Genomic DNA, 72089 nt, shown 5'->3' on the forward strand with positions numbered 1-72089 from the left:
AAACTGTCTCTAACTTGTTGCATCCAAACTAAAAGTAAGAACTTGTTTTCTTCCACAATTTGGTGCCGTGACTCGGATAACGATGCCCGGCTAAAACAGCAGCAACTACTACAAACCTTTCCCCTTCAAAGTCCAAAGCACCAAACAAAAGGTAAAAAAAAACCTATAAAAATCGATACTGGGGTATCAAAAAAAAAATCCTAACCATGGGACTGTCTGTCCCTTTGGGCTCGCGCCATGCAAACTTATTTATTATGCAACAAGGCCAAATGCAAAGTGGTGCTGAAAAACTTTTTTCCGCACCCCCAATATGAGGTTGAGGTCAAACCTAATCAAAGCTAAAAATTTTTGCTGCCTCAATAAGGGTGTATTACGTCCAAACATAAAACATTAAGGTTATAGATTAAAAAAATGCATCTAAATATAAAAGTAAATAAAATAAAAGTAAATAATAAATGTGTAAAAAGTAAGTGCTGTTATCAAGGTCTGGGACTTAAGCTAACCTCAGGCACACCAGGGCCCTCACTCTCTAAGTAAAAAAGTTCTAAACATAAGGGGGGAGGGGTCAGCCAAACCTCATGACCCAGCAAACAGTGCAAAAAAGTAAAAGCCCTTCCTACTTATAAGCTGCTACCCCGCAAACCCTTTCCCTAAAGTATGTAAAAATCTTTTTAGCTTTTAAGCAGCTAACACAGCAAACAAAATAAACTGGGGAAACTATTTTATAAGCCGCTAAGTGAACAAAATACTCCCTTGTGTAATTAAAAGTTTTACATAATAATCCCTCTAAACAATTCCCACTAAAAGGTACCTTCAATTTAAATAAAATCATACACATTAAAAAAAAAAGCTACAAAAACCTCCATAAGTCTCAAGTGCAAAAGCCAAAAAACTCCCTCCCCAAATTAAAAACTCAAGTACAAAATGTAAAAACTAAATGTAATGCAACCAAATGCCTCCCTACCCAAACTATATTGTTAACCCTCTCAGCTCTTTCATATCCCCAATTAGTTAAAGCTAAATGAAAAAAAAAAAATAAAGGGGGGGGGAGGGTTAATTTAAAAGTCAGTTTGGCCTAAAAATAAAAAAAGCTGCCCTGCATTCAAAAATCAAAAAACAGAGACCAAGCCAAGTAGAAAAAAATTGCTTTCACACCCAGCTGGCTGTAAAAAAAATATAAACACACATAAAACAAAAAGCAAATAAGTTGCAAAACTAAAATTACATTTGCAAAGATTGGCTGCCCGGTAAAACCCAACAGTCTGCCTTTGCAACCCTAAAGCCAGAATGGTTTGAAAACGCTAAAAAGGCCACAAACAGCCCGCGTAAACTAAAATACCAAGCAAAGATCCCTAAAAGGAACGCCCCAAAAAACCCAGGGCATAAAAATCCCTCCGAAAAGGAAAAGCAAGTTACAAAATTTTGCAGCGTACCTCTAAACAATCTATACACAAAACAACCTACCATCCACCTTTCTCTCTCTATCTCTCTCTCCTACCCCCAGGGCTGGCTAGCCCAGGCAGCGTGTGTACATGTATAAAAGTGGGTCAAGGTTTAAGTATTAACATTTTTTCTTCCTTTAAGTAACGTAAAAGCAGTTCCTACACTCACCACTGTGTTAGTTTATTAATAAAGATTTAAAATTCAGTCACATGGTGGGTGCTCTTCATCTCCGCCCCTGCGATCCTGTGGTCTTAGCCTAATTAACTAAGGCACAGGCAAATTGGTAACAAAAAATCTGAGACAGTTGAAGAAAAAATTGCAAAGGGAAAAAGCCCTGAACAGTGCACCCCATCTATCTGTTTTATCCTTGTTATTTCACGTTTGCTTTGTTTGGCACTGTTGGTATTATAGGTTAAAAATTGCATAATTAAAAATAAGCCCCACTCTCCATTGTAGTATGCCTAAAAACCAAAAAAAAAAAAAAAAAAAAAGTTTAGCATTCTGCTCTCCACCCCGGGCTGCAAACAAAGGGTGCAGGTGAGTCTACCCCAAGTCATAGCAAAACTAAGCAATAAAAAAAAATTAAAAAAATATGTGTACCCAACAGCTCAAGAAAATGAAGCAACTAAAAGCATAAATCACTATCCAAGCAGAAACTCAAACCTCCACCCCAAACAAGTTGCAAGCCTTAAAACTAAACTTCCAGGCAAAAAAAGCGGAACGCACACTCCTGAAGCCCTGGCTAAGCAAGTACCAGCCTTTCAGGAACATGTGAAAATGTAACCATGTGGGCTCAGCATATGCCGCAATGGCCGTGTGTCTGCCGTAAAAAAACATGAAACAGTGACAACGCCAATTGGCCATGCATTCTGCCCAGGTGGCCAGCCTCACACGCCACCACCCGGGTAGCCCTTGGAAATAAAAATGTTTCCAAAAAATAACCCAAAGGGGTGGGGGCTAGTTAAAAAGCCCACCCTCCTTGCTAAAGTGGTAATAAAACAAGGCTTGTACCCATAAAAAGGAACGGTTCCGCAAAAAAAGCAAAATCGGGCCCAAGCAAGCAACACAACATTTTTTTTTAAAGTTAAAAACTTTAAAAGCATAGCTAATTACAAGCATCAAAAATTTAAATCCCTAGAACAATTAATTAACTTAGATTTTACTATTTTAAGTGTCATTTTAAAAAATAAGTAATTTAAAAAAACTAAAGTTAACTCTATAATTGTTAAAAAAATTAAGCAGATAAATTTTACAAAATGCTGGAAAAAAAAGAAATTCTTGGTTTTTTTGCAGCCAGTCGGAAAAAAAAGGGTCCCTTTTCCAAAAAAAGGTCTGCAAATAAATCCAGGCAAGAAAATGATTTAATTAAAATCATTTGGCCATAAACATTTTAGTCAAATGAGCTAAAAATACATAAGGGGTTTTATTAAAACCTAACTGCCCCAAGAAAAAAACGGGGGCTTAAAATGGGTCCAAGCAGCCGTAAAATCTGCAGAACACTGCCAGGCATTAATAAAATGTGTTAGGTCTCTGTATTCACAGGTAAGAAAAGTCCTGCTCCAAGAAACCTCAACCAATCTGCTATTGGTTAAAAAACAGGTAACTGGGTCTACGTACAGGTCCATCAACACAAAACTGCTCTGGCCCCACGCTAAAAAGGCCCTTAGCAAGTCCTGCTAACTACCAACACTGCTGTAAAGTGCCAAGAGCTCACTGCCTGAACCCATGCTTCTTTCTGCAAAAAAGTCCCTCGGCCTCAAAATAACTCCACTTCAACTACTAATCAGCTGCTCCCTCCTTCTCGTATTGCTTTTCCTCCTTCTGGACAGCAAAACTAACAAACAAACAAACAAATTGAAGTGCTAGTAACCGCTCACATGTCCAGTAATGAAATTACCACACAGCCAGCATTTGCCAAAAAAACCCAGACCACTGCAGGGTAACGTGCTGGTCACTTCTCCCCTGCATGGTACTAAACCACAACTGCTTCAAGCAAAAAAACCCGCTCTCTCTGCTAAAACTGCCAACGTCCAAAAATTCCTAACTACAAAAAATATTAAAAACTAACCCTGGTAAAAAAACAAAAAATTATACACTGGCCAAAAAAGCCTTGTAAAACCCATGCTTAACAAAGTGGTATTAATTAAATGTGGGGCTTTATTCAACAGGCTGCGCCCTATGTTTTTAAATAAGTATCTTCAGCATATATTGTCCTTTCTGATTGGCTGTTAAATAACAACTACCAGAAATGCCTTGTTTCCACTGCCCCCGCCATTTACTCCACTATACTATCCCCCTGTAACACATCCAAGTACAGACAATACCATATAGTCTAATAACACCCAATAGCCAAGGCCTTCCCACTTTAGTAATTTATTTAAATATTGTTTAAAAATATTTTTAACGTTCAAAATATCCCATATAAGCAAACAATTAAGTAATACAAACCGGTCAGTAAAAGTAAAGGTATATCACATGACTACAAATAAGCCTAAAAAATTTAAAATGTAAATTAGTGGGTTTTATAATGGGGTTAATATAATGGCCATTCCAGGGGTCTGTAGTATATATATATATATAAAAAATGGGTCCTTATTGATTTTGGTGACCCAATTAGAAAATAATTAAATTCATATTTAAAAAAGGTGTGTTCTGCCACCAAAAAATTACCTGTACTAAAATAGTCCCAGTAATTAATAACCTAATCTGTACCATATTGCAATATACCCCTTCCTATGCTATTCATGTCAATGCTTCTTAAAGGTACATAAAAATTTTAAACAAATGTGGTACCGTATTTATTGAAAAAAAAGTTTTAAAATACTAATTTACAGTAATTTATGTTACATTAAAAAATGTAAAATTTGTTTGGCCCTATCTCATTTCAGGTCAATTTTATATATCCAAACTGCTCCAAGGGGGCTGCTGTTCTGTTGGCACAACAAAGGCCGTGGGTCTCCTCTAGAAAAAGGAAATCTGGTAAAACACCTATAAAATGGTGCCAGGAGTGCAGCAGCAATTTAAAACATTTCAAGGCCAACAGCATAATAAAAAATTAAAACAGCTAAAAAAGGCCACTGGTCTTATTACTAAAGGACAGTTAACCCAGGTACAGGCTAAAGTTGGTAAATTACATGTTATCTCCACCCTTAGTTCAAGGACCCAAAAGCGGTTAACAAAAATGGTATTAAATATCACTAAGGCAAAAAAAAAAAAAAATGCAGTAAAATCTGGCATGTTCAAACATGCAGAATTTCCCAGATAACCAGCTAACGGCCATTCAAAGTAACCTTAAGCATCAGGCTTGGTCCACTGCCCTTACTAGTGCTTCAAAAGTGCCATCTGATCTGTGGCCGTAAAAACAAACTTAAATGTTTTCAGGGTAAAGTTTCAGGCACTCGCAGTGCTCCTTCCAAGCCTACGGGCCGGTTAAAGGGGTGTGGGCTCCCACATACCAAATCCTGCCACGTCCATAAAAAAATGGAGGTAAAGTTAAATAATTCACTGTAATATTTAAAAAATTAAACCACCTTGTATGCCTAGCCAATTTGTTGTCAGTGCTCCTAAAATAACACCTAATGTTTAAATAAAAATAAAAAATTAATAAACACTTTGGCCTTTAAAGCCCCCACAGCTTCAGTGCGTACAAAAGCTAAATCCAAAAAAAGTCGTCACTGTTTATAACAATGGTTGTTAAAAAGGTAGCAAACAGAAAACGACCCGAACAAAACACCTAATTTCCCAGTTAGTAACAGCCGTGTAAATGTTGAGGCCACCACTTTGTAAAATATACATTTTAATCTCATCACTGCTGCCAACAATTCCGTTATTGGCCTGCAAATAAAGTCCTACAATTAAATCTTAGGTTTCAAATACCTTTGAATTAAACTACCTTCATACCAAACCAATTCCAAAACCTACACTCACTCCTACCAAAGGTTCAAAAAATCTCTAAATTACAAGGTCAAATTTATGTACTTCAAGTTATATTGTATTTATGTACTTCATTGATGTACATATATATTTATGTACTTCAAAGTATATTATATTATACTTCAAATTATATATTCAATTAAAAACCATGCATTCCACAATTTATAAAGTGTCTATCATAATGTAATGTGTTATGTAACTAAGGCTATAAATCAACCCCAGCAGATTGTTACAATAAAAACAGTAATGTTTATATTGTTTTTGTGTAGTTTAAAAATATGTTGTTGTAAAAAATGTAATAACAAAAATACCTTTCATGTTCAAACAGCGTGCTTTGTGGTTATATCCAGTCACAGTTGATAAGGCTAACCATTTAATCTAAAATCAAAAATACAAAATCTAATAAAAATAAAAAATTTAAAATGGTAGTTGTGCTAAAAAATGCACAAAAGGCGGGGGGGGGTGTAAAAACAAAATTAAAAAACATTAAATGTCGGCCTCTCAGTTGATTTAAAAACAAAGCAACAGTCAGGCTAATGCAGAACCATAATAACACAAAATTTGTAAAGGCAGACCTGCTTAAGCGTATAAAAAACTGCAAACAAAGCTGTTTAACCTTGCCTTAAAATAAAAATAAAATGTAATTGTTAGCAAAAAATTTTAAAAACAAATAAAATATCAAAAAAGTATAAACAAAGACACCATCTTATATAATCAAAGGGTATAAATACTGCTTTATATTGTTTATACTTTAAAAAACTACTAAGGCAAAGGTATTCTTCATCCATTGCATTTCTTCCCTTGCAATTGCTTAAAAATAAACTCTTTTTGGCTTGTTGCATTCAAACTAATATATTATGTGTATATATATATTTTCTTCCACAGTACTAAACCACAATTGCTCCAAAACAAACAAACAAACAAACAAAGCCGCTCACTCTGCTAAAACCGCCAAAGTCCAAAAATTCCTAACTACAAAGGACATTAAAAACTGGCCCTGGTAAACAAGGCGAAGCGTTATACACTGGCAAAAAAAAAAACCCTTGTAAAATCCATGCTTAATAGTGTGGTATTAATTGGGTTTGGGGGTTTATTCCAAGGCTGCGCCCTGTGTTTTTCAATAAGTACCTTCAGCATGTATTGCCCTCCCTACTTCGCTCTCAAATAACAAATACCAAAGGTGCCTTGTTGCCACTGCCCCTGCCATTCCCTCCATGATACTTCTACCCCCGTAACACATCCAAATACAAACAACACCATATATTCTAATAAAACCCAATGGCCAAGGCCTTCACATTTTAATAATGTAATTAAATATTGTTTAAAAAATTAGGTTAAAGGTTCAAAATATCCTATCTAAGAAAACAATTAAATAAAAAACAAACTAGTCCATAAAAAGAAAAGTATACAATATCACTACAAATAAGCCTCAAAAATCTAAAATTAAAATTCGTGGATTTTATAGCGGGGTTAATATAAAAGCCATCTTAGGGGTCTATAATATGTCATAAAAAAGGTCCTTATTGGTTTTGGTTGCCCAATTAGTAAATAATCAAATTCATATTTAAAAAAGGGTGTGTTCTGCCACCAAAAATTTACCTGTACTAAAATAGTCCCAGTAATTAATAACCTAATCAGTAACATATTGCAAAATACCCCTCCTATGCTATTCATGTCAATGCTTCTTAAAAGTATTTTAAATTATATAAACAACAAATGTGGTATGGTACTTTACTAAAAGAAATGTGTTAAAGTAAGAGTAATTAATGCTATATTAAAAACTATAAAATTTACTCTTCCCCTATTTAGCTTTCAGGTCACGTATATCTATCCCAACTGCTCCAAAAAAGCTGCCATTCGGTTAGCAGAGCAAAGCGCCCGTGTCTCCTCTAAAAAAATATTTGGTCAAACACCTGTCAAGTGGGGCCAATAGTGCAGCAGCAATTGAAAATATTTATAAAAGCCAACAACATAATAAAAAATCAGGGCAGCTAAAAAAGGCCACTAGTCTTATGACTGAAGCACAGTTAACCCAAGTGCAAGCTGAAATGGATAAATTACATGTTATCTCCGCCCTTAGGTTAATAACCCAAAAGCTGTTAATAAAAATGGTATTAAATATCACTAAGGCAAAAAAAATTGCAATAAAATCTGGCATGTTCCAAATTTCCTAAATAACCAGCTAGCGGCCATTCACAGTGACTTTAAGCACCAGGCCTGGCCCACTGCCCTTACTCGTGCTTCAAAAGTGCCATCTGATCTGTGGCCGTAAAAACAAACTTAAACGTTTTCAGGGTAAAGTTGCAGGCACTCGCAGTGCTCCTGCCAAGCCTACGGGCCGGTGAAAGGGGTGTGGGCTCCCACATACCAAATCCTGCCGGGTCCGTAAAAACAATGCATAGAACAAGAAACAATTCACGGTAATATTAAAAAAATTAATTCCCCTGGTATGCCGAGCCAATTGGTTGTCAGTGCTCCTAAAATAACACCCAATGTTTACATAAAAATAAAAAGCCAATAAACATTTTTGGCCTTTAAAGCCCCCACAGCCTCAGTGCGTACAAAAGCTAAAGCCAAAAAAAATTTGTCACTGTTTCTAACAGCGTTTGTTAAAAAAGTAGAAAACAAACACCGACCCCAACAAAACACCGGCTCTTCCAAGCTAGTTACAGCTGTGTAAACGTTAAGGTCACCATTTGCAAAACATACATTTTAATTTCACCATTGCTGCAAAAAATCCTTATCTATTGGCCTGCAAATAAAATCCTATAATTAAATCTTAGGCTTCAAATACCCTTTCATTAAACCACCTTAATACCCGAACAATTCCAAAACCTACACTCACTCCTACCAAAGGTTCAAAAACTCTCTAAATTACAAGGCCAAATCTATGTGCTTCAAAATATATATCAAATTAAAAAACATGCCTTTCATACCATCTATAAAGCATTTATCTTATGGACTAATTATAATATATTGTGCTATGCAACTAAGGCTACAAAATAACTCCAGCATATTATTACACATTAATGTTTGTATTGTTTTTGTTTAATTAAAAAATATGTTATTGTTGTTATAAAAAACAGAATAACAAAAATACTTTTCATGTTCATACTAATTATGCATTATCGTTACATCCAACCAAAAGTTATGGAGCTGATCCTTTTAATCTAATATCAAAAATACAAGGTCTAACAAAATAAAAGTTTAAAAATGATGGTTGGGCTAAAAGCACTGAAGAGGGGAGTGTGAAAGTAAAAAAGGGCATTTAAGTGCAGCCATCTTAGTTCTGTTTAAAAAAAAAAAAAAAAAGCAAAAGTCAGGGTAACTCTAACCCCTAAGAATTCAAAACTTCTAAAGTCAAAACTGGTGTAAGCGTACAAAAATTGCAAAGCAAAAACCTTGCCTTAAAAGAACAATAAAATGTAATTGTAGCAAAAACATGTTAAAAACAAATACAATATAAAAAATGTATAGACAAAGCAGATTTTTATGTAATAAAAAGGTATAAATACTTGCTTTACATTGTTTATACTTTAAAAATTTGCATAAAAACAGACACCCTGTCCAAACGGCTGTCTTCCTTCTTGCAATTGCCTAAAAATAAAACTGTCTGTAACTTGTTGCATGCAAACTAAAAGTAAGAACTTGTCTTCTTCCACAGTATCCATTTGTTCTTGTGTCCACATTGGTACTGAGCTTAAAGAATTCCTCTCCCTCCATGGTATTTATCCCTCCGATGTATTTACAGAGAGCAATCACATGTTCCCTCAGCCTTCTTTTGGTTAGGCTAAAGCAGCCAAGCTCCTTGAGTCTCCTTTCATAAGACAGGTTTTCCATTTCTCGGATCATCCTAGTAGCTCTTCTCTGTACCTGTTCCTGTATCCTTCTTAAACATGGGAGATCAGAACTGCACACAGTCTTCCAGATGAGGTCTCACCAGTGCCTTGTAGAACGGTACTAACACCTCCTTATCTCTATTGGAAATACCTCGCCTGATGCATGCCAAAACCGCATTAGCTTTCTTCACGGCCATATCACATTGGTGGCCCATAGTCATCCTGCGGTCAACCAATCCTCCAAGGGCCTTCTCCTCCTCTGTTACTTCCAATTGATGCATCTCCAGCTTATAACTAAAATTCTTGTTATTAATCCCTAAATGCATGACCTTACACTTCTCACTATTAATTTTCATCCTATGACTATTACTCCAGTTTACAAGGTCATTCAGGTCTTCCTGTATGATATCCCGGTCCTTCTCTGAATTGGCAATACCTCCCAGCTTTGTGTCATACACAAACATTATTAGCATATACTCACTTTTTGTGCCGAGGTCAGTAATAAAAAGATTAAATAAGATTGGCCCCAAAACCGATCCCTGAGGAACTCCACTGGTAACCTCCCTCCAGCCTGACAGTTCACCTTTCAGTAGGACCCTCTGTAATAATTTGTATTCTTGAACTAATAATTCCCCATGTGGCACCGTAACAAACGCCTTACTGAAATCTAGCTAAATTAGATCCACTGTGTTTCCTTTGTCTAAAAAATCTGTTACTGTCTCAAGGAAGGAGATCAGGTTGGTCTGGCACCATCTAACTTTTGTTAAACCATGTTGTATTTTGTCCCATTTACCATTGACCTCAATGTCCTTAACTACTTTCTCCTTCAAAATTTTTTCTATACTACAGATGTCAAACTAACAGGCCTGTAGTTACCCGGATCACTTGTTTTCCTTTCTTAAAAATAGGAACTATGTTAGCAATTCTCCAGTCATGTGGTACAACCCTTGCGTTTACAAATTCATTAAACATTCTTGCTCATGGGCTTGCAAGTTCATGTGCCAATTCCTTTAATATTCTTGGATGAAGATTATCTGGGCCCCCCATTTAGTCCCATTCAGCTGTACAAGTTTGGCTTCTATCTCGGATATGGTAATCTCTACCTCCATAGCCTCATTCCCATTTGTCATGCTACCATTACCCTAAGATCCTCATTAGCCTCATTAAAGACAAAGGCAAAGTACTTGTTTAGCTATTGGGCCATGCCTAGATATTCTATGATTCTATGATTATCCTTAACTTCCATTCAGTCCTCAGTGTTTAACTGTCCCACTTCTTCTTTCTTTGTTTTCTTCTTATTTATATGGCTATAGCACCTTTTACTATTTGTTTTAATTCCCTTTGCAAGCTCCAACTCTACATGGCTTTTAGCCTTTCTCACTTTATCCCGACATGTTCTAACCTCAATAAGGTAGCTTTCCTTGCTGATCCCTCCCATCTTCCACACCCTGTATACTTTCTGCTTTGTCCTAATCACCTCTCTGAGATGCTTGCTTATCCAGCTTGGTCTACAAGTCCTGCCTATGAATTTTTTCCCCTTTCTTGGGATGCAGGCTTCTGACAGCTTCTGCAACTTTGACTTGCAGGAATCCCAGGCCTCCTCTGCCTTTAGATCCATAAGTTCTTCAGTCCAATCCACTTCCCTAACTAATGTCCTTCATTTTTTTAAAGTTAGCCCTTTTGAAATCAAAAACCCTACTCACAGATCTATTTTTTGTTATCCTTCCCTTCAGGTTAAGGTGAATTAGCTCATGATCACTGGAACCAAGGGTGTCCCCTACAACCATTTCTTCTAGGAGGTTCTCACAACTTACCAAAACCAAATCTAAAATGACATCCCCAGTTGTTGGTTCAGCAACTACTTGATGAAGGAATTCATCAGCTATCGCATCTATTAAAATCTGAGCCCTATTATTATTATTACTAGCACTTGTCCTCCAGTCTATATCTGGGAAGTTAAAGTCTCCCATGAGCTCACAGTTCCCATGAGTATTTACTTCATTAAAAACATTAAAGAGGGCAACAGTGGAAGAAAACATGAGTTTTTCATTGTGTCCCCCACCGCTTGGGTCACCACCACTGCTGCCTCTGTGTCTGCCTTTGCCTTCTCACCTCAGTCCTTCTCCTCCAGCAGAACTCCCCCTCAACCTCCCCTGTCTCCAGCTCTGGTGGCTGGCTCCTCTGCCACTGCAGCCACCTACACTCCTTCCGGCCAGATGAGGGATTTCAAAACGTTCTGAAGAGTGCGCAGAAATGGGTAGAGGAGCTTCACACTGAAGCTATTTCCCCACCCATTCAAGAATACAAGAGTCACCAAAGAAGACGACATTTTGTATATGAGGCACGGGATAATCTCATAAGAGACCCCAAACAACAATTCAAAGCTGAATTCTTTAACCGGGTGCTAGACTGTGCGATACAATCAGTTGCAGAATGTTTCATGCAGCTCAAGGATCACAGCAGCATATTTGGGATGTTGTAGGATGTTCCCAAACTCCTCACTGTACCTGAAGAAGACCTAAACCAGCAATGCAGGGCACTAGAGACCCTGTTGACACATGATGACATGTGCGATATTGATGCAAGTGATATAGGTGATGAACTGAAAGCCCTTTTCAGATACATTCAACAGGATCAACTCCAAAGGCTGTTCTGGAATATGCATGCACAAATAAGATGACCACCATCTTTCCAAATTATTTTGTTGCTCTGTGCATACTTCTAACACTTCCTGTAACAGCTGCCAGTGGAGAACACAGCTTCTCCAAGCTGAAATTAGTAAAAACACATCTATGCTCCACAATGACCCAGGAGAGGCTAGTCAGCCTTGCAACCATCTCAATAGAGTATGAGTTGGCCCAGACTGTGGACCTTCAGGAAGCAGAAGCAGTTCAAATCTCTGCAACCAAGAAGGCACGGAAGCACCACTTTGATTATTCAAACATCAAAATGCCAGTGTTAACTTTCAAATGCCTGAACAGCAAATGTAACTTTTCTTGTCTGCATAATAAAGTGTACTGACAATTTTTGAACAAGGCATTTAAAGTTGTTAGTTCTCCTTTATTGGGGTAGGTAGCAGAGCAGTACCATGGGCGGAGTAGAACAGAAAGTAGGCAGAATTGAGACCTTTCAAAGTTTTGGCCCAAGCAAGGGGGCATGGGGTGTCATTTGAGCTCCCCGCCTGATAGGGTGACCAGACAGCAAATGTGAAAAATCAGGAGAGGGGGTGGGGGGTAATAGGAACCCATATAAGAAAAAGACCCAAAAGTCGGCACTGGCCCTATAAAGTTGGGACATCTGGTCACCCTAATGCCTGAGGTGCCAAAATGTTGTGGGCCGGCCCTGCCGGCAGGTGCAGTGTATTGAATAAAACAAACACATACAAAACAGGATGTGATTGAAGAGAATTAGTCATTAAATTACTTATTTCTTTTCTGTTTATCTTGATGGAGGTATTAAATCAGGAATCACAGACTCTGCAAGCCCCAAAGCTGTGGGAGAAAGGTGGCATAAATCCCGAGTTGGAATTAGACTTTCAACAAACCAGAGAGCCGGAGGAGACAGACCTTCCCCAAGACAATGTCCTCTTATCGCCCTTTGTTCTGTAGTGGCAGTGAACATGGTTAGAAGAGATTGGCACTGCCAGGTGTGAATGGGGCTTGTGAGAGTGAAGTATTTTCATTGTATTCTGCAGATAATATTGCTCAGATTCAAAAGGAGATGCCGAGTTAACTCAAGCTACACCTTATGCATTGCCCTAACTCGACTCCTGTCCACATAGAAAAACCCTAAAGATGTGCTGCTTATAACTCAAGTGAGCTGGCCCCTCGGGGCACAGGCTAAAGCCTAAGTTAGCACAACTCACCAGCTAACATGATCTTTCTGTAGTATGGATGCAAGCTAGCTGCACTTGAGTGCTTCTAATTCGCCAATGCCTTCCCACTCTTCCCCCTGTGTCCCAAGAAAGGACAGACAAGTTCTCCCACCATCCACTGGGGAAGAATCCATACAGTGGCTCAGCTCACTGCTGTGCAAAAAGCCTTAGGATGAGCTCCTAAAAGTCTGAGTGCCCCACCTGAGTGAGTGCAGTGCCAGTCTGGACACAGCAGGACCTTTGTTTATTCACAGTGTGGCTCTTCTCATGTGAGAGAGGCTGATTCAAGCCCAGTAATTGAGTGTAGAAAACTCAAGTTAACTCTGCAGTGAAGACAAAGCCTCAGCTCTTTCGGCTGACAGGGATCTATTCTACCACAGTGGTTCTCAACTGGGGGGGTCTGTGGCCCTGTGGGTGACGGGTGTCACAAGCAGGCTTAAGAAGATCTGCCCAAATAAACCAGAGAGCATGGCTGGCCTTAGACTCGGAGGCTTCTCTATCAAGCCTTAAAACCCACAGATTGTGTTAATCACTCCTATTTATGGACCAGGCGATTCCACAGGCTACTGCCCACTACCTCCAACTGTAACACAAACTTTAACTGTGACATCAGCAACATTAACATGAGCTTTCTAGAAACGTGAAGATACATGATCTATTCTTTTTGTGTGGGGGAAGTATGAATTCAGAGTTAAGGTTTTGTGTTGCAGTTCAAGCTAAAGGCATTTTTTTGTGTGTACTGTATTTCTTTATAGGGTTGCCTCTCGGTCCAAGTGCTTAGCAGTATTTGGGGCCTCTCCAGGTTGTTTCCATTAAGAGGAGAAATTGATTATAAATGTCCCATATTTCTTGGTACAATCTTGTTTACTTAAGAAGAAGGTGCACACAGTTCTGTTTCCCTGAACACAGTAGAAATGCAAACTTGCTTATAGCCAGTCCTGTGCCCTAACAAAGGGCTTTTTCTTGGCTTCCTCCACAGCCACATTACCAAGGCTTCTCTGGGTTTCTGCTGGCTTCCTTATTCCTTTCGATAGTTATCTGCAACATAAATCCATTCCCCAGCCCCTGCATTTTTGCAATCAGTCCTAGGGTTCTCCTCAGCCTGCTTGTCTCACCTACTACTCAGGCCTTGCCATGCTGGTCCATGCCTTGGGTGGTGGGTTCTGTTGTTTTTGCTCCCACTAAACCATGGGGTATTTAATTGCTCCCATATTTAGCCTAACTGAAAGGGTGCGTTGTCCACACCTGAACTTCAAAGGTGGCTATCAATGGACGGGATATATTTGACCTCCTTGTAGGAGGTGGAAAGAAGAAGAAACTGCAGTCGTAGGTGGGGAGGGAGAAAGAGCACAGATCCTAGCTCAGCTGCAAAGGCCTCCTTTGCCTTTCACAAAGATCATCAGTGCTGGGATCCCCAGTGATTGAACTAAGGATCTCTTGTACCATGGGCCAATCATCAGGGAGAGAACTCCTGACTAAGGATGCATGACATTAATGGGGGGGGGGCATTTACAGAGGTTATAGCTGCCCCCACCATTCCTTCTCTCCCATGTTCCTCCCAGATATTCCTGCTCCCCCAGTCCTTCCATAGCATAGGCCAGAAGGGCCTCTCCTTGCCCCCCAGTAACCTCCCTTTGCAGCTGGGGAAGTGTCCCATCAGCACTGGCCCCTCAGAGCAGGACATCCCTTCCCGCAAGCCGCAGGAGAAGCTCTCGGAGAGCAGAACTGGCACCTGAGCTCTGGAAACCGCTTCAGGGACAAGTTTCCTCTCTCTCAATTTGACAAGGGGCAGGAAGAAGAGGCATAAATCCCTGGAGCTGTGTCGAGAGCTGGAGGAAAGGACTGTGTGTCCATGGCTGAAGGTGGGAGGGGAATGGATGGAGATGTGGTTCTCTGCTCTCTCACACGGAACGTGTCAGCCAGCACAGCTGAGCCATCGTGGGGTTCTGTTAATTTTCTGCTGTTAGATGCCTGCCCTAAATTACTGTCTCCCATCTGAATGAAGGCAAAGCAAGAGGGGCACTGTGCCCTCACCCTTGTCTGGACTTAGGGGATGTCTTCACCACCAAGCGTGGCAACGCTTTAATGTGGCTGTGTAGTCGCAGCACCAGCGCTGGGAAAGAGCTCTCCCAGTACTGTAAAAAAACCCACCCTGACCAGGGGAGTAGCTGCCAGTGCTGGGAGCATTTCCCCACCCCCGTGTCCCACCCAGCTACCAAGTGGCGGGAACTTTTACCAGCAGCGGAGGGTGGGGAACCCTGGTGGGCCAGCTTATATTCCATCTTAGTTCTGTTGAAGACTTGCCACTTTTAGGTCTGTAATCGAGTGACCAGAGAGATTGAAGTGTTCTCCAACCAGTTTTTGAATGTTATAATTCTTGACATCTGATTTGTGTCCATTTATTCTTTTACCTAGAGACTGTCCAGTTTGGCCAATGTACATGGCAGAGGGGCATTGCTGGCACATATCACATTGGTAGATGTGCAGATAAACGAGCCTCTGATAGTGTGGCTGATGTGATTAGGCCCTATGATGGTGTCCCCTGAATAGATATGTGGACACAGTTGGCAACGGGCTTTGTTGCAAGGATAGGTTCCTGGGTTAGTGGTTCTGTGGTGTGGTGTGTGGTTGCTGGTGAGTATTTGCCTCAGGTTGGGGGGCTGTCTGTAGGCAAGGACTGGCCTGTCTCCCAAGATTTGTGAGAGTGATAGTTCGTCCCTCAGGATAGGTTGTAGATCCTTGCTGATGCGTTGGAGAGGTTTTAGTTGGGGGCTGAAGATGATGGCTAGTGGCGTTCTGTTATTTCCTCATTGGGCCTGTCCTGTAGTAGGTGAATTCTGGGTACTCTTCTGTCTCTGTCAATTTGTTTCTTCGCTTCAGCAGGTGGGTATTGTAGTTGTAAGAATGCTTGATAGAGATCTTGTAGGTGTTTGTCCCTGTCTGAGGGGTTGGAGCAAATGCAGTTGTATCGTAGAGCTTGGCTATAGACAATGGATCGTGTGGTATGGTCTGGGTGAAAGCTGGAGGCATGTAGGTAGGAGCGGTCAGTAGGTTTCCGGTATAGGGTGGTGTTTATGTGACCATCGCTTATTAGCACCGTAGTGTCCAGGAAGTGGATCTCTTGTGTGGACTGGTCCAGGCTGAGGTTGATGGTGGGATGGAAATTGTTGAAATCATGGTGGAATTCCTCAAGGGCTACTTTCCCATGGGTCCAGATGATGAAGATGTCATCAATATAGCGCAAGTAGAGTAGGGGCAATAGGGGACGAGAGCTGAGGAAGCATTGTTCTAAGTCAGCCATAAAAATGTTTGCATACTGAGGGGCCATGCAGGTACCCATAGCAGTGCCGCTGATCTGAAGGTATACATTGTCCCCAAATGTGAAATAGTTATGGGTGAGGACAAAGTCACAAAGTTCAGCCACCAGGTTGGCCGTGACATTATTGGGGATAATGTTCCTGACAGCTTGTAGTCCATCTTTGTGTGGAATGTTGGTGTTGAGGGCTTCTACATCCATAGTGGCCAGGATGGTGTTATCAGGAAGATCACCGATGGATTGTAGTTTCCTCAGGAAGTCAGTGGTGTCTCGAAGATAGCTGGGAGTGCTGGTAGCGTAGGGCCTGAGGAGGGAGTCTACATAGCCAGACAATCCTGCTGTCAGGGTGCCAATGACTCAGATGATGGGGCATCCAGGATTTCCAGGTTTATGGATCTTGGGTAGCAAATAGAATAGCCCTGGTCGGAGTTCCAGGGGTGTGTCTATGAGGATTTGTTCTTGTGCTTTTTCAGGGAGTTTCTTGAGCAAATGGTGTAGTTTCTTTTGGTAACTCTCAGTGGGATCAGAGGGTAATGGCTCGTAGAAAGTGGTGTTGGAGAGCTGCCGGGCAGCCTCTTGTTCATATGCTGACCTATTCATGATGACAACAGCACCTCCTTTGTCAGCCTTTTTGACTATGCTGTCAGAGTTGTTTCTGAGGCTGTGGATGGCATTGTGTTCTGCACAGCTGAGGTTATGGGGCAAGTGATGCTGCTTTTCAACAATTTCAGCCCATGCACGTCAGCGGAAGCACTCTATGTAGAAGTCCAGTCTCTTGTTTCGACCTTCAGGAGGAGTCCACCTAGAATCCTTCTTTTTGTAGTGTTGGTAGGAAGGTCTCTGTGGATTAGTATGTTGTTCAGAGGTGTGTTGGAAATATTCCTTGAGTTGGAGACGTTGAAAATAGGATTCTAGGTCACCGCAGAACTGTATGATGTTCGTGGGGGTGGAGGGGCAGAAGGAGAGGCCCCGAGATAGGACAGAGTCTTCTGCTGGGCTAAGAGTATAATTGGATAGATTAACAATATTGCTGGGTGGGTTAAGGGAACCATTGCTGTGGCCCCTTGTGGCATGTAGTAGTTTAGATAGTTTAGTGTCCTTTTTCTTTTGTAGAGAAGCAAAGTGTGTGTTGTAAATGGCTTGTCTAGTTTTTGTAAATTCCAGCCACGAGGAAGTTTGTGTGGAGGGTTGTTTTTTTATGAGAGTATCCAGTTCTGAGAGCTCATTCTTAATCTTTCCCTGTTTGCTGTAGAGGATGTTGATCAGGTGCTTCCACAGTTTCTTTGAGAGCGTGTGGCACAAGCTGTCCGCATAGTCTGTGTGGTATGTAGATTGTAATGGATTTTTTACCTTCAGTCCTTTTGGTATGATGTCCATCTGTCTGCATTTGGAAAGGAAGATGATGCCTGTCTGTATCTGTACGAGTTTTTTCATGAATTTCCGATCTTCCAGTTTTGGACAGTTAAGATAGCGACCCTCATGTCTGTGATTGCGTGACCAGAGAGATGGAAGTGTTCTCCGACTGGTTTATGAATGTTATAATTCTTGACATCTGATTTGTGTCCATTTATTCTTTTACGTAGAGACTGTCCGGTTTGGCCAATGTACATGGCAGAGGGGCATTGCTGGCACATGATGGCATATATCACATTGGTGGATGTGCAGGTGAACGAGCCTCTGATAGTGTGGCTGATGTGATTAGGCCCTTTGATGGTGTTCCCTGAATAGATATGTGGTAGATTGCGTGACCAGAGATCAGATATCACCATCGGCCCTTTACATGCTCCTCCTCCCACTGTCCTGTCCCTGCTTTGCCCCTTCACCCCCACAAGTCCTGCTGCTCCTCCATATCACCACCACCCCCCCCCCCCCGCACACACACACACAGCAGGACATATCCCACTCCCAGCGCTGTGCGGAGAACCAGCTCCTGTTTGGAGCACTGCACTTATTAACAGTCTGGCCGGCAGACTCCTTCCTTCCCCCACTGCCTCTGGCTGGGCCAGCACCCTGGGAAAGCCCAAGACCCTCCGGCCCGGGACACTGGCCAGGAGGAGCCGAGCCCTCCGTGTGTCAAAGCCCTGTGCAATCCATGCATGGGGAAGCCGCTAAGCTCTGGACTGGGGTGGGAAACAATTTCCAGCCTGTTCCCAACCTGACCCTGCAGGCTTCACAGCAGCCCCCGGACAGGGGTTTAGTGCCCTCTTTGCCCTGCGGTCCAGCCCCCAAGGAGCGTGGGGCTGCTCTGTCCCCTAGGCACCCTCCCCTGCTGAGCTACCTCTCTGGCCGGGTTCTCTGAAGCCTCTGCAATCAGGTTACCTGGGCCCTGGTGCACAGTGCATTCTTAAGGCTTAACCCCTTCCTTCCCACGCTGTAGCCGCGGGGGACAGAAGGCATCTAGGTTATGTTGGTGGCCAGCAGCAGCATGGAGTCTTAGCTGCTTTATGATACTGTGTGGGCAGGAAGGGACAAGCTGCTTCCAGCCACGGTGGGGGTGGGGGGAACAAGATGAGAATAGCTCTGCAAAGACGAGGGCCAGGTCATCATTTCCTCTCTACTCCTCCCCTGTGGCTGGAAGCAGCTCCTATCCCTTCCCTCCTGCACAGTGCCAATAGGCTGCTGGTGGCCACATGCCACATTTTGGTATAAGCCCTGGCAGAAATGGGGGGAGGCATGTGACCCTGCGTGCCCCCATCCATGTGTTGCCTTGGTAAGATGTGGCACCAGGTACCAGGAGAGGCAGGTCTGACCCGGGGGCCCAGCCAGGCATGGAGGGCAAAGAGCACCAGGCAGGGAAAGGGTCGAGTCCGTCAGTCACACACACATACACCCGTGTGAGAGAGGTGTATGGGCGTGTGTGTGCGTCACCTCACCCTGCAGGCGTGGGAAGGTGTGTGTGGGGGGGTGTCACACACCCCTAAATGTGAACCCTAAAGCCTTAAAGATAAGAAGATAAATAAAAAGAATCCAACTAGGCAGTATTTCTTTTTAATGGAGGCTCAGTCAACTTGATGCTAATTTGAATGTTTGTACTGCATAGTTCTGACTGATTGCCAGTGAACTCACGAGTAATTTTATGAGGTGTTCATATCCAGCATAGGGAAATATGGTCACCCTAATTATAAAACACACCACCATGTTGGGCTCTCTGCCCTATTTTCTGACAGTCTGCCCTGAGATTGGCACTCACAGTTGTGAGCCACTCCAGACAGCATGAAATTAGGAGAACCTGGTATAGGGGGAAGGGGGCACATAGCACCCCTAGCATGGAGGGAAGTTGGGAATGGGGGGCAGACAGAGCTCCTGGCCTGAGAGTGAAGGGAGGCCCTGGTTTAGAGGGAGGGAGTAATAGGGGGCACACAGAGCTCCTGGTGGGGGGAAGATTAGGGAACTCCGGTATGGAGGGAGTGAAGAAGAATGCGTGGGGGGGTAGGGGAATGGGAGCACATTCAGAACCCCTGCTATTGGGGGAGGAATGGGGGGAGTGAGGAATGGGGTACACAAAGCCCCTGGTATGGGGGGAATGGGAGTCACACAGAGCTGCTGTCATTGGAGGGGGAAACGGGGGGTAGTATGGGAGGAGGAGGGACTTTGGGGGGCACAGAGAGCCCCTGGGAGCACCATGGTCTGGGAGGGATGCAGGGCCTAATGTGGTGGAGCTTGGAAAAGGGCAGGTAATTGTGGGCAAGACACCACCTGCAGAGGATGCTCCTGAGTGGCGAGAGCTAATGCCCTAGCCTGGCCAGCCTCGTATCTACCTCACAGTCTGTGTGAGAATCTAAAGAGATCCCCTCCCCCAACGAAGCATCTGTGTTATGCAGTGGACGCTTATGGTAAGTCAGACATTTCAATAAGTATTCTGGGGAGAGCCGCTGGCCGGTGTCCCTCTGGGTTGACAGAAAATTGGCAGAAGAGAAGAAGTCACATCCCTAAAGAGCGCACATCATCCCCCTCTCCTGTGACCCTTGGCACCATCACAGGCTCTATTTGTATCCAGTCGTGAACCAAGAAGAAACTGAAAGGGTTTGAGCTCAGGTTCAGACTGTCCTTCATCAGAGAGCATGACTCGCAGGGCAAGAGCAGCTGCTTCGGGACACCGATATCTTTCTGCTCTCCTCCAGCTCCCAGGGACGTGCTCCCAGCCAGGAAGCTGGTATGGCAGGGCCAGGTCACTACTGAGCTGTGACTGAGAAAGGCCAAGAAACAAAACAGATCATAGCTAGAGACATAAAGGGTGACAAGAAAACATTCTACAAATACATTAGAAGCAAGAGGAAGATCAAGGACAGGGTAGGCCCATTACTCAATGAAGAGGAAAAAAACAATAACAGAAAATGTGGAAATGGCAGCGGTGCTTAATGACTTCTTTGTTTCAGTGTTCAAGAAGAGGGTTAGTGGTAATTGGACATCTAGCATACTGAATGCCAGTGAAAGTGAGGTGGGATCCGAGGATAAAATAGGAAAAGAACAAGTAAAAAATTATTTAGACCAATTAGATGTCTTCAGGTCACCAGGGCCTGATGAAATGCATCCTAGAATACTCAAGAAGCTGACTGAGGAGATATCTGAGCCATTAGTGATTATCTTTGAAAAGTCATGGAAAACGGGAGAGATTTCAGAAGACTTGAAAAGGGCATCTATAAAAAGGGAAATAAGGACAACCTGGGGAAATACAGACCAGTCAGCTTAACTTCTGTACCTGGAAAGATAATGGAGCAAATAATTAAGCTCTAAATTTGCAAACATCTGGAAGATAATAAGGTGATAAGTAATAGTCAGCATGGATTTGTCAAGAACAAATCCTGTCAAACCAACCTGATAGCTTTCTTTGACAGGGTAACGAGCCTTGTGGATGGGGAGAAGCAGTAGATGTGGTATATGTTGACGGTAGTAAGGCTTTTGATGCAGTCTCACATGACCTTCTCATAAACAAACAAACTAACTAGGGAAAGACAACTTAGATGGAGTTACTATAAGATGCGTGCAAAACTGGTGGAAAACCATTCCCAGAGAGTAGCTATCAATGGCTAACTTCCTGTCAGGGTGGTTAAGCACTGAAATAAATTGCCTGTGGGGTTCTGGAATCTCCATCAGTGGAGATTTTTTAGAGTAGGTTAAACAAACACCTGTCTGGGATGATCTAGATAATGCTTAGTCATGCCATGAGTGCAGGGGACTGGATTAGATCAGTGGTTCTCAGCCGGGGGTCAGTGAGCCCTTTCAGGGGGGCCGCAGAGCCCCACGGCTGAAACCTGGAGCCCCAGTGCTGAAGCCTGGGGGCCCCCCTTCCTCCTAAGCCAGGAGCAGTGCAGGTCTGAAGCCAGTGGGCCCCCTGCCCTAGTTAGGAGCAGCGCGGGGCTGAAGCCCGTGGTGCCCTCCCCATGCCCCCCAAGCCGTGAGTGTCGCAGCCAGAAGCTAGGTGAGGCTGAAGCTGGCAGGGTCCCCACATCCCCTCCAAGCCAGGAGCAACGCGGTGCTCGAGCCAGCAAACCTCCCCTCCCCCACAAGCCAGGAGCAGCAGGGAGGCTGAAGCCGGGAGTCCCAGTGCCTTGCCCCTGAAGCTGGGCATTGCACTGGAAGCCCCCCTGCATGCATACAGCCCATAGCTACCCCCTGCCCATACACAGCCCTTAGCTATTCCCTCCCTGCACTGTGAGCTACTCCCCTCATTTCACACAGCCCCTAACTAACCCCCTGCCCGCACCTGAGCGGTTTTCAAACTTTTTGAACTGAGTCCCCCCTTTCAGTTATATTTTTGGTTGCATCCCCCCAGAGCCCAGACTAGCTGGGTGACCTCCTGAGTGAGACAGGGGGTGGAGATGGCACATCCTTCCTGCACCCTGCTGTGTGGAGCTGGAATGAGCCCTGCCAGGCCTTCCTCCCCCCAACCCCCCCAAAAATAGAAGTAAAACTATGCCTATGCCCAAGTGTGTCCCCCTGGCCTGGAGCCCATGTTTCCCCGCTGCTGGGCGCTGTTGTTTTTATAGGATGTTGAATGGGGCCTCAGCAAGAAAAAGGTTGAGAACCCCTGGATTTGATGATCTCTCAAGGTCCCTTCCAGTCCTATGATTCTATGTGGAAAGGAAAAATTTCTGGAGGCCGATCAGAGTGCAGTAATGCAACACCTCGTTCACACTGACGCTGGGGCGTTTCAGCCGAGACGCACCAAGCGTTATGCTTCTGGTGGAGGTGGATTAGCAGGGGCACTCCCGCTACAAAGTCCAGGTGCTCTACGTGCCTTGCCAGTGTGGATGCATCGTGAGTTAGGGTGCCTGGGGCTGCTTTAATGCACTCTAACTCACAAGTGTAGCCAAGTCCTTAGTGATTTTCAGCTATTAGGCTGGGCAGAAATGCTATCCTGCCACAAGTAATTGTCAGCTCTTTTGAGCACTTAAAATAACAAAAGGCCCTATCTTCTGAACAGTGGGGAGAAACAGGTTAAACCAGACCAGGGACCCTTAGGGAGAGTTCACTCCTCCTGGCAGAGATACCTCTCCTCACCCCTCTTACCTTCACAGGAGTCAGGCATTCGAGCACCTGGCTTAATGAGTCCTTTCAGCTGTGGGTGACCCCTCATTTGAGACAGGTTAAGCACAGTTCTGCTCCCCTTTACTCATACAATAAATACAACAACACTGACAACAGCATTTCACTACCCCTTCATTCAGTACTAAAGTGATTTGTAACCCAACACAAGTCAATATTGATCACTTTGAGCAACACCTCTATATCTGCTGGATATCTAGGCAGAGTAGGTGAGTTCATGTAAATACAATTTCCTCCTAAAGTCTCTCCCGCTAACAGCTAGCTGTCATGGGAGAACTCATTCGGACCCTGTTTACATAGTTATGTTAGGAAGAAGCTTCTCCTCTAAAAACGTTTCTATACAATTTCCATTAGATGGTTTCTTGCACCTCCCACTGAGACATTTTGTAATGGCCACTGTCAGAGACAGGATGGATCACTGGTTTGATCCAGTACAGCAGGGAGATGAGATACCGAGCTAGATGGCCTTTAGGTCTGATCCAATACAGCAAGGATGTGGGATACTAGGCTATATGGGTGATTGGTCTGATCCAGTACTGCAGAGAGGTGGGGATACCAGGCTAGATGGGCTGTTATTCTGGTTCAGCAAGGACACAGGGATACACGGACTATCAGTTTGCTTTGGTATGGCTGTTCCTGTGCAGCAGCCTTGCACTAACTGGAAGATGTGACCTGCAATTGATTTTTTGTTTTTAGTTTTCAATTTAAAAAACGGTACAGGCTGTCAGATTTGTTCATATTCCGTTTTTTTTTTAATTAAGGGTTTTGTTTTGTTGAAGTGTATCCTATTTAAAGAGACTCTTGGCATGTCTATTATTTCATGTAAAATGCTTCCTTTAGGCTCTTCAGCGCCTGCTCTTTCATTATATTTTTCCAGTCTCCTGGAAGTTCTGCTGCTTTAGCACCATACGCTCTAGCTAACTGGTCATTGAATGATTTGAAAACAAATTTCCAGAAATCAGAAGCATCAATGCTGGGATCAGGCTGAATGTGCCAGTCTGGGTAGTAATGGCGGTAATCTTTGTAGGGATGAAATTTCCCATCTGCGGCTGCAGTTCGGAATTCACGATTGGAAACCACATCAGAGGAGCATATGGAATGCTCAAGCTTTTGTGAATCACAGTCCCTGAAGTTCCCTAACCCTTTGGGTCGATGGACTGATACAAAATGCTCTTTATGGTCAGTGCCTCCTGCTTCACAGGGGGCTTCACAGAACGGACACTGCTTCCCACAGCCAAACACTCGCTTGAAGATCTCATCCTGGGGTTTCACTGGCAGGCTGGAGAGTTTGGTCTCAAGTTCCAAATGATTAAACTGGGTTAAGATTTGTTGTTCCAGCTCCAGAAGGAAGATTTCAATGTTACCAGAAAGCTGCTCAATTTTTGCTGTGGTTTTAAACTGTACTCCAACTAAGCTATTGCTGGAAATGGCCAGGTCCTGCTGCAGCTCTTTGCAAAAGCTGTCTAAAAAGGCAGAAACTGTGTTATTGTTTTTATTTATGGAGTTTTTCAGAACTCCCTTGATTTTATTTATTATTCCGGATAGAATCCCTTTCTCCAAATCTCTCAAACTTGCCTTCCCTCCATAGTGGTCTATCAGACATCTCTGTATCCAGGATTTGACAAACTCTTCATAGTTACTTATGTATTTCACATAGTTGCCAAAGTTCATCTCTTCCAGCAGCTTCTTTAGCAAAAAGAACTGAAAGAAGCTTCGGCTGGCGTATTCAAGGGCCTGTTCACTGCTGAGAATATTGTCAACTATTTCTAGTCCGAGCCTTTTGTTGACATAACCCACCAGGGCAGGTTTGAGACACTGATCACAGAAATTCCTCACCCTTGTTTGGCTCTCTTTCTTTTCCAAATAGAGATCAGTAAATATGGAGAAATAATGAGGTTTCAGCTTCTCCAGACGTTGCTGAGGATCGTTTTCTTTGATAAAATCTTCATGCATCTTCTGAAATGCCCAAGCTGCTTCCCCCAAACGTGACGCTTCAGGTCAACTTCAAACAAAGGAGAAGTGTGAAGTTTCTCAATCTCCTCCTCTTTTAACCTCTCATTAACCATATGCAGCAGTTCTCCACAATAGGTTTCATCATAGTCTGTTTTGGATTTAACTTTTTCTTCAATGTATTTCTTGCATTCAGTCATTAAAGATAGAGCAAGCTCTTCAGTTTTACAGTAACATTCCTGTGAGAAGTATTCTACAACTGCTCTGGTCCATTTTAGGTTTAAGTATTCCTTCTTCATTGTGAAAGACTTCATTCTATAATCCAGCAGGCTTTTTGCATGTTGCAGTATCTGTCTGACAGCACCCGCTCTGTGCTTCAGATCCTTTCTCAGCTGGAGATCCATATCTTGAACAACTTGACATTTCTGTAAAGTACAGAGCGTTAACTCTGACAAGGTTTCTCGTCACATCGTTTCAAATTCTTTCTTCAGTTTCTCATGGTCGAGTTTATCTTCTCTGTTTCGGCATTCAGCCAAGAGTCTGGCAACTTCCCCTTCAATTTTCAGCTTGTACCCAGACTGGATATTGTCTATCTTGCGCTGTCCTCTTCGTATTCGAATTGCTTCCTCACAGTTACTGGTTGAATAATTTTCAAGTTCTCTTTTGAGGCTATTCGTGCTCCTTTTGAAATCTTCTCTGTACTTTTCTATCAGGTTCAAATTTGGAGCTTCACTTTTAAAATACTGTTCTCAGTTATTCAAGAGCTTCTGTTCTCCCTGCTGTAGTTTCCCTTGTGCTTCCATTTTTAAGCTGTGAAAGAGATCACCCTCTAGTGTCTCTGGCAGCTGATTCTAGATAAAAGTTTCTTTTTCAGATATCCAGAGATACATCTCCTTGCGGAAACCCCATTGCCATTCAGAATACTTCACAGACAGCAGGTTATAGGCTTCAGCTACAAGGCTGTTTCTAAAGCTAAAGATGAAGTTCTCATGTTTCACTGACTTCCACAAGCTCTTCAACCATACAATAAAATCAGGAATATCCTTTCCAGCTCTTTTCCGTGAACGGTTCTCTATGAATTCAAACAGTTATTTCTTTAGCTTTCACACCCTCTCACTGTATCCAGTGTTTACGGGAGCCATGGGAGGGACTTCATGCCACAAGCCAGGTATGTACCAATTGTGTTTTTCTGGGACATACTCCATAATATCAGAAAATGTCATTTCCCTGCTTTGCTTTTCCATCCTTGCTGCAGCTTTGGTCATTTCATTCAGCTGCTCCAGGAGGTGTTTCCTGTCCCTCATATTTTGAACATGAGCAGACACATCACTGACGTTCTGGTGCACAAACTGGCAGTTTGGCAGTTTTCCTATTTCCTCCATTCTGAGAAATGCCTGGACCACAATTTGCAGAACATCCTTCATTTCTGTGGCATTCTCCATGGCCATGTTAACGATGGTGACGTCACTCAGTCCAATCACCAGGGTGGCCAGCTCATTGTCATGTTGATAACTGTCTTCCAGTGCTGTTAGTTCAGGGGCCTTCAGACCTTCAGTGTCTATCACCAGGATGAAATCACAGCCAAGCGGCTCCTGAACAGCTTCTGTAACTTTAATGAGCGTCATGAAGGCTCCTCGCGCACTTCGACCGCTACTCACTGCAAACTGCAGGCCGAACATGGTGTTGAGAGGATGGATTTCCCAGTGCTCTGCACTCTCAGCACTGTTATAACCACCATTCTGGATCTATCCCCTAGCCTGATATGGAGATGAGTTAGAACCTCTACTACCCAGTTCATGGGGATGTTGGAGGCATCTCCATCGGTCAGCTAAACAGGAAACCCTTCCAGCATCAGGTCAGCTGCTATGCATGGGAGACGGGTGAAATGTCTTTGGCTTTCTTCCATTTTCCCTTCTTTAACCATTGAGCATTCAGCTTCATAGAACTGCCCCAACTCACGCATGAAATACTCCACCCCCAAGGAACTATCAGATATTAATTCATCTAATTCCTCCAGCTGTTTTTGGTCCACTCCTGGAGTTTCACATTTCTCTTTATAGTCCGCCCGCATTTTAGAAAGATTCGCCTCGCAATATTATCCAGGATAAATTTCATCCATTTCAGAAAGTAATGTTTCTCCACTGGCTTCAGCTGTACTATTCCCTTGATGAACTTAGTCAAACCATTAGTACGGTCACACTGATTCTGCTGTCTGCGTATCTCTAACCATTTCTGTTTCAGCGCAGATTTATAGTCTTCAATGGCCATGACCCCTTGCCTTTTCATTCGGCACATCTCTTCTTCCACTTTAGCCAAGTTTTTCCATAGGTCTCCTTGCAGGCTCAGCATTTCCCTTTTGTATTTTGCCCCATCTCTTATTTCTGCAGTGATTTCTTCAGTATATTTGCTCACACATTGACATGCCTGACAGTCCTCATTCACCAGGATTCCTAGGTCAGGTGCCGTCACAGCCATGGCTTCCAAACTCACTGTCTTCAGAGATGAATTCACTATGGTTCCTATGGTGGACTGCACCTTTTTCACAAATCCTGCATTATTCATGGTACGATCTTTCACCAGTAGCTGTGATTTGCTCAGCTTCAACACTGAGGACAGCTTATTAAGGAATCCCAGAGTTTCTTTGGGTTTCTTATTCTTGTAGTTGAGGATGAAGTAATATTTAGAGCTGGATTCTTTCCAAGATGATATCAGTGCCTATTCTCTCTCACCGATGCTCTCGGTAACTATGAACACTGCGGAGGAGACCTCTGTTCAAAAGCTAAACTGTAGCCAGTGGGACTCAATGTCTCCACGCAGATTTGTAACTGCAATGGGTTCTGGGAAAAGATCAGAATTTTCCATCCCCCCAGGGAAATACCAGGCAATCTCAACCAGCCCATCTGCGATTTTCCGAAGGAAGTTCCCAGACTCCATGTCCCGCACTGATAAAGAAATCGTGGTGCTGCTGGGAGGGGCTGAGAACCTCATTGAGGAGGTGGGACTTGGAGAAGCTGCAGCTCCCCATCCACACAAAAGAAATGGTTGGCATTGACGTGAGCATCAAGCTCTCCTCTCTGAACCCTCTGTTCTCTGCCAGGGAGTGCGGCCTCCACTTCCGCACAATGTCCCTCATGGCCCACAGTATTAGGGTGCACTTGGGGGTGTCAAGGGTGAGTAGCAGCAGAGGAAAGGCAAACTGGCACATGGACATTTTGGACAGGATCTCCTGCTTTAGGAAGCTGTCTGAGCAAAGCAGAACAGCACAGAGAACATCAAGAGGTTGCAGAGAAATTTTCATCTCAGTGTCACTAAAACAGAAAGTGCCATCAATATGCAGCTTCTCCTCATAATCACCCATTTCTTCTGCAGGAGCCTTGTGCCCAATGCTTGTATTTCTGGCCGTCCCATTCAGAGCCATGACCTTCCTCAGGAAATGCCAAGGTAAATCATCTAATGCCTCTGGAATCTTGTTCTTGATGCTTTCTGGGCAAATCTCCAGGACATCCCTCAGCCTGATCTTGATGCTTCTGTGCTTCTCCAGGTTTAATCTGGACAGAACATCTTGAAATGCTTTACTTCTTTCTGCAGAAGGAAGTTAAAACAAACCAAAATTTCAGAGTAGAAAATGGTGACTTTATATACAGTTTACTCATTCCATAGACAGCCTGATGTTTGTAATTTAAAGAAAAGCAGTACCCAGTAAGTAACAGATGACTTATACATCCTGGGTTCAATTCTTCTCTTACTTATATTGATATAACAAAAATGAAGCCAATGGGATTACTTCTATACAAATAAAACATAGTTCTGGCCCACTTTGAACTCCGCTAATGTGAGGTTGGTTTGCATTTTTTGATCCCAATCCTTATCCTCAGTGCAGTGCAGAGTCCACTTTAAAATGGCTTAAGTGGCCAACTGAGAATTTCCTAGAAAATCTTCCAGTATAACCAGCTCTATGACATCGCAGCTCACAGCTACTGGAGGAGGGGGCATAGACTCAGGACCCTGTCTCTGTGGTGATCCCAGAAGCTGGAATGATCCCTTGGCTGCTCTAAGCTGCTGCTCAGGATCAGACTGGTGCCTGGCAGTCTGAGGATCAGGTGGCTGTGATGGTAGCCTTCACCCCTCACCCTGAGCTGTGCTGGGCATCAATGGCTCATCCGGAGGATCTGACCCTTTATTTCCCTTTCAGCAGTCAGTGCAGATTACACCTTCTGGGTTACGCCTTCATTTTTGATTTTCTTCATATCTTCCTCCATCTCTTTGCTGGGACATGTCTTTTACAGGTGTAGCTAACAGCACTGTGGCTTTGCTTACCTCCCAGCGACCAAATCAGTCCCTTCACTCACGCTACTTCCTCTCTCCTTTTGGGGAGCTGTGAGGACTGTCATTACTTACAAAGCAAATTTACCCACATTGCAACCTGGGGAGCTAATGCTAAGACACCTCCAGGCCAGTCCTGGTACGGTAATGTCTCCGGTGCAGTGTTAGGGTATTTGGACCTGATAAACGATTAACCCATTTATTATGTGTTATAGAGACATTATTAAGGTCACAAGAGCAAACTATTCCACTGCACAGGAAAGATAGGAAGAATGGCAAGAGACCACCCTGGCTTAACCAGGAGATCTTCCATGATCTAAAAATAAAAAAAAGAGTCCTACAAAAAGTGGAAACTAGGTCAGATGACAAAGGACGAATACAAACAAACAACACAAGTATGTAGGGGCAAAATTAGAAAGGCCAAGGCACAAAAGGAAATCAAACAAGCTAGGGACATAAAGGGTAACAAGAAAACATTCTACAAATACATGAGAAGCAAGAGGAAGACCAAGGACAGAGTAGGCCCATTACTCAAAGAAGACAAAAAACCAATAACAGAAAATGTGGAAATGGCAGACGTGCTTAATGACTTCTTTGTTTCGGTTTTCACCAAGAAGGTTGGTGGCGATTGGACACCTAACATAGTGAACACCAGTGAAAATGGGGTAGGTTCAAAACAGGAAAGAGCAAGGTGAAAATTACTTAGACAAGTGAGATGTCTTCAAGTCACTAGAGCCCAATGAAGTGCATCCTAGAATACACAAGGAGCTGACTGAGGAGATATCTGAGCCATTAGCTATTATCTTTGAAAAGTCATGGAAGACGGGTGATATTCCAGAAGACTGGAAAAGGGCACATATAGTGCCTATCTATAAAAAGGGAAATAAGGACAACCCAGGGAATTACAGACCAGTCAGCTTAACTTCTGGACCCGGAAAGATAATGGAGCAAATAATGAAGGAATCAATTTGCAAACATCTAGAAGATAATAAGGCAATATGTAATAGTCAGCATGGATTTGTCAAGAACAAATCATATCAAACTGACTCGATAGTTTTCTTTGACAGGGTGACGGCCGTGTGGATGGGGGGAAGCGGTAGATGTGGTATATCGAGCCTTTAGTAAGGCATCTGATATCGTCTCAAATGACCTTCTCATTAAAAAACTAGGGAAATACAACCTAGATGGAGCTATTATAAGGTTGGTGCATAACTGGTTGGATAACCATTCCCAGAGTAGTTATCAATGGCTCACAGTCATGCTGGAAGGGCACAACGAGTCGGCTTCTGCAAGGATCAGTTCTGGGTCTAGTTCTGTTCAATATAGTCATCAATGATTTAGATAATGGCATAGAGAGTACACTTATAAAATTTGCAGACGATACCAAGGTGGGAGGAGTTGCAAGTGCTTTGGAGGATAGGATTATAATTGAAAAAGAGCTGGACAAACTGGAGAAATGGTCTGAGGTAACTAGGACGAAATTCAATAAGAACAAATGCAAAGTATTCCACTTAGGAAGGAACAATCAGTTGGACATGTACAAAATGGAAAATGACTGCCTGGGAAGGATTACTGCAAAAAAGGGATCAAGAGGTCAGAGTGGACCACAAGCTAAATATGAGTTAACAGTGTAAGACTGTTGCAAAAAAAACCAAACATCATTCTGGGATGTATTAGCAGGAGTGTTGTAAGCAAGACATGCAAAGTAATTCTTCTGCTCCAGTCCACGTTGATTATGCCTCAGCTGGAATATTGTGTCCAGTTCTGGGTGCCACATTTCAGTAAAGATGTGGACAAACTGGAAAAAGTCCAGAGAAGAGCAACAAAAATGATTCAAGATCTAGAAAGCATGACCTATGAGGGAAGATTGAAAAAATTGGGTTTGTTTAGTCTGGAAAAGAGAAGACTGAGAAGGGACATGATAACAGTTTTCAAGTACCTAAAAGGTTGTTTTAAGGAGGAGGAAGAAAAATTATTTTCCTATCCTCTGATGATTGGACAAGAAGCAATTGGCTTAAATTGCAGCAAGGGAAGTTTTGATAGGAAATTTTTCCTAATGTCCGAACTGTCAGGGTGGTTAAGCACTGGAATAAATTGGCTAGGGAGGTTGTGGAATCTCCGTCATTGGAGATTTTTAAGAGCAGGTTAGACAAACACCTGTCAGGGGTGGTCTAGATGGTGCTTGGTCCTGCCTTGAGGGCAGGGGACTGGACTTGATGACCTCTCAAGGTCACTTCCAGGCCTATGATTGTATAATGAAGCACCAGCTCTGCTTTAGTTTAGGTTGAGAAGCCCTTTCTACTTAAATGTTATTTCTTCTTAGTGCTGTAAGATCTGTATGCTTACTTGGACTGTCTTGAAATTTGTTGTCTCATGGGGGAACAGGATAGGGTTAGTGACCCAAATTTTGGGGTCATTTGAGCAAGGAGTTCCCTAGGCACAGCTCGTCAAAAACACAGCATTTTGCAAAATCAGCAGTCTTATAATGGAGGGGATTGTGCACCACACAGCTCAAGATCCCCTACTTGATCTCAGTCACTCAGCATTTATTTCAGCCAGTGTGTGGCACTGACTGCCCGTTTGAGGAAGCAAAACTGAAAACATCTATTAAAGGAAACCTTTGTCTTTCTAGAACACTGCATGCAAACACTCATGAGCCAAAGAGATTGAAACGTGCATGGGCTGTGAGCCTAGGCAAGAGTCTTTCCAGACAGTCCACTCTCACAGTAGCTGGATGGCTCAAGTACATTTGAGCCCTACTCTACTCCACAGTATTAACAACCTTCCTCAGAATACCATCCTTGCCACCATGGATGTCACTTTCCTATACACCAATATCCCTCACAATGACAGGATAGCTGCCTGCCCCAAATATTTAAAAGACAATGGACAACCATCAATTATCCATCCCAAACACATAGCCAAACTCATCCAGTTCATCCTCGCCTGTCATAGATTTACCTTCAGCAATAAACATTTTGTCCAAAGCATGAGAACAGCCAGGGGTACTAGGATGGCTCCCCAATATGCTAACCTCTTCATGGGTCATCCTGAAGAAGAATTTCTGGAGAAGTGCATCATGAAACCAGTGATATACCTGAGAAATTTTCATCCTATGGGAAGACAGCTTAAACTCCCTCAGACTTCCACCACAACTTCAACAACCACCACCCATCCATTAAACTCTCTCTGGAGCTTTCCCACACTAGCATCAACTTCTGGACACCACAATCAGCTTCAGCAATGGAACCCTACAGACAACCATATACAAGAAACCCATGGATCACCACACCTACCTTCATAGATCTAGTAACCACCCCAACCATACCAAGAAATATGTTATTGACAGCCAGGCACTCAGATACCACAGAATGTGCTCTGAGGAGAAAGTAAGTGATATATACCTTAATGAAGGGATAGCCTATTTTTGTCAAGGTCCAAATTTCTTGGTCAAGGTACAGTCAAGGTCCAGAATCCAAGAAAAAAAATGTTTAAAACCCCATAATGATAATAAAGAAATAAAAACATTGTGGGGTCCATTCAAAAGCATCTCGCATTCCGGATTTGGCCCACGGTCCACCTATTGACTATTCCTGGCTTAACACACTTGTTGTCGATATTGTGAAGGCCAAAACTATAACCGTGGTCAAAAAAGACCTAGGTAAATTGATGGAAGATAGGTCCATCAATGACTATTAGCCAGGATGGGCAGGGATGGTGTCCCTAGCCTCTCTTTGCCAGAAGTTGGGAATGGGTGACAGGGGATGGATCACTTGATGATTACCTTTTTTATTCATTCCTTCTGAAGCACCTGGCATTGGCCTCTGTCAGAAGACAGAACACTGAGCTAGATGGACTTTGGTCTGACCCAGTATGGCTGTTCTTATGTTCACTTAAAACCACCTTCACCAAACAAGGACACTTCATCAGAGAAGTAGATTGCATCATGCAACAGGCCACCCAAATACCCCAGGAGAATCTGCTTCAATACAGAAATAAACCCCCTTCTGACTGCATACCCCTATTTGTCACCTACCACCCCACACTGGAACCCATACAGTAAAGCTAGTGTAACCACCAATGGGTGTAAACAACTACACCCCATACTTGATGGGTACCCCATCATGAAAGAAATATTTCAAGAACCATCTCTTCTGGTCTTCGAACAATCTCTTCAAACTCATTGTTGCCCTGGTTTGAGGGATGTGTATACCCCATTATGTGATCAAACTAATTGCAACCATATTATGTGCATTCTGCCAATAGGAATTAATGAAATAGAACACCACATAGTTAAGGGTTAATTTGGAGACAGGCTTTTAGAAGCGAGGTCATATCTAGCTGATAGTTTTTTGCTAATCAGAATGGGAGGAGGGGACAGACAAGTAAACAACTGAGACTGAAAACCTTGGTGGTTGGAAAACTTTGAATCTAGGCACCTCTGATATGAAAAGTTGACTGAAAGTTAGAAAAGAGATGATCCAGTTGGGGTCATTATGACCTATGTGTTTTGTAGAAGTTAGTTATAAAAGATTAGCTAATAGAGTATATTGTGGAGCAGTCCTCTGAAGCCATCTTGAGACACTTTTTTCTGACACCCTTTCTCCCTGGTGGGTGAGCAACTGGCCACTGCAAACCTGCTGTTAATTACACAATACCATTCCAGATCTTAGGAAAAAGATCTGGGATGTTCTAAACCTATTGCTTATGTCTCTGTATGCTTAAATCTAATAAACTGCAGTGTTAGATAAGAGCATACTTACTTGCATTTAATCCTTGATCAGACAGAAGTGCTGTGTTCCTATTGATTGATTCCTGACACTGCATGGAGTGAAATAGTTAAGTTGCCCCTGCTGTGGGTTCTCAAAACCCCAGGTAACCCTCGTCATCAAGAGCAAGCTCCCCACAGACCAGGACACACCCACTCAAAGCAGCACCAGACTCTGCCAGAACTATAGATGCAAAACTTGCAGACATATCTCCATTAATATAATGATCAACATTCCACACAAAACACCTTTCAAGATCCCAGGATCTTATACATGCCTATCACATGTAGCACACTTCATCCAGTGCACTAAATGCCTGAATAATGATTATATGGATGAAACAGATAAGCATTATAAACTCAAATGAATATACACAGGAAAATGATAAAAGACAAAAACACCCTATCACCTGTGGGTGAACACTTTTCATAAAGTAATCACTCTATATCTGACCTATCAGACCCAATCCTCAAAGGCAACTTGCACAGCATTTTCAAAAGAAGAACCAGGGAGCTTACATTCATTACTCTGCTGGACACCAAATCATGGATTATGGACATCATGGATTGAACAGAGACACTAGATTTATGGTTTATTAAAACAATCTGTAATCCACTAACCCCTTCTTTTTTTCCTATGTTTGCAGAGGTGCTAATGGCCCATTCTACTTTGAATGGTCCCTTACAATATTTGCTAACTACTTATGCTAAATAATCTGTTCCATCTTGCATTTTGCTCTGACATTGGGAGTAATGTTCCCAGACCTGAAGAAGAGCTCTTTGTGGCTCAAAAGCTTGTCACTCTCACCAACAGAAGTTGGTCTAAGAAAAGATATTACCTCACCCACATTGGCTTTCCAATATCCTGGGATCTACCCAGCTACATCTACACTGCAGACAACCCTATGCTTGTCAGAAATCTGAGAATCATCTCTAGGAATATTGACAGGTTTCAGAGTAGCAGCCGTGTTAGTCTGTATTCGCAAAAAGAAAAGGAGTCCTTCTGGCACCTTAGAGACTAACCAATTTATTTGAGAATAAGCTTTCGTGAGCTACAGCTCACTTCATTGGATGCATTCAGTGGAAAATACAGTGAGGAGATTTATGTACACACAGAACATGAAAAAAATGGGTGTTATCATACACACTCACTTAAGATGAGCTATTACCAGCAGGAGAGTGGGGGCGGAGGGTGTGGGGAAGAAAACCATTCTTGATAACTTCTGGAAATGGCCCGCCTTGCTTATCACTACAAAAGGTTTTCTCCCGTGCCCCCCCCAGTGGTAATTATTATTTTCTGCCGGTATCTGCTGCTGTTCTTGTGACACAGTGCCCTCTGGTGGGCAAAAGGTGGAATGCAGCAACATTTTGGCAGAAGCTTTTTTTTTCTACACAAAAAATTAAAGATATGCATGGCTCATTAATTATGCATGCCTACAGTAGTACAGAATTCCTCCAGGAGTAACGTTTGGTGAAAACCTGATTTCACAACAGCTGTTCCTTTGTAGAAGATTTTCTTCTTTGATGAAACACAAATGCCTCGTGATTAAAAAAATCCCATTCCCCATGCACCAAGTGAACACTCCAAGGGTTGAAATGCAGGACTATTCAAGTTCAAAATCTTGGTCTTTATCTTCAAGGTGCTCAATGGCCTTGGCCTAGTGTATCTAAAAAATCAACTAACGCTACAGGACAAAGACTGTGGTCAACATTTACTCTTGTCTGCCACAATGAAATGGAATTCTTTACAAGGTAAAGCTCGTCTAGGTAGGAGACAGAGTTTCCTTGAAAAGGTGACCAATAATTTAAATCTGATTGAATATCAGATGAGGAGTGAGCAGAGGGATTCAAAGAGGAAAGTGATGGGTTCAAATCAACAGGTAGAGAACATGCTTTTAGCAGCTCAACCTCAATACATTATTTCTTTAAAAAAATGCTTATGGATACACTGGACACAGAAATATTTTGGATTGCTTTTTCCCAAAATTGGCATTTCTGAATTGTTTGGGATATATACTCAATGTGTGTCCACCTCAGATACCCATCCTACCTGACCTTCAATGAAATTGAGGAGTTCAACATTAAAAATTAAACGTTGTTTTAAAACTAAGTATTTTAAATACTTGTGGCACCTTAGAGACTAACAAATTTATTTATATGCTCAAATAAATTTGTTCGTCTCTAAGGTGACACAAGTCCTCCTTTTCTTTTTGCGAATACAGACTAACACGGCTGCTACTCTGAAACCTATTTTACATACATTATTCTTCCTCTATAATGTGGTCATGGCCTTTCCAGTGTGCAGTAAATCAGTTACTGAAATTGCGAACTGATGGTAGTTGGCTTATTTAGGCACATTATGGTACCTTTCCTCAGTCCTCAAGTCCATGCAGTTCCATCCCCCCTCTTGAGTCACATGAGCTTGGGGAGGAGAGAAACTATGGAGACAACCCAGAAACTCAGCTGAGGGGGACTGGGGCATGCAGCTCTAACGAGGACCTGCAGATTCTGATGGTGTCATCAATCACACGTTCATAGAATCATAGAATCATAGAATATCAGGGTTGGAAGGGACCTCAGGAGGTCATCTAGTCCAACCCCCTGCTCAAAGCAGGACCAATCCCCAATTAAATCATCCCAGCCAGGGCTTTGTCAAGCCTGACCGTGAAAACTTCTAAGGAAGGAGATTCTACCACCTCCAAAGGGAACGCATTCCAGTGTTTCACCACCCTCCGAGTGAAAAAGTTTTTCCTAATATCCAACCTAAACCTCCCCCACTGCAACTTGAGACCATTACTCCTTGTCCTGTCCTCTTCTACCACTGAGAATAGTCTAGAACCATCCTCTCTGGAACCACCTCTCAGGTAGTTGAAAGCAGCTATCAAATCCCCCCTCATTCTTCTCTTCTGCAGACTAAACAATCCCAGTTCCCTCAGCCTCTCCTCATAGGTCATGTGTTCCAGACTCCTAATCATTTTTGTTGCCCTTCGCTGGACTCTCTCCAATTTATCCACATCCTTCTTGTAGTGTGGGGCCCAAAACTGGACACAGTACTTCAGATGAGGCCTCACCAATGTCGAATAGAGGGGGACGATCACGTCCCTCGATCTGCTCACTATGCCCCTACTTATACATCCCAAAATGCCACTGGCCTTCTTGGCAACAAGGGCACACTGCTGACTCATATCCAGCTTCTCGTCCACTGTCACCCCTAGGTCCTTTTCCGCAGAACTGCTGCCTAGCCATTCGGTCCCTAGTCTGTAGCTGTGCATTGGGTTTTTCCGTCCTAAGTGCAGGACCCTGCACTTATCCTTATTAAACCTCATCAGATTTCTTTTGGCCCAATCCTCCAATTTGTCTAGGTCCCTCTGTATCCTATCCCTGCCCTCCAGCATATCAACCACTCCTCCCAGTTTAGTATCATCCGCAAATTTGATGAGACTGCAATCCACACCATCCTCCAGATCATTTATGAAGATATTGAACAAAACCGGCCCCAGGACTGACCCCTGGGGCACTCCACTTGACACCGGCTGCCAACTAGACATGGAGCCATTGATCACTACACGTTGAGCCCGACAATCTAGCCAACTTTCTACCCAACTTATAGTGCATTCATCCAGCCCATACTTCTTTAACTTGCTGACAAGAATACTGTGGGAGACCATGTCAAAACCTTTGCTAAAGTCAAGAAACAACACATCCACTGCTTTCCCTTCATCCACAGAACCAGTAATCTCATCATAGAAGGCGATTAGATTAGTCAGGCATGACCTTCCCTTGGTGAATCCATGCTGACTGTTCCTGATCACTTTCCTCTCATGCAAGTGCTTCAAGATTGAATCTTTGAGGACCTGCTCCATGATTTTTCCGGGGACTGAGGTGAAAACCCGTTGTGGGTTTTTTATATATTTTCACTCTAGACATTAGTAGTATACAGCTCAATAGGATTCATCAATATATATATTTTTACAGGTTTCCACACCCTCTTTTGTCCTCCAGTTTCATATGTTGACACATACACATTTGGCACTGTTGACCATTTTTGAAGGAAAAAAAAGTATTTTTTCCTTTTCACAAGGCATATTTATTAGAGATGACTTGAAGAAGTCTTCTTCTGAAAGCAGTGAAATTGAGAAAGCCTTTACAAAATACATACACCACAGGAAGCTGAGTATTTTGTACATTGTGCAAAATGTGTTTTGCCAGGGGAAAAAAGACAAATGATTATTTTAAAAACAAAGTATATGGTTCTCTTTAAAGCCATGGAGATAAACTGCAAGTTACAACCCAGGCATGGCAAACGTACCCTGGGAAAACACAATTCTTTTGGGAGGCTTTTGAGGATGCTATCAAAAAGCCCAGAAGTTTCTGCTGGTGGATTTAAATGTTTTAGCACCCGAAGCCTACAGGTTAAGAACAAGCATTTCTCCCCCAGACTGGCCCTATGTATACACCTTGAAAAAAACAGAAAAGTAGTAATTTTTTTAACAATCCTTAGCCATTTTAAAAAAAAAGAGCATCCCCCTGATAAGCATGTCTAGCCATGTACACAGAAACCTAGCTCTTTTGAAACTCCTCATCAAAGCCAGACCGCATCAAAGGAAGGTTATTCTGTGCTCAGCCTCTGACAACCTGGTAGTGGCCAGCTCAGAAATAGCACTCAACTCTGTAAAAGGAAAAGTCCCCCAGAAACCCTAACAAGTAAGCATGCTAAAAAGAAAATGGGGGATTAGTAAAACACTGAGCGATTACAAAAACCTGTTCCTCAAAAGAATAAAAGATGATTGTAAAACAGATCAGGGGTTTTATCAAACATTTGTTGAGTTTTGCTGTCAGGCATTTTAAATAAAATGGTTGAAAAATTGTACCTCGTTCCTAGCCATCAGCTAGAACAAACACGCCTCTAGTGATGAAACATGCCTCTAGTGATGAAGAAAATATCAGAACCACACCTCCTCACCAATTGGATTCAGAGATGAAAGACGTTCTTGAAAGATCCAGTTTATCAGACTCTGAAAAGGCTAAACTTTACGAGAGGGTCCTACAAAGGTATCTGGTATTGGCCAAGAAGGGTGAAGAGAAAAGACTAAAAGAAGTCTCTTTCTCCCAGAGTAAGAGGAGCAGGGGGCTGGGAAATGAGAGGAAATACCGTAAAGTCCTTCTGTCTCCTCCAGCTCCAGGACCGGCTCAATGTACCCTTCTTGCTCCAGCTTTAAGACATCTTTCTGCCTTGACTTTGGAGCTCTCTGTGTCGCTGAATCTTGCTCCTGATTTAAACCATCTGATAGTGAAATTAAAGAAAATAAATTATCGGTACTTCATCAATAATTGACTTTCTCACTAGACACAAACACATGTATTTTCTTCCCCGTTTGTGTGAATACAAACAAACTGAAAATGTGGAAGGATCACTGCTAATTTCCTTGTAATAATCTGAGAAGTGCAATGTATAAGATGGAGTCCTCAGCTATTTGTAGGGAATTTTACTATGAAATCCTGGGCCGTATCTGAAATAGATGAAGATGCAAAAATGCAACCTTTACTTCTGCAAAAATATATTAAGTGTTGGGTTTGTTTGTGGGGGTTTTATTATTGTTTTGGTTTCACTCAAATAATTTTAAAAGCAGCTGAAGGTTGCAGGTGAAAATTTCTTAGGAGGCTTTTCTATTCCTCACTGAGGCCCAATACCCAGGTTAATTTAGAAAAAAGAGGTGTTAAATAATAACAGTTATAACCAAAAGAAAAAAAAATGTTTTTGTCATACGGTAGAATGAAATGTCTTCTAAATTCAGAGGTGCTTTCGTATTTATAGGACTACTGAATGTCACACAGGTTACACATTGCTATTTTACTGGGACGTTCTGCAAGCTTCATACACTTTTGACTTTGTGCAACTGTACAAGTACATAGTGAAATCAGGATAGACCGTTTTGTTTGTTTTTTGCTTGAGTTTATTTTATTTCTTTTTTCCCTGGGGAAAAAAAAAGCACTGGGTGATATTTTCATTCCTGCTCTGGACCCTTTATGCTGGGTAAAAGGACCAGAGGAATGGTTCCAGCGGAGGGAGAATCCCCTCTATACAGGAAGTGATGCTTTGCCACTGTTAAAAAAAATTACAACTGTTTCTTTGAGAAGGTCTAACAGCTCCATACTTTAGAACAGGGACTTGACATTTGGAGCAAGGGGGCCTTTTGCTGTCTCTCAGAAAATTCTTCCAGAACTACCCAATTTATACGCCTCTGAAAATAACTCTTGGCACATGCTCAGTAGAGGCTTGTTAGAAGCTGGCAGCCAAAATCTAAGATTCCATCCTCACTGAGCATGATCCATCCCCACACAGCTCCAAGTTAACCTTAGTGAATGCCCTCCATCCCTGAAATTCTCTGTGCCAACCTCACTGAGCATGATCTGCCTGCAAAGAACTCACAGAGTATGCTCTCACCCAGGGCTTGAGGCTGACAAAAAACTTTCCCTGCAATTGCTCCTTGCAGTTGCTGGTGGCCACCGTGGCATCGGGCATTGAACTGCTAGCAGGGTGAGTGTCTGCTGTGGTCTCAAAGCTCCCCCTGCTGGCACCCTGGCAGTGAGGATGAAAGCCTGATTCCACTGTAGATGGGGTGAGAAGCAGAACAGGGACTGGGGCAGCTGGAGGATATTAATGGAATGTGGCAGAACGCAGTGTAATGGGAATCAGAGGCAGAATGGTGTAGGCGCCCCAGGTATCCGTCCCTTTTCTACCACCCCACCCAAAAAAACCTCATCCTCTTATACCCACAAGCTGCCTGTGATGGCCCCGATTTCCATGAGTTGCTTCAGGCTCCCAGCATTGCCGATAGTGCACCCGTCACAGTTCCTGGGAGTGAGGAGTAGAGCCCCAAACCAAGTGGGAAGAGTCCCACTTACCTATAGATCCTTTGCTTTTTCTATGGAATGGGGAACATGGAAAGCATCCTTTTTTCTTCTTCCTTTTCCATTTTTCTTTGGGCTCTAGTGTCTCCTTAGCTAATAAAGAAGAACAGATTAAAAGAGTATTCAGTGGTTACCCTTGTAATAGGCATGATAAGTGAGATGTAAGTGAACTTGGCCAGTATACCATGTTGCCAACTCACATTGTGAATTTAGAGTTACATGGTGTCTTTTAAAAGTCCAATAGGATCTCCTTATTCCTGGCTTAAAAATCCTGAAATTTCCCATATTAGAAATGATTGCTGTCTCCCATTACTTTAAATGAGATTGACACCAAAATGTCCTCAGATGAGACGATTATCATTTACCACAGGCTTTGTGCTGGGTAAAATGTCCAGAGGTGTGTTTCCAGCTGGGATAGAATCCCCTCTACACAAGAACTGATGACAGCCGCAGGACCAAGGGTGCGGTCTGAATCCCTAGGGTAGGAGGCATACCCGGGGTGGAGCTGCAGGCAATCAAAACATATCAGGGATGGACCCACAAAACGTAGCTCTGCAGAGATTGTGGGAAGTCCTGCTGCTCACAGGCAGTCAGGGACAGGCTGCTATTACCTAGAAAGCCCCTGCCTTGGAAGATGTTTTGGCCCCAGAGTAGCCCACAATCAGGAGTTTGTAAAGGTGGTTTAAAGCCATCTTGTCCTCCTCTTCATGGACTGCAAATAAAGGGCAGCACGGAATCTAAACCCATATGATCAATGTTACTATTTAATATTATTAATCATGTTTATTACATCAGTAAGAAGGGCCTAAGGCAGGGGTAATCGATAGGCAGACCGCAGGCCAAATCCAGACTGCCAGATGCTTTTGAATGGAACCCCAAATCTTTTTATTTTCTTCTTCTTATAATTTTTTTATTATTATTTCCTCTGGAGTCTGGACCTTGACTATACCTTGACCAACAAATTTGGACCGTGACAAAAAAAAATAATTGACTATCCCTGGCCTAACGTCTAACAGGAAGAAGCCCCATTGTGCTAGCAGACAGTCCCTGCCCTGAAGAGCTTGTAATTTAACTAGTCCGGACATTTCAGCAGAGTGAACAATGTAATGGCAGCAAACATGTTAGTTCCAAGATATATTTTTTGAGGGGGTATTTAGGAGGGGATCAATTCAATGTAAAGAAAAGGGCACAGGGTATGGGAGAGGCAGGTAGGAGGCAGGCGTGATACTGTGGTGAACAGACTGGGAGGGAGGGTTGGAACAAACAGCCAATTAAGGGACTGCTGCACTAAGGTGAGGGGATAAAATTGGACCCCGTCAAGACTACCCCTCCCTCCAGTACCGGGACACAGAATGTGCCGTGGAAGTTAAGGTTAATATGAGAAGTTAAGGTTAATATGAGAATCTTAACTTGAGCATTTCTCGACTTTATTAAAAATTGTAACCTTAATATTACATTAATGTAATCTGTGTGTACACGTAGTGATGATAATTGTGAGACAAGTTATAGAGGGAGCTAGTAACAAACCCTATATTTAGATTGCCTCACTATAAAAGATTCTCATGATTCCCTCTCCCCGCCACACACAATATCTAAGACCTCCATTGTTGGAAGCAGAACAGAAAGATAGTCCCTGCCCCAAACAGCTGACAATCTAAATATAAGACAAGATAGTGCAGTAAGTACTTTAGCTTTCAGCCAAAAACTTTTTCTTTCTAATATGGACACATTTCTTTCTCAAACATATATACAATTACTGATAGCTCAGAATTATACTGGATGAAGATCATGACAGGCAATGATAGACTTACCCCATTCGTACCTTTTACAAAAGACCAGGTCTAAACTTTTGACTGAAATGTTCCAACTGGAAAGTTTGGTTTGGATATAATCAAACTTTTTTTTTTTTTTTGAAACTCAAAAGCCACTCCTGGAAAACACTAGTGAGTAAGGCAACAATTACAAGGGTACTATGAAAGGAGGTTTATTAATTGAGGATAGTCCTTTAACTATATCTTAAAAATACCTTTTAATATTTTATTTATATGCTATTTTATATCATATTTGGGGAGGTGTCAAGGTTCCTTCCCCACTTTGAACTCTCGGGTACAGATGTGGGGACCTGCATGAAAACCTCCTAAGCTTACTTTTACCAGCTTAGGTTAAAACTTCCCCAAGGTACAAAATTATTTTACCCTTGGATTTCCACTGCCACCAACAAACTTTATCTGGGTTTCTGAAAAAATGGAGTTTGGACACGTCTTTCCCCCCAAAATCCTCCCAACCCTTGCACCCCACTTCCTGGGGAAGGTTTGGTAAAAATCCTCACCAATGTGCATAGGTGACCACAGACCCAAAGCCTTGGATCTTAGAACAATGAAAAAGCATTCAGTTTCCTTACAAGAAGACTTTTAATAGAAATAAAGGAATCACCTCTGTAAACTCAGGATGGTAGAAACCTTGCAGGGTAATGAGATTCAAAACACAGAGAAAAATCCCTCTAGGCAAAACCTTAAGTTACAAAAAAGACACACAGACAGGAACAGTCATTCTATTCAGCACAGCTCTTTTCTCAGCCATTTCAAGAAATCATAATCTAACACATACCTAGCTAGATTACTTACTAAAAGTTCTAAGACTCCATTCCTGTTCTGTCCCAGGCAAAAGCAGCATACAGACAGACACAGACCCTTTGTTTTTCTCCCTCCTCCCAGCTTTTGAAAGTATCTTGTCTCCTCATTGGTCATTTTGGTCAGGTGCCAGCGAGGTTACCTTTAGCTTCTTCACCCTTTACAGGTGAGAGGATTATTCCTCTGGCCAGGAGAGATTTTAAAGGGGTTTACCCTTCCCTTTATATTTGTGACAACTATTCATCGAAAGAAAGAAAGAAATTAGTAGTCCTTACATATCCTGCTTTCTTTGTATGTGTCTGTCTTCCTTAGATCATAAGGTCTTTGTATTGTTTAGGAAAAGTTAGCACATGTGACTCCATTTTGGTTTGGGCCCACCATTGTCTAAAAGCAAGCCCATCATGCACCAGGAGGAGTGTTCCTTAGACACTGCATCCCTGTGAAAATCCTCCTCCTTGTCTCCAGCCTGCCTTGACTCCCAGTATCTGGTTTTTGTCAGTCTCTAACTCCCTATCTCCTGGCCTGTGATGTGAGGCCTCCCATCCTGATAAAAAAAGTTCCTGATGCATGGCTTTCGGACCATGCTGTGTAATTAACATACTGGTTTAGCACGAGGAATGCACCAAGCAGGGATAGGTGGTAGATAAGAAAAGGGTTTGTTTATTGGCTAAGGTTTCTGATGCACGAGGGCAATATGCTTTGCTAAAAAGTATATAACCTTTGTATAATCTGTATTCGGGGTCCCCTCCTGGCTAGCAGGGGGGCACCACGCTCGAGCGTAATAAACTTGGTGTTTTGTGGGAACTCTGCAGTTGTGGACTTTGTTTATGTGCCTCAGCCTAGATTCGAACTGTGCATGACCTATCAGGTATAATTCGTAACAGCATTTGTGTGCATGTCCTACCAGGTATAATTCGCAGCATTTGTGTGCATGTCCTACCAGGTGTAATTCACAGCATTTGTGTGCATGTCCTACCAGGTATAATTCGCAGCAGTTGTGTGCGTGTCCTATAAGGTATAATTCGTAACAGTTTTAGGGAGTGTCCTTACTCTTTCTGTTTTGTAAAGCACACACGATTGCTACTGAACAGATAAATAATGGATACATCACCAAAAAACAAACAAAAAACAAAACAAAACCCACCTTTGTCATAAAGGTTGGTCTCCTCAGTAAAGTAAGCCATAACAATTAGGACAAAGGCTACGAAGTCAAGTACTCTCAAGTTAGGAAATACCAGAATGAGTATTGCCCATGAAACATTAACTCTGCAATAAATGAGGCAGGGATCCTGCAGACAACAGACTCCTTCAATACACAGCCACAGAGCAAACAATTTTGTGCACTGAATAAGGCAGGGGTTGCGAGGGAAAAAAATAACATGGGATCATGTAATTAACGTCTGCATCATCGGGCAAAGGCACAAGAGGACTGAATTAAGGGTGCCACGGCAACACTTATTTGGACATTTGCTAACCTGAGAATACTAAACTTCTTAACCTTTTAATCCTTTTTAAAACCTTGACTTTGTATTTCCTAATTATTTGATCGTTTAATTTATTGATGAAAGCTAAGCTAAGAAGCGTTAAATGAAGGGTTTTTGGTTTCTTAATTTCCTTCCTTTTTGAATAGAAAGAACATCTATTATATATGTGCTGTTTAAACAATGAAGCTCTTACTCATCTGTTGTTTTCAGTATATATTTTATTGCCATTCTTATCTTTGTGAAGGTCCCTTTTCACCACTCAGTGCTGTGTTGATCAGAGTATAGAAAGTAATGAAATTAAACTGTATTAAAATAAAACTCATTTTCTGCAACTTCAGTATCAGTGAAAGTTCTAAGCTCTAATCCCAAATTTGTAAGAAGCAGATAAACAATATCCAAGTAAAAGAGCAGGAATTTTGCATCTTATTTTCACTGAGCCTTTACTAAGGAAAGTAGCAAACAATTGCTCTTTGAAAAGAAACACTGTACAGTACCACAGTACAAACCCAAATAAGCGCAGCAGGCGGCTGCCCTGCTTATCCAAATCTGGTCCTGTTTCATTACAAACTTCCTTTCTGTGATGATGTTCTGGTAAGAAGGGGGCAATCAGTTGTCAAAGGCAGCTGTTGCCATGGCAGCCAGGGGCTAGTCATTCTCCCCAAGTGTGACAAGGAGCTGGAGGCAGGGAGCGCTGAGTGGTGGATTATCTCTGATGTCACAATGCTACTGCTCAGGCAGCACCCGTGGGCAGCAAATGTGCACTGTGTGTGGGGGGGAAATAGGCTTTCCCAGTGCTCCCGTTTCCCCAGATTTCCTAAAGAAACCAACAACATAACACCGAATGCACATTAGTGATTGTTCCACACACATGCTAATTAGTAGCTGAAATTTGATTCAAATTCCCGATGGCATGTTTAGAAACCAGTGTTCCAAAACAAGGAGAGACCTTGTAAAACAGAAAATTTGGATGCTCTGGTGTACTTGTGGTTGTGTTAAATATTGAATACTGCGACTTTAAATTTTGGGCACGGTTCCTGGACCTACTTGCATGCTAAGCAGCGCAGTGGGGGTGTAGCAGCAGTCAGTCAGCAGGTACCCAGTGAATTGTGCCTCTCTGTTATAGGCAGAAGCTTACATTCTCTCCTTCTGATTTTGGGGTTCTTATGTGTTTTTGTTCTGGTCTTAAGAAACAAATTAGCGAGACATTGCAAACTTCCAGCAAGAATCATTTATGTTTTTCTCTAACTTCTCTGCTTGTGTGCCAGAAAACCTAAAAGACACAATCTCATAAAAACTGAAATAAAATTCTGCAGCCAAAAGTCCTAACTTCCCCCATACTAATTTCCCCCTACTCTTACTGACATCTTCTGGTCAACTGTTTGAAATGGGCCACCCTCATTGCCACGACAAAAGTGATTTTTCCTCCTCTGGTATCCTACTCTTAATTGAATTGTCTCGTTGGAACATGTCCATCTCCATGATATTTCGTTTGCTGGGAGTCCCAACCAAAATGGGATCGTGGGGGAGTTCAGAGGTTGTTGTAGGGGCGTTACAGCATTGCCACGCTCACTTCCGTGCTGCCTTCAGACCTGGGCTCTGAGGGCAGCAGCCAAGAAACTTTCTGAAGTGAGAGGAGGTTCTAAGATGTGCGGATGGGTCCCTGCTGCTGAGAGCACCTCAGCTGGGGGCTCCTACCTACTAGTCCCCTGGCAAATTAACGCAAGGACCAATTTGGGGGCATCCAGAAAAATGGACCCCTGAGCCCCAGAAGGAACTGCAAGGGAAGCCCTGAGCCCCAGCTGCGGATGCCGGGAAGACACCCAGAGTGCCGAGAGCAGTGGGGAGGGGCATGAAAGTCCTGAGCTCAGCACCCCAGCCTTGGCTGCAGCCACGGGGGTCAGAAGCCCCTAGCCCAGACACCCAGAGATGTGGCTGGAGCAGAAGTTCCAAGGCCAAACCCCTGAGCCCAACGCTGGGCTGATGCAGTGCACTCACTTCTGCATGCCTCTGGTGCACCTGACATCCCCAGCCCAGCAGACAAACAGCTAGGAGGCCCCTACTGGGTTCTCCTGGCTGGAGGGATCCCAGCAGGACAGGGAGATCGGATTTCATGGGGCAGGGCTAATTCGATCTTGCCAAGAAAGGCACAACAAGAACCAACAGCTGTCAGTTGAAGCCAGAGAAATTCAGATGAGAAGTAAGGCACACATTTTTGACAGTGAGGGAGACTAACCACTGGAACAAACAGAAAAGGAGGACTTGTGGCACCTTAGAGACTAACACATTTATTTGAGCATAAGCATTCGTGAACTACAGCTCACTTCATCAGATGCATGCAGTGGAAAATACAGTGGGGAGATTTCATATACACAGAGAACATGAAACAATGGGTGTTAGCATACACACTGTAATGAGAGTGATCAGGTAAGGTGAGCTATTACCAGCAGGAGAGAGGGAAAAAAACAAAAAATAAAAAATCTTTTGTTGTGATAATCAAGGTGGGCCATTTCCAGCAGTTGACAAGACCGTCTGAGGAACAGCGGGTGCTGGCGGGGGGATAAACATGGGGAAATAGTTTTATTTTCTGTAATGACCCATCCACTCCCAGGCTATATTCAAGCCTAAATTAATTGTATCCAGTTTGCAAATTAATTCCAATTCAGCAGTCTCTCACTGGAGTCTGTTTTTGAAGTTTTTTTTTGTTGAAGACTTGCCACTTTTAGGTCTGTAATCGAGTGACCAAAGAGATTGAAGTGTTCTCCAACCCAGTTTTTGAATGTTATAATTCTTGACATCTGATTTGTGTCCATTTATTCTTTTACATAGAGACTGTCCAGTTTGGCCAATGTACATGGCAGAGGGGCATTGCTGGCACATGATGGCATATATCACGTTGGTAGATGTGCAGCTGAACGAGCCTCTGATAGTGTGGCTGATGTGATTAGGCCCTATGATGGTGTCCCCTGGATAGATATGTGGACACAGTTGGCAACGGGCTTTGTTGCAAGGATAGGTTCCTGGGTTAGTGGTTCTGTGGTGTGGTGTGTAGTTGCTGGTGAGTATTTGCTTCAGGTTGTGGGCCTGTCTGTAAGCAAGGACTGGCCTGTCTCCCAAGATCTGTGAGAGTGATGGGTCATTCTTAAAGATAGGTTGTAGATCCTTGATGATGCGTTGGAGAGGTTTTAGTTGGGGGCTGAAGGTGATGGCTAGTGGCGTTCTGTTATTTTCTTTGTTGGGCCTGTCCTGTAGTAGGTAACTTCTGGGTACTCTTCTGGCTCTGTCAATCTGTTTCTTCCCTTCAGCAGGTTGGTATTGTAGTTGTAAGAATGCTTGATAGAGATCTTGAAGGTGTTTGTCTCTGTGTGAGGGGTTGGAGGAAATGCAGTTGTATCGTAGAGCTTGGCTGTAGACAATGGATTGTGTGGTGTGGTCTGGATGAAAGCTGGAGGCATGTAGGTAAGCATGGCGGGCAGTAGGTTTCCGGTATAGGGTGGTGTTTATGTGACCATCCCTTCTTAGCACCGTAGTGTCCAGGAAGTAGATCCATTGTGCGGACTGGTCCAGGCTGAGGTTGATGGTGGGATGGAAATTGTTGAAATCATGGTGGAATTCCTCAAGGGCTTCTTTTCCATGGGTCCAGATGTTGAAGATGTCATCAATGTAGCGCAAGTAGAGTAGGGGCATTAGGGGACGAGAGCTGAGGAAGCATTGTTCTAAGTCAGCCATAAAAATGTTGGCATACTGTCAGGCCATGCGGATACCCATGGCAGTGCCGCTGATTTGAAGGTATACATTGTCCCAAATGTGAAATAGTTATAGGTGAGGACAAAGTCACAAAGTTCAGCGACCAGGTTTGCCATGACATTATCGGTGATACTGTTCCTGATGGCTTGTAGTCCATCTTTGTGTGGAATGTTGGTGTAGAGGGCTTCTACATCTATGGTGGCCAGCATGGCCTTTTCTGGAAGATCACCGATGGATTGTAGTTTCCCCAGGATGTTGGTGGTGTCTCGAAGATAGCTGGGAGTGCTGGTAGCGTAGGACCTGGGGAAGAGGTGGATTCTCTGTTTCCTGGTATCCTCCCATCACAACTGGTTATCATTCTGGAAGGTGCCATGGCACCTTTTTGTGAATTACAAGCAATTGGGCTTAATATGGTGGTAAGTGTGTGAAATGTCATAGCCAGTGAAATAGAGGCCGGATTAGGAGATCAAATAGTTTCACAATCTATGTCTGTGTGGAAAACCCAGTGTGGGGTGAGGAATAGACTCTGCTGTTTTACTGGGTGGCCTGCTCGCTCCCCAGAATCAATAATGAGCAAGCGGGGAGATCCAGGGTGCAGCTCAAACATCCAGCTGGGCTGGCCAGGGGCAGACATCAGGCCTGCAAGGGAAAGGTGAGTGTGGCAGTGACTTCACAAAGGCCTTTGGCAGGAACTCAGCCTATTGGGCAAAGATGATGAGGCGGGTGTGACCCCACAGAGCTCCCTTGACAACAGCCCGGCAGGACAGGGGTGCGGGGCAGGGGGAACCTCGGAGACCCCTGTAGCCTTGCTGCAGCAAGCCTCCATCTCGCGGTCTCTCAGTGGGGACCAAGAGACGGTTGGTGTGGAGGAGATTCTCGGGATTATTTTTATGACTGTATTGATTGTGTGGAAAGAAATCGTCATCTGTGTAGAAGGTAAGAAAAAATATAGGCTCTAAGTAGAAGATGGGGGACCCTATCCTAGCAGATTCAAAGGCATCCCCACCCTCCCAGTGAAAAAGTTTTTCCTAATATCCAAGCCTTCCACACTGCAACTTGAGATCATTGCTCCTTGTTCTGTCATCCGCCAGCTCTGTGAATTTCATGAGAATCAATCTTTCATTAGGAAAATAATTCAAAAATACAAAGACAAAAAATGTGAATTGAAATCTATCCATCCTGATCTTCAGTGTCTGGGGGGTGTGGGCCTCGGAGGCCAGACTGAGACCCTCATTGGCTAGGGACACCCAGGAAGCCAGTAAAAAAATTCCAGTCCTCTTTGCAACCAAGCCTCCATAATCCAAGGAACACCTGAGGGCTGCGGGAGATAGAGGAGTGCTGAGAATGTCTAACTCATGATTGAAAATACAGAGATGTGTTATTGGCTTTGGATGGGGGACAAGTATCAAATCTGTTGGGGTTCTTGCCCCAAACAACAATCACCCATTGTCCTTTAGAGCACAAGGGCTCTAACACGCCTGACGTGCTCAAATCTCTTGCCTGCTAGGACTTAGAGAATTTTCTCCATCTCCATGATAGAGAGGGAAAGAGAAAAGAAGTGACCTCTCTTTGGTCACAAACCACGGTCATGCTGGAGCTAGAAAGAGAAGCATAAGAAAAACGTTGCATGAAAATGTTTTGCATTTAAAACTGATTTCTTAAACAAAGGAAATTTGAAGTGTGGTTAGTGAACTAAAATGATACGTTCTGGTTTTCACGTGTTTCTAGATTTATGAACTAGTATATCCATCCCCTCACACCTAGTTTTTATCCATAGATTGAGGGAGGAAAAGAAGTTGCCTGTTTTGTGAACTCTCAATGGCTTTCTTGAATTTCAACGAACGAGTCATTGAACTGAACTCTTTGAATAAACTGAAAAGAAGACAATAGTTTCTGCACCTTCCAAGGAAGCTATTGCTGTCCAAAGCTGGCTTAGCATTTCAGCTAACTTTGCTTCCAGGGCTTTAGCTATCATGTCAGTGGTGTGACTCTCTCAAAAACTTGGCAGTGAACATGTTCGATTTCATGTTATTTTTTCCTCTTCTCTTTAAATTATTGAAGAGATTTTCATAAATTTTGCCCTTAATTTAAAATAGATGATTTTTTTGGTCAAGCTGGGCCTTACAAACCTCTAAGGATGAAGATTCCACCACCTCCATAGGTCACACTCAGGGCCAGGGAGACTGGGAATAGAAGAAAATCACCAGTGAAAGCCAGGAGTCCAGATTCCCACCCCCCTGCCTCAGTCACAACAACAAGTCACACTCAGAGCCAGGGAGACTGGGAATCGAGTCCCGCTGGCACTTCCCAGCTCTGGAAGGGACTGTTCCTCTAGTGGTTAGTGCGGGAGCCTGGACAAAGGCTCCATCCCCGGCTCTATCCCTGACTCCCTCAACGACCCTGAGGCAGTGGCTTCTCCTGCCCAGGCCTCTGTTTCCCTCACTGGGGCTGGGGACACTCCCCTACAGCCCTTGGGTCATCACGCTTCAGGAATGTGCGTGAGGTACGAGGAGACCTGGAGATGGGAGGTGTGCTGCTGGCCATAGGTCAGTGTTGTGAACCCCCGGTTGCTAGGCTGAGTTTATCCATCCCCTGGCAGTAAAACATCATCTTGTTTTCACAGCCACTTTCGATCTGCAGGCTTCTACTCCCTGCTCTGCTGGCAGGGCATTGGGCAGCACCCTTACCAGCCCACCTGGGTGCAGGAGATCAAGGAGGAGGGCAAGAGACTAGGCCTCGGTGAGTATCTGCCACCCAGCGCTTTCCCATCTAGAGCAAGTGAGTGGAGTTCTCCAGAGCCATCCCCAGTGTGGTGGGAATGGGCCAGCAAGAGGGCTCCCAGCCCTTCCCTTGCAGGAGATTGTTCCCCACGTCGAGAGTCTTTGGGGAGGGCAGAACCTGCCAGGTGCTGAACACCCACAACCGCAATCAGTGGGAACTGAGGGCGACTCCTCCCTCCCAGCATTGGCACCTTGTGAACTTTTGCTGGGGACTGTCCGGGTGCTGCTCTTTCCCTGGCCTGGGAGGGAGCGGGACCTTCTGGGGTGGAGGGAGCTGCTTGTCCAAACTAACAGAGAGCCCCACTGCTCTGAAAGGACGAGACTCCCCTGGTGTCACAGGGCCCCAGGGGTGAGGGGGAACGTTGGGAGCAGCCTGTGCTGTGAGCTGCTGCCAGTGGGTGTGGACGGCAGCCCCCATGCTCTGGGGTGGGGTGTGTGGTGAGGAGAAATTGCCTCAGCGGAGGGGAGGTGGATGGAGGAACAGGCAGGCACATTAATGAGAGGCTGCCTTGAACCCAGACTCATGGCTGCTCCCCACTCATTCCCAGGATGCAGCGGCTGAGGCGGATGCTGAGGAGGAAGGCCGGGCTGGTGGCTCCGGAGCCGGTAGGGAGCAGCGGCCGGCTTTCCCAGGAGGAGAGCGGCCCCTCTGTCCCCGCGGGCGGGGAAGAGGCCAGTGGCCAGGCGAGGAGGAGGAGCTCCCTGGCTTTCTGGAGGAGGAGGAAGACATCGGCTCCCTTAGCATGCCCTGAGGCCCCTTCTGGTCCCAAATGGAGGTGGCCCAGTGTGATGCTATGTAGGAGGGACCCAAGAGAGGGTGGGAGCCTGGGAAGGTGGCTCTGCAGCTTCCTTCACAGGAAGCGGAGGAGCCAGGAGCCGCACCCCAGTGCCCAACCGGAGCCATCCACCAGCCTGGCCACCGAGGAGCCCCCAGCCAGCCCAGAGCAGGAGCTGGGCGACTCTGGCACGGGGACCAGCAGCTCCTCCTTCTCCCGAGGGGCCAGCAGCCCCTCCGTGGGGTCTGAGAGCCCTGAGGCTGAAGGCTCCCTCTGTGCAGGTGAGGGGAGACCCACGGGACAGGGGGGAGGACAGGGGCAGCGGGGGACTAGTAACACCCTGTCAAGGTTTCTTCCCTACTCTGAACTTTACGGTACAGAGGTAGGGACCTGCATGAAAGACCCCTAAGCTTATTTTTACCAGCTTAGGTTAAAAAAACTTTCCCAAGGTATAAACTTTGCCTTGTCCTTGAACAGTCTGCTGCCACCACGAAGCATTTTAAACAAAGAACAGGGAAAGAGACCACTTGGAGACGTTTTCCCCCAAAATATTTCCCCCAGCCCTACACCCCCTTTCCTGGGGAAGGCTTCATAATAATTTTTACCAATTGGTAAAGGTGAACACAGACCCAAAGTCTTGGATTTTAAGAACAATGAAAAATTAATTAGGTGTTTAAAAGACGAATTTTAATTAAAGAAAAGAGAAAAGAGTCACCTATATAAAGTTAGGATGGTAAATACCTTATAGGGTAATTAGATTTAAAACAGAGAATTTCTTGAGGCAAAACCTTAAGTTACAAAAAGACACAAAAACAGGAATATACATTTCCTTCAAAGTTAGTAACAGCCCGTTTGTTGAGCCATTTATGAAACAGATTTGTTATTTGGTTTACATAAGCCACATTAGTTCAGGCCTTTTTTAAGGGTTTGAAATTTAACTTTGTAAGTTTTAGGTGTAACTTGAAATTGGCAATTTGGCTGTATTGCGCAACAAATGGCCTGTAATATCTGGCCAAGCCTAAGAAGGATTGGACCAGTTTTTTTTTTTTTACTTTGGGACAGGCCACTTTTGGATAGCATTCACTTTGGCCTGTAGGGGGTTGATAGTTTCTTGACCCACCTGATGTTCAAGGTAAGCTACTCTGTTTAGGCCTATTTGACACTTTTTAGTCTTAACAGTTAGTTTTGCCTCCCTTATGCTCTTGAAGACTTTTTGTAGGTGTTCCAGGTGTTTTGCCCAGGATTCCAAAAATATGGCCACATCATCAAGGTCTGTGACTGCACATTTTTCCAATTCCGCTAGGAGACCATCTACAAGTTTTTGGAAGGTGGCGGGTGCATTCTGCAGCCTGAAAGAGAGCACATTAAATGCATACAGCCCGACATGTGTGATGAAGGCGGACATTTTCTTGGCGGATTTATTTAGCGGTACCTGCCAGTACCCCTGGGTTAAGTCCAAGATAGGGATGAACTGGGCCCGTCCCAGTTTCTTCACTAGTTTATTTGTTCGTGGCATTGGATAGTTGTTTGGGAGCGTTACAGCATTCAGCTTATGGTAGTCCATGCAAAAACGTATTTCCCCATTTGGGTTGGGAACTAGAACCACTGGAGATGCCCATGCACTGCCAGAGGGGCAGATTACACCCATTTGTAGCATATCCTGGATCTTCCATTCTATAGCAGTTTTAGCTTGAGGAGACACCCGGTAAGGTCGGGCTCTAATTGGGTGAGCATTACCTGTGTCAATGGAGTTGTATGCCCATTCAGTCAGTCCTGGGTGGCTGAGAACGTCGGCGTGTAGCTAGTGCACAGCTCCTTGATTTGCTGTCGCTGCATATGCCCAAGGGTCATGGAGAGGTTTACCTTTTCCACACCACCAGCACTTTTTCCTTTGTAGTAGACACCTTTAGGCCACTCAGCGTTATCTCCTCCCTGGGCTGTAAACTGACAAATCTTTAATTCTTTGGAATAAAAGGGCTTTAGAGAATTAATATGGTACACCTTAGGCTTTCAGTTGGAGGTGGGGAATGCTATGAGAAAATTAACAGCTCCCAGGAGCTCTTGGACCATTAATGGCCCTTCCAACAAGCTTTTATTCTGTGGGCCTAGAGTGCCTTCAAGACCATGACCTGGTCCCCTACACTGAAGGAATGCTTTCTGGCATGTTTATCATACCAGGCTTTTGGCTCTTTTTGAGCATCCTGTAGGTTTTCTTTGGCAAGGGCTAAAGAGGTTTGGCAGGTGTTTTGCAGGTTAGTTACAAAGTTCAGAATGTTAGTTCCTGGAGAAGGTGTAAACCCCTCCCATTGCTGCTTTACCAACTGTAATGGCCCCTTAACCTCGTGGCCATATACAAGTTCAAATGGTGAAAACCCTAAACTGGGATGTGGTACAGCTTTGTAGTCAAAAAGCAACTGCTGCAACACTAGGTCCCAATTATTGGAGTGCTTATTTACAAATTTACATATTATGGCCCCCAAAGTTTCATTAAACTTCTCCACCAGGCCATTTGTTTGATGGTGGTAAGGAGTGGCAACCAAGTGGTTCACCCCATGAGCTTCCCAAAGGCATTCCATAGTTCCTGCCAGGAAATTAGTTCCTGCATCTGTAAGGATGTCGGAGGGCCAACTTACACTGGCAAAAATGTCTGCTAGTTCCTGGCACACACTTTTAGCCCTGGTGTTGCTTACAGCTACTGCTTCTGGCCATCGGGTGGCAAAATCCATGAAAGTCAGTATGTACTGCTTTCCTCTGGCTGTCTTTTTTGGAAAAGGAGCCAGAATATTTACAGCTACTTGCTGAAATGGAACCTCAAGGATGGGGAGTGGCTGGAGAGGGGCTTTGACCTGGTCTTGGGGTTTTCCCACTCTGTGGCACACCTCACAAGACCGGACATAGGTAGAAACATTCTTGCCCATTCCCTCCCAGTGGAACGACTTTCCCAAATGGTTTTTGGTTCTGTTCACCCCAGCATGGCCACTAGGATGATCATGGGCTAAGCTTAATAGCATTACCCGATACTTAGTTGGAACTACCAACTGTCTCTGAGGATGCCAGTTTTCCTCGTATCCACCAGAAAGAGTTTGCTTGTATAAAAGTCCTTTTTTTACAACAAACCTGGATTGATTCGAAGAGCTGAGAGGCGGTGGGTTGTTCCGTGCCGCTGTCCAAGCTCTCTGGAGGCTTTGATCTGCTTTCTGTTCCGTCTGGAACTGTTCCCTTGATGCTGGAGACATCAATTCCTGATTGGATTGTGGACCTGGGCTTGGTCCCTCTGGAAGCGATGCAGGTGATGGGGCTGTTTTAGTTGACTGTGAACCGCTCTTGGCTGGTGCACTATGTTGGGGTTTAGGCTCTGGCTGAGCCTCTTGTGTAGGGTTATCTGCTGCTGCCAGTGCAGGTTGGGTGGGGCCCTCTGGTGTTGGGGTTGCAAGTACTGGATTCAGTGCTGGCAATGGGTCTGGTGCTGGTTTTTTTGCTGGTTCCAGTTCTGGGACTGGCTCTGTCTGGGTCTCTGTGACTGGATTCACTCCTGCTGTTGCAGACGTTTGTATGGGGTCGGGTTCCAATATCTTTGAGTGCGTCCTGGTAGAAGTCTCCGAAATAGAGCTAGGTGTGACAGCTTGCTTAGCCTGTCTGCGGGTGACCATTCCCAACTTCTTGGCTAGCTTCACATGATTGGCCAAGTCTTCCCTCAACAGCATGGGGATGGGATAATTATCATAGACTGCAAAAGTCCACGTTCCTGACAAGCCCTTGTAGCGAACAGACAACTTGTCTGTAGGCAAGTCAAAACAGTTGGCCTTGAAGGGTTGAATTGTCACTTGGACCTCTGGGTCAATTAAATTGGGGTCCACTAAGGAAGCCTGGATAGCCAATACTCCGGTGTCCCTCCATTTTGTGACCTTCTTCCTGCCCACACTCACAGTTTCCCTCCACTCTGAGGGTGTCTGGGAGGCATCTGGGCCTGAGGACCTCTGGTGTGATTTTGGTGCAATGAACTATAATTTCCAGGGGTTCTTGGGGCAGTTGGGCTTGACATGTCCCGGCTTGTTACATTTAAAACTTTGCCCAGCTGACTGGTCACTGGGGCGAGGTGGGTTGCTGGAGAACGGTGTGGTGGGACAACAAGGTGTCTGGAGTGTTCCTTGGGGTGTAGTTGGGGCCTTGGGCTGCCCCGGGTAGTAGGATGTGGTCTGAGGGTGTCCCTTCTGGTATCCGCTCCAACTGTGACCAGGGTTGTTCCTCTCTCCTCCCTCCACCCGTTTTGTTCCGGTTTGCCCCGCCTCTCTGGCAGTCTGGGACTGCTTGTATAGATCAGCATAAAAAGCAAGACTTCCTGCTGAGTCCATTTTTTTATCCCATAAACACTGCCATCTATCATCCTTGGACATATTCAGGAATTGCTCCTGTATTATCAAATCCCGTATTCCTCCAAAGCTAGTTACATCCTGTCCATTGAGCCATTTCTCAAACAGATCTGTTCTCTGGTTTACATAAGCCACATTACTTAGTCCAGGTCCTCTCTTAAGGGCTTTCACTTTTACTCTGTAAGTTTCAGGTGTAACTTGAAATTGTTTTAAAACCAAACCCTTGGATTTATTATAGTTCGAAGCCTCCTCAATCACCATCTTATTGAATATGTCCAGAGCTCTTCCAGGCAATCTTGCGGCCGATCTGGTCATCTTGTGAGCTTCAGGGATTTGATGGAGTGTGCAAAGTCTCTCAAAGGTGAGAAAATATTCAGCAATATCACTGGATTCATTATACTGTGGACATAGTGTAATGGATTGTTGGGGAAGGATTTGTGGATTGTTGGGGAAGGATTGTTAGGGTTATTTAGTATATTCTGCCGAGCCTTTGCCTTCTCCATCTCCACTGTATGCTTCCTCTCTTTTTCCTTCTTCTCCTCTGCATGCTTCTTTTCTTGTTCCCTCTCCTCCATTTCTTTTTCCTTTGCCTCCATTTCTTTTTTTGCCTTCATTTTCTCTGCCTCAGTTCGACCCATCTTTTATGTTCCTTTTGTTTTTCCTCAGCCTCAAATCTGGCTAATTGCAGCTTCTGTTGAACATGGCATTCTGTCCTCCTAACCTCTCTGTTTTTAACTCACTTTACACCCAAGAGTTAGAAATAAAGCAAAAAACCCAAAAACCCTGACTTGTAAAATTTTGCTGTGCTGTAACCCGATACCTTTTTTCTTTGATAGCTGTTCTCAGCCGACAGAAAACTCCTTTTGTTATGCCTGCTGCTCTGTCCCCCAGACAGAGAGACAAAATCTACAGCTGCAATCACCTTTTACAAAACCTTTTAAAATCCTGCTGTGCTTCTGGTCCAAAATGATCCCACCACTGCCACCATGTCAAGGTTCCTTCCCCACTCTGAACTTTAGCGTACAGATGTGGGGACCTGCATGAAAGACCCCCTAAGCTTGTTTTTACCAGTTTAGGTTAGAAACTTCCCCAAGGTACAAACTTTGCCTTGTCCTTGAACAGTATGCTGCCACCACCAAGCATTTTAAACAAAGAACAGGGAAAGAGACCACTTGGAGACATCTTCCCTCAAAATATCCCCCAAGGCTCTACACCCCCTTTCCTGCAAAGGCTTAATAATAATCCTCACCAATTGGTACAGGTGAACCGAGACCCAAGCCCTTGGTTCTTAAGAACAATGAAAAATTAGTTAGTTTTTTAAAAGAAGAATTTTAATAAAAGTAAAGGTAAAAGAATTATCTCTGTAAAATCAGGATGGTAAATATCTTACAGGATCATCAGATTTATAACACAGAGAATCCCTCTAGGCAAAACCTTAAGATACAAAAAGACACAAAAACAGGAATAGACATTCCCTCCAACACAGCTTATTTTACCAGCCATTAAACAAAAGAAAATCTAACACATTTGCTAGTTAGATTACTTACTAACTTAACAGGAGTTGGAAGGCTTGCATTTCTGATTTGTCCCCAGCAAAAGCATTACACAGACAGACAAAACCCTTGATTAGTCCCCCGCCCCCCTCCAGATTTGAAAGTATTTTGTTCCCTCATTGGTCATTTTGGGTCAGGTGCTAGCGAGGTTATCTTAGCTTCTTAACCCTTTAGAGGTGAAAGGGTTTTGCCTCTGGCCAGGAGGGATTTTATAGCACTGTATACACAAAGGTGGTTACCCTTCCCTTGATATTTATGACACACCCTGTGCCCATTGGCTCACCAAGGCGCCAGGACGGAGCCACGGGAGCCCCACTGACACCAGTGGGAGTGGCCCAGCCACACTCCATGGCAGGAGATGCTGGGCAGAGTTGGGGGAACTCCAGCCTCCCCTGATAATGTTGGGTGGGGGCTGATGGCCACGGGGCCCTGAGGCTGATGGGGCTGAGGTCATCTCTGGGAAGGGCAGGGTGGGGACCTTGATGCCATGGGGTTCCTTGTTGAGGATGGGGGACATTGAGCCATTTCTCTACCCTGCATTCTCACAGCAGTAGCATAAATGATGCTTTTCTCCTTCTCTCCCTGGTGCAGAGACCCTCAGTGCCCAGCTGGAGGAGGAGGAGGAGGAGGATGTGTCCCCTGAACAAGACACCATCAGGGTCATCCAGCAGCACCTCCAGGGCAGAGTTGAGGTACAAAAATCTTCCAGCTGCACTGCCCCCAAGTCTGTCCTGCCCCTTGTTCCATCCCCACCCACATTCGGGGTCTTGTCCCAGAGAATCCATCACCCGCAATGGGGGGCACTTCTCCCCTGTTACCTGGCACCCCAAAGTGGGGGTGTTCATCTCATGCAGGCCAAGGTGTCCGCTCCCCGCAGACACTGCCCCAGTTACAACCCTAGTCTGTGCAGGGTGACACTGGTTTTGGGAAGAGGGGCGGCTTTCCCTGTCCAACTCCAGGGAGGTCCTGAGACCTGGAGCTTTTGTAGGTGGGGTGGGGAGGTCCCTACCTGACCATCTCTCTCTCTCTCTCTCTCTCCCACAACCCCACTCTTAGTGGGTGGAGGACAGGGCCAAACAGCTCCGCTTCCTCCACGCTGTCCCACGTCTGTGCTTGTCGGCACAGCAGCAGGGGTGGGACACTCTGGAGCCGCACTTCTCCAAAGCGGCCCTTGTGGAGAGCATTGCGGTGAGTGGGACCCCGTGCCCGGCTCCTGGGGTGAGGGAGCCCAACATGGGAGGAAGAGTTAGTGGGGCTGGAGGGGGAAGCAGAGGACAGGGCTTCCTGGGGATGAGGACTGGGGAGCAGGGAAAGAGGAAATTCTGACACTGATGGGGAACTGGCAGTGGGGAAACTGTAAGGCCGGAGGGGCAGCTGAGGCTGAGGGGAGGGAAGAATTGGGTGGGAGAGGAGGAAGGAAAGAGTAAGTTTGATGGATGGGAGGAATGGGGAGGCCAGCTGGTTGGGGGTGGGGGTGACACAGACTGTTTCTGCAGAGCACTTTGGCCTCCTCCCTGGGAAGCGCCTGTGGGTCTACAGGGCCTGAATCTCACATGCAATTTTATCTCCTTGGGGTCTCTCAGGAGCTGATTGAAGATCTGCCCATGGTGTCTGAGCCGAGTTCCATCGTCTCCAGCTCCATGGCCGCAGTTTGCAGCCTCAGGTACCAGGACCCTCCCATCCAGCTGCTCTAACCCTGGTGCAGATCCTCTCAGGCCTAGATTAACCCCAGCCGTGTCTGTTTGCATCCCCCAGCAGAGGAGGTGGGGACATCCCCTCTTTCCTGGCTGGGGGTGATTTCACTCCCGTAACGTTACAGTGGCCACAGGGAGGGATCATTGCAGGGGAGGAGGGTCATGTGCATGACACTGCCAGCGCCACTCCGGTGCTGCCAAGCATAACACGGGCTCCTCTTTCCCTCCAGCAAACTGAAGCCACCACTTGCCCTGGAGCTGGAGTCACGCCTCCTGCGGGCTCTACAATACACCATTTTCACCATGGGCACGGGGCAGGACACCACCCACTTCCGGGTAGGTCATGATCCTACTTCTCTGTCCCAGGAGCAGGAGCGGCCTCTGGTCCCTGCCCCCTCGGTTTGATGGAGCTGCTGAGAATAGGGGAGGGGTGAGCAGAGCGGGGGGCAAGCCCGGGCAGGGCGTGTGGGGTCGGGGGGATGACACAAACTGCAAGGGAGGGCCCCTTCCCGCCAGTGAGGATTGCGTTACCCCTCTGTGGCTGATCCCAGCCTTCCCTCTTCTCCTCATTGTGTGCTCTGCTGCCTGGACTTTCCCAGGGATCCTACCTCCCACCCATTGCGGTTTGGCTTTTCCATATTCTGCTGGGTACCAGGCCCTGCGCAGAGAACTGCTAAGGGCAAGGATTGAAGAGCCAGCAGGCATCCAGCCATGAACTCTTTTTAAGTGTCCCTGCAGTGATGTGAATGGCAGAGGCCAGGATGTACCTTTTGGGTCTGGCCAGAGCTCCCCAGAGAACCCTCCTGGTCCCCTGAGAGGGGTAGCCCCATGTCCCATGACTGACGGGTGCTCCCTCTTCTTGCAGGCTCTCAAGGTTCCTTCCCCACTCTGAACTCTAGGGTACAGTTGTGGGGACCTGCATGAAAACCTCCTAAGCTTACTTTTACCAGCTTAGGTTAAAACTTCCCCAAGGTACAAACTATTTCACCCTTTGCCTTTGGATTTCCACTACCAAACTTTATCTGGGTTTACTGGGAAAACAAAGTTTGGACACGCCTTTCCACCCAAAATCCTCCCAACCCTTGCACACCACTTCCTGAGGAAGGTTTAGTAAAAATCCTCACCAATGTGCATAGGTGACCACAGACCCAAGCCCTTGGATCTTAGAAGAATGAAAAAGTATTCAGTTTCCTTACAAGAAGACTTTTAATAGAAGTAAAAAGAAAAGAATTACCTCTGTAAAATCAGGATGGTAAATACCTTACAGGGTAATTAGATTCAAAACATAGAGAATCCCTCTAGGTAAAACCTTAAGTTACAAAAAAGACACAGAGACAGGAATATTCATTCTATTCAGCAAAGCTCTTTTCTCAGCCATTTCAAGAAATCATAATCTAACACCCACCTAGCTAGATTACTTACTAAGTTCTAAGACTCCATTCCTGTTCTGTCTCCGGCAAAAGCATCACACAGACAGACACAGACCCTTTGTTTTTCTCCCTCTTCCCAGCTTTTGAAAGTATCTTGTCTCCTCATTGGTCATTTTGGTCAGGTGCCAGAGAGGTTACCTTTAGCTTCTGAACCGTTTACAGGTGAGAGGATTTTTCCTCTGGCCAGGAGGGATTTTAAAGGGGTTTACCCTTGCCTTTATATTTATGACACAGGCTCTGCACAACACCTACTTAGAGAGCCTGGACACCATGCTCGGGGGCCTGCTGGCAGAGACCCCCACCACGGACAAGCTGCAGCACCTCTTGGAGGTGAGCAGAATGGGAGGGTCTGGGGGGGAATTTCCCATGAACCCCGTGGGAGGGCTGCAAAGAGGAGACTAGAAGAACCATGTTTCCATTGTGTCCTCCCAGCTTGGACCCAGATGGCCACGCTTTCCCAGAGCCATCAGTGCAGTTGAATGCTGGGACCCTTCCGCCATCCGGGGTAGTGGTGGCGGGGAAGGGGCGGGGGCAGAGGGAAGGAGCTGGGACTGTCAGCCAGAGCTCTGCATGGTTCCATTGAGCACTAAAAGTGAGCACCAGACCTGGCTGGGGACTGACAGATTGAAACCCCTGTGCGACCTGGGACACAGGCCTCTGAGAAAAGTTACTGGCTCCTTTCTAGGGAGACCCTGAGATACAGGAGAAGACTGAGGGAATCAGCTCTTCTGTCCTAGGGACACGGCAGTTCCTGGAGTGATTGTCCCCACGGCCCCTCCATCCATCCTACCAAGGCCTCTGGAGCTGGGGTCTGGGGGCACAGGGCATGTGCCTCGATCCTGATGGGCTGTTGATGGATCAGGGGTTCAGAGCAAATAGACCAGCCCCAAGGCTGAGCTTTGTCCCAGCCTGGAGAGACAGTGACAGCTTGTGCCCAGCAAGATGTGGGCAGTGTCATGAACCCCCACATGAGGAGTCAGATATTCCATCCTGAGCACAAGTTCTCTGCCCCATGTGGAGTGGGAGAGGCTCGTTTGTAGAGCATGTAAGCCTGCAGGCTGACTGTCCCCTGCCTTCTTCTCCCGCAGCACCTCCATTTCTGGCTCGACTCCAGAAACACCCAGGAGAGAGCTAGGGCCATACGGAGCAGCGCTGCCCTGCTCCGATTTGCCACCTCCCTCTCCGGATTTGACGTAAGTGACCTTTGACCCCAGCATCCTGCAGAGCCAGGGCTTGAGTCAAATTCCTCATCCCCTGGTTAAGTGGTCCCCCCTGGCTCCGTAAGGGACTGCGACATTCCATAGGCCACTGGCTGGCAGGGTCGCGCCTGGCCTCAGTGCCCTTGTTACTCTGGAGAAGCCTGGCAGCTAGTGCTCATAGAGGGCCCAGGCCGTGGGTCCCTTTGCTCCAAGCTCCCTTGGGGGCAGAGAGAAAGAGGGCTCTAGTTCCTCTCCCTCAGTGCCTCCTACAGATGGATGGGAGAAGAGCTCTAGCCCCGGGGAGCTGGGGAGCTGAAGGCAGAATGTTGATGGATTCCCCCCTTCTCCTCCTCCACCAGACCTCCTCCGATTTCCCCAAGGCGGGCAACTTTGTGCTGCGGCTGGGTCTCTACCTCTCTGACCCAGCCGATGACATCAGCCGGCAAGCCAGGGCTGGGATCTATTGGCTGCAGAGGCTCCTGCTGCAGAGGAGGGGTAAGAAACTCAGCTGGGCAATGGGACCCCATAGAAATGAGTCCCTTGGAGACTAGCTCCAGCTGGCCATTGGGACACCAATAGAACTAAGGCCTCTGCTCTTAGACCAACTGCAGGAGGGCAGAGGGACCCCAATGGAAAGAAGGCCCCTGTTTTGGGCCCCCCACTTACTGGCCAAGGGACCCTACAGAAAGAAGCTCCCTCCTCTGAGACTGACCCCAGCTTAGATGATGACTCACACTCATCTCCCTTATTCAGGGAGAGAGGAAGGGGACGAAGATGCCAGGGAAATTGGCTGCTTTACCTCATAGCCTGGCTCTGTCCCCCAGTCCAGAGAAATCAGCCCCCCCAGGGGGCTGCCAGCTGGTGAGGGGACAGGAACGGACCAATTGAGACACATGGAGGGAAAGAGCCCATCATGAAGGCAGGGGCAGGGACCACAGGGGATGGACACAAAGCTTGTAGAATGTCACCAGTTGGGTAGCTGGGGCCAGATCCTGAAGTCAGTGGCTGTGGGGCGTTTTCAGCATTAGCAGCCACCATTAACAGGCACCCATGCCCAGAGCACAAGGACCGTAAGGGTCACCTGATTACTGTGATGAATGAGACAAATCCCCCTTCAGGTACTAAAGCACCTGGTGGGGACCCTGCCAGTCCATTGGGCCGTGGATGCCATGAGAACCCCAGCCAGTGTTCACCCAGCAAAGGGAAGAGAAGGAAACAGGCATTAAAGCCAGATGCCAAACCTCCCCAATGGGTGTGTCTTTCTCCCCCAGGGCTGAACATCAGAGAGGAGAGCGATCTGTGGTGTCGGGACGGGCTCCAAGACACCGAGCGCCTGGCGTACAGAAACATGGCCAGGGTGGGGGAGGTAAGGACTCTCCGCCAGGGCATTGCAGTAGCTCAGGTGTGGAGCTGTCTCCCCCTGCAGTGAGTGTGTTCTGTAGGGGGAGGGATAGCTCAGTGGTTTGAGCATTGGCCTGCTAAACCTAGGGTTATGAGTTCAATCCTTGAGGGGGCCATTTAGGGACCTGGGACAAAAATCTGTTGGATGATTTAGTTGGGGATTGGTCCTGCTTTGAGCAGGGGGTTGGACTAGATGAACTCCTGAGGTCCCATCCAAACCTGATATTCTATGATACTTATTTCCAGCAGACAGTGTTTGGCTGCAAGAGGCCGAGGAGCCTGGGCTGGACCCTTGCTAACGATCCAGGCTTGTGTGTGTTGCATGGATCCATGGTTACATGGCATAAAAGGGATCCTCTGGTGGGTTGAGTTAATGAAGGATTGTATCTCCAGGAATCTGGCTCTGCTCACTGTCTCCCTGGCTGACACCCTGGTGTCTGAGAGGTGAGCCCCTGGGTCAGTGAGTTGGGAAGCTCACACCAGCAATTGCTGGACCAGATCCTTGTTGGATTCCCTGCACCTCTGGAAGCACAGGCAGGGTGTGGGGTTTGCCGAGCACCAGGGCGAGCCAGGAAGCAGAACCTGCCCCTGCCCTGGGCGTTGTGTGAGGGACACTGAGCTCCTTTCCTGGGCTGAGTCACTGCAGCATATGTGATGCTCGTGGGATTGTTGGTGGGATGGGGAGCAGGAACAGAAGCAGATCGAAAAGGTCCCGAACCTCTAGCGGGTGAGCTGCAGAAAATAGCACTGCTGGGAGCAGTAGCGGGTCCTTTGTTGTCTTTGTGAGCTGGGTTCCAGACTGCGCCGACACGTTCCCAGCCTGTCATGGCACCTGTGGTGACTCCCGCTCCAGAAAGAGCTATTCCTCAGTGCCTGCAACCTCTTCCTGAAGGGGCTCCTTGGTCCATGGGACCCCAAAAGTTGGCTGCACAAGGAGGACTCTTGTCCACCTTGTGAGATACTAGAGGGATTTGGAGCCTGGTTCTGGACAATTGACAAGGGCTCTGGTGCTGTTGGTTTTAGGTCTTTGGAGAGATCTTCACAGAAGGCCAGAAAAGATCTTTCCTCCAGGCAGCGCTTCTGGCCATACATGACCCCCAGCTCCGTGTCAGCCAGGCTGGGCTTGTGCTGACATATTCTATCCTGGGGGAAGCCGGCCAGCTGATCGGGAATGAGGTAACCAAAGAAGGATCAATTGGGGAGGGACACCCAGGGCCTTTCACCTCCAGGCCATTGACAGTCACTCCCATCCCATCCCCTTGCACTGACCCGGGCAGGTGCCATTGGTAGGTGTCAGCTTCTCCCCTGAGCAGCTCAAAGCAGAGCAGACCCAGCTTGGCTATTTCCTAACAGGTGTCACATCAACATGACACGCTGCTATTGCTCATGCTAGGGGCTGCCAACTCCCCCTGTGAGAGTTTCATACCCCTCCAGGCCTCAGGCTGGTTCCTAGGGCCCTAGTATTATGTTATCCCAGCCACCACCTGCTCTGGGAGAACTGGAGGAGTCAGTCAGCAGAGGCTGCTGAAGTGCCCCATTCCCCAGAGCTACTGTCCATGGCATCATCTTAATAACAGGGGGGGGTCCCCTTGGGAAAGGTTTCCACCTCCTCTCACCCCAAAGCACTGCTGCCCAGAGCCTTCCAGCCCCTCAGCTGGAGGGGGAGAGGGTGGATAAGGGGATTCTGGGGAGTGGAGCTTAATCCCTGGCTGGGTTGGGAGGTAGAATAGCTCTCACAGGGGGACTGAGAGGAAGGGGACAGGAGTTCATTCCACAGTGGTGGGAGTGGGGTTGGAGGTCACTCGAGAGGAGAAAAGAGTTCGTCTCGGAGGGTTGGGTGCAGGAATCTGTCCCTTGGATGTGGGGAGGGTTGGGGTGGAAATTTTGCTGGCTCCCAGTGCCGTTCATGCCCTTCATTGCCATGGGTGTCGGAGGCTCTGACCGATCCTTGTTCCCTTGCAGCAGGAGGACGTGACAGCAGCGATCATGGCGCACCTGTTCTACATCCGGTGCTTGCGCCAGGTGCCCAAAGCGCTGCAGGGGCTGTGCTCCGTGGGACAGCCTTGAAGGGCCCCCCCTTCCCATGCCCAGAAGCTCCCACTCCCTGCTGCAGGTACTGCTCTTTCCTGCTGGGCCTGGGGGAGAAGGGCTAGGGGGAGGGGCCATAAACCCCACAGCACTGAGAGAAACCCAGGCCGAGCATCTCGCTCTCACCACCCTGCCCCACCCTGACCCCTGGAGCTGGGACCAGGCCACATACGGTCCCTGCCCCCATGCCCAGAGGCCAGTTTCAGAAGCATCAGGCTTTCAGGGCCATGGGACTGGCCCAGAAATGGGAGCATCCGCAGAGCCAGGGTTTATCCTCAGTAATCATTGCATTCTGGGAGGGGTGGCCCGATGTGGAGCCCTCCCCTGTCGTCACTGCTCAGACCTCCCCATTGCCCATGTTACCCCGTCGCAGTGAATGTCTGACCATCCCCCACCTGGAGCCCAAGCCACACACATGGTATCTGAACCCTTCCCAGACAGGAATGAAACTCCCCCCTAACACCTTGGGGCAAGGAAGGATCCTCCCCATCTGGCAGGTGGGGACTGAGACACAGAAGAAGGGCTGTGATCCTGGTCACACACTCCTGGGGGTAGATCTGGGAACTGGAGTGGATCCCAGGCTAGTCCCTTTCCCCAAGAGGCAACTTCACTTTCTGCCCTTTATTCTCCCCTCCTGCTGGGGGGGCGGGTCTCTGAGTGTGAAATGAACCAGGAGCGGGGGATACGGGAACTCCAGCAGATTCCCCTGAAGAACACCACCCTGTCTTTCTCTGGTCAGGGTCGGACTAGCCGTCCATTGCAGAGGTGAAGACCAGATGGGAGCTGCTGGATTGACCTTGATATGCCATGTCCTTGTGTGGATGAAGGACCTACATCTCAGGGATGGCCAGCAGCAGATGTACCATGTGTCCAGGAATAGTCTGAACAACCTACACTGACAGGTAAGTAAAGTCGTGGCCACATGCAGTGGTGAGCTGGAGCCGGTTCGCACGAACCGGTTGTTACATTTTGAAGCCATTTTAGAACCAGTTGTTAACCCGCTTCCCTGCAGGGGGCGCTGAGGCTTTGATGGGCTCCGGCCGGGAAGTGATGTAATTCCTCCTCCGGCCGCCGGGGGCGCTGCGCTGTGGGAGCCACGTGGGCTGCCACCTGGCCCTGGGCATGAGCCCTGGGGCTGCTGCTGCTCCCCTGGCCCTGGGGCTCCCACTACTGCCTGCTGGGTCCCTGGCTGCTCTGCTGGGCCTGGGCTGCGTCCTGCTGCTCTCCCCGTGAGCACCCACCACCCTGCCTGCAGCCAGCCCCTGTCTCCAGCCACCCCCTGCTGCTCCCACCCCCACATCCACTCGTGCCCTGCTGTTCCCAGGGCAGTAACCCTGCACACCTGCTTCAATGGGGGGGGGGAGGGAGCAGCTGGGACCTACACATGTGCACACCCTAGGGTGACCAGACAGCAAGTGTGAAAAATCAGGACATGGGGTGGGGGGTAATAGGAGCCGGGGGGTAATAGGAGCCTATATAAGAAAGACCCCAAAATCAGGACTGTCCCTATAAAATCAGGACATCTGGTCACCCTAGCACACCCCCAGGGAGTGGCAGGGACCCACACATGTGAAACGGAGCTCATTTCTAGTACAGGCCCATCTTTTTAAAAAAGAACTTTAGGCAGGATTAATATACATCCATATTTTCCCAGACAGGTCAGGCTTTTTGGTTCTTAAATCGCCGTCCAGGAATACAGACGTATGCTGACCCTGTTTGTACAAAAAATACATACTGGGGCACATCCCTTAAATCAGAACTTTTTATAGGGAACCGGTTGTTAAGATTTTGGCAGCTCATCACTGGCCACATGTAGACACCACAGGAATTGGGGGGATTGAACCAGGGTCCTTCAGCACAAGCGCCGCTCACTCATTGTCAACCAATCCAGCTCCACCCACTAGAACTCACCCCCTTTCACAGTCACAGAATCCAGGAGCCCTAAGTCTCAGATCCATGCCTCACATCACAAGGCCAAACCTCCTCCCAAAATGGGTGCTGTAGAAGGGACCATCTGCACAGACCCCTCTACATTACCCATCAGAGACTGCAGCCACTGGTGACCAGTGAATGAGCAGAGATCTCCCCTGTGGGAATCCGAGGGGCTGCACATTTGGGGTTTCACAGGGAAGGCGTCTGGCAGCCATTAACAGAGTGACCCTGTGAAGAGATTTTCCATCTCTAACGAAGGGTTTCTGTTCCCCCAGATCTCAGCCGCTCAGCAGAATGCAGGAGAGCCGAGTGCTGATGGGCTAGAGGGGTCACAGGAGTCACCGTGCAGCAGCTGTGGTGTCTACAGTCAGCATGGGCCAAACCCTGTGCTCCAGGCTGTTTCTCTGGATTGCGAAGGGGAGTTTGGCTTGGGGAATCGGTTGCTGGTGCCTGTGTCCACAACTGGGATGTTTTCAGGTGGCTACTCAATGGTCCATGAAGCGCCATCCAAGCAAGTGGAGAGTGGACATTAAAGAGCGAGGCTGGGACCTCCGCAGAGCTGCTGCAGTCCAGCATCCACAGCCAGAAGAGAGACAATGGGAAAGGTACGGAGATGGCTGGCCACAGCAGCAGCCGCCATCTCATAAACCTCTGCTCATGCTCTACACAACAGAGGCAGGACAAAGAGCCACACAGTGAGAGCTTGGGTTGCAATGAGCAATACACGGTTTTTCAGTAGATTATGCTGCCCTGACAGTCTACTGCCTGTAATGTGCACATCCAGCCTCCCAGGCTGACCTCAGTGGGAGTTAGGTGCTCTGTGCCCACAGGACACGGCTGGCCTTACTAGGAGGTGAACTGAGGTGGTCGACTCAGGTGCCAGACTGTGGGGGGCGCCACTAGGACCCAGAGTGTAGAAAACTGTGTCTGCTGCTGGTGCATGTGGATTCTCTCTGCTCGAGATGCACAGAGAGGGTGGAGTGCTGTGCTGGAGGAAGGAGGGAACAAGAGACATAACAGGCAGGCAGGAGAAAATGTGAGAGAGAATCACAGAAAGCAGCAGGAGCTGCAGGGAGAGAGAGGAGGAGGAGCCTCTTATGTACCTCTCTAGCATCCCCAGGAGCCTGGACTGATTAACCCCAGCTTCTCAGGGAGCTTCCTGTTTCCTGCTGCTTCCCTGAACCCACGTGAGGAGAACAGGAAGTCAGCTGAGGTAGTAGGAGCCAGTTAGGCCCTTAAGACGCTGATTTCTTCCCTCACTCAGGCCCTGCTACCAGCCTGCTTATTTGTCCCCTTCAACTGAGTGTTGAGAGCCACTATAGCTGGCACAGAACAGCAGTCATGAGTGAAAGAAGAAAACGTCCCTCTGAGGCAGCATTCAGAAAAAGAGAAATGCTTCTTTTGCTTTCTTTATCTAAGCAGGAAGGAGCTCTCCTGAGATACGTAGACACAAATGTTCACAGTGAGCCTTCCAACCCCAGTGAGGATGTGAGTGGTGAGGAGATACCTGATCTTCCAGTTCATCAGAGTGCAGGTGACCTGGCAGCTACTGCAGCGTCCCTATCTGCATCTCCAATGGATGTAACCATGCACGTTCCTGAAGAAAAGTGTAGATCAGAGAAGAGTGTGGTGGAGGTGCAAGAAACTGCTGCTGCTGAGTTGAATTCCTTGAGTCTAGATGATCTAGGACTGTGGACCCACTTGAGCAGTAGCCTGAGGGACTTCCTTGTACTGCACGGGCCACAGCAAGTGAAAAACTTCATGTTCCCCAAAGACAATGAAAATAGTAGTTCCCATCCAACACATTACTGGCATGAAATCCCCAATGGTGAGAAAGTGGAGAGGCCACGGCTTATGTATTCAAAAATCGAGAATACTGCATTCTAATGTTCCAGCCTCTTTGGGCTCTACAGAAACAAAGGACTGGAGAAATCTGGCATGCCATGAGAAGGCAGCAAATCACCAGAGAGCATTCCATAGGTGGAAAGAGCTCGAGATGAGACTAAGGTTAAAGGCCTCCATAGATGATCAGCATCAAGAGAAGATTGCATCAGAGTCTCTTTCCTGGCAAAATGTTCGGAAAAGGCTCCTTGCCATTGTGAGAATGCTTGCTACCCAAAACCTAGCACTGCGTGGCATGTCAGATCAGCTGTATGTGCCAAACAATGAAAACTTCCTTAAAATTGTGGAGCTGATGGCTGAGTTTGGTGCTGTACTCCAGGAGCTTCTAAGAAGTGTCATCACCCAAGAAATGTACACACACTACTACCTTGGAAAACCATTCAAAATGGGATCATTCAGTTACTGGCAACAAAAGTCAAATGGATGATTGTGGGAGATCTTAAGTCAGCAAGATATTACCCTGTTATTCTGGACTGCACACCTGACATCAGCCATACGAACACATGCCTTTAATGGTGAGTGTTGTGTGCAGGCCACAGAATCTCACCCACCCACTCCTAAAATAAACCTCTCACCTGCATCTGAGCCATTGAAGTCCTCAAATCATAGTTTAAAGACTTCAAGGTGCAGAGAATCCTCCAGCAAGTGACCCGTGCCCTATGCTGCAGAGGAAGGCAAAAGAACCCCAGGGCTTCTGCCAGTCTGCCCTGGGGGAAAATTCCTTCCTGACCCCAAATATGGCAATCAGCTGAACCCTGAGCATGTGGGCAAGATTCACCAGCCAGATACTACAGAGAATTCTTTTCTGGGTAACTCAGATCCCATTCCATCCAACATCCTGTCCCAGGCCACTAGGCCCCATCTACCACAAATAGTCAAAGATCAATTAATCGCCAAAATCATGTTAACCCATCATACTATCTCCTCCATAAATTTATCAAGCTTAATCTTGAAACCAGCTAGGTCTTTTGCCCCCACTGCTTCCCTTGGAAGGCTGTTCCAGAACTTCACTCCTCTGATGGTACTCTCCTCTAATTTCAAGTCTAAACTTCCTGTGGAAGTAACAAAAAGGGATTTAAGTTCAGCCATCTTAGTTCTGTTGAAAAGAAAGCAAAAGTCAGGCTAACTCTAATGCAAAACTTGTAAAGGCAAAACTGGTAAGCGTATAAAAATTCAAAAGCAAAGCTGGTTTTAACCTTGCCTTACAATAACAATAAAATGTAATTGTTTAACATTTTTGCTACAAATAAAATATAAACAAGTATAAACAAAACAAAGCTTTATTATTACATAAATAATAAAAAGGTATAAATACTTGCTTTACATTTTTTATACTTTAAAAATTTGCGTAAGGACACTCTGTCCAAATGGACATCTTCCTTCTTGCAATTGCCCAAAAATAAAACTGTCTCTAACTTGTTGCATCCAAACTAAAAGTAAGAACTTGTTTTCTTCCACAATTTGGTGCCGTGACTCGGATAACGATGCCCGGCTAAAACAGCAGCAACTACTACAAACCTTTCCCCTTCAAAGCCCAAAGCACCAAACAAAAGGTAAAAAAAAACCTATAAAAATCGATACTGGGGTATCAAAAAAAAAATCCTAACCATGGGACTGTCTGTCCCTTTGGGCTCGCGCCATGCAAACTTATTTATTATGCAACAAGGCCAAATGCAAAGTGGTGCTGAAAAACTTTTTTCCGCACCCCCAAAATGAGGTTGAGGTCAAACCTAATCAAAGCTAAAAATTTTTGCTGCCTCAATAAGGGTGTATTACGTCCAAACATAAAACATTAAGGTTATAGATTAAAAAAATGCATCTAAATATAAAAGTAAATAAAATAAAAGTAAATAATAAATGTGTAAAAAGTAAGTGCTGTTATCGAGGTCTGGGACTTAAGCTAACCTCAGGCACACCAGGGCCCTCACTCTCTAAGTAAAAAAGTTCTAAACATAAGGGGGGAGGGGTCAGCCAAACCTCGTGACCCAGCAAACAGTGCAAAAAAGTAAAAGCCCTTCCTACTTATAAGCTGCTACCCCGCAAACCCTTTCCCTAAAGTATGTAAAAATCTTTTTAGCTTTTAAGCAGCTAACACAGCAAACAAAATAAACTGGGGAAACTATTTTATAAGCCGCTAAGTGAACAAAATACTCCCTTGTGTAATTAAAAGTTTTACATAATAATCCCTCTAAACAATTCCCA

General features: G+C 45.5%; 1 pseudogene across 1 annotated transcript; it reads right to left on the minus strand.

Annotated features, from left to right (window-relative positions):
- Window positions 1-23764: 23764 nt before the first annotated feature.
- Window positions 23765-53834, minus strand: LOC311522643 (up-regulator of cell proliferation pseudogene; annotated as a pseudogene). The gene is made up of 3 exons: window positions 53751-53834; window positions 52438-52591; window positions 23765-28483 (listed from the first exon to the last, which is right to left on the minus strand). The product of its transcript is annotated as an up-regulator of cell proliferation pseudogene (transcript).
- Window positions 53835-72089: the final 18255 nt, after the last annotated feature.

This window comes from Lepidochelys olivacea (genome assembly GCF_965140295.1).
Source record: "Lepidochelys olivacea isolate rLepOli2 genome assembly, chromosome: 6".
Lineage (NCBI taxonomy): Eukaryota > Metazoa > Chordata > Testudines > Cheloniidae > Lepidochelys > Lepidochelys olivacea.